At 58.3% G+C, this 67,987-nt stretch overlaps 3 protein-coding genes across 6 annotated transcripts in view; 1 reads left to right on the forward strand and 2 right to left on the reverse strand.

Moving 5' to 3' along the window:
• Positions 1 to 22,185: 22,185 nt before the first annotated feature.
• On the reverse strand, positions 22,186 to 44,045 carry ABCA7 (ATP binding cassette subfamily A member 7; the record flags this gene model as incomplete). The annotated part of the gene is given in 46 exon segments (XM_080713920.1): positions 22,186 to 22,329; positions 22,430 to 22,667; positions 23,601 to 23,693; positions 23,881 to 23,984; positions 24,063 to 24,197; positions 25,584 to 25,725; positions 25,819 to 25,925; positions 26,505 to 26,567; positions 26,654 to 26,774; positions 26,867 to 26,996; positions 27,993 to 28,116; positions 28,206 to 28,350; positions 30,390 to 30,505; positions 30,603 to 30,780; positions 31,950 to 32,119; positions 32,202 to 32,379; positions 32,471 to 32,503; positions 32,640 to 32,918; positions 33,009 to 33,107; positions 33,194 to 33,318; positions 33,831 to 33,994; positions 34,078 to 34,185; positions 34,288 to 34,336; positions 34,550 to 34,803; positions 34,806 to 34,908; positions 35,137 to 35,321; positions 35,530 to 35,667; positions 35,760 to 35,899; positions 36,007 to 36,138; positions 36,423 to 36,594; positions 37,038 to 37,154; positions 37,392 to 37,593; positions 37,666 to 37,887; positions 37,959 to 38,181; positions 38,693 to 38,869; positions 39,147 to 39,376; positions 40,125 to 40,292; positions 40,428 to 40,544; positions 42,105 to 42,244; positions 42,327 to 42,569; positions 42,730 to 42,853; positions 43,067 to 43,146; positions 43,246 to 43,358; positions 43,455 to 43,596; positions 43,802 to 43,895; positions 43,980 to 44,045. Coding segments are annotated over 46 exon segments (6,627 nt in total).
• Positions 44,046 to 47,177: 3,132 nt separating this feature from the next.
• CNN2 (calponin 2) lies at positions 47,178 to 54,453 on the reverse strand (the record flags this gene model as incomplete). Of its 4 annotated transcripts, none has more annotated exons than XM_080712470.1 (7): positions 47,178 to 47,447; positions 49,145 to 49,291; positions 49,384 to 49,500; positions 50,489 to 50,593; positions 50,673 to 50,739; positions 51,535 to 51,656; positions 54,391 to 54,453. In XM_080712470.1, the coding sequence occupies 7 exons, from the start codon at positions 54,451 to 54,453 to the stop codon at positions 47,178 to 47,180; spliced, it is 891 nt and encodes a 296-aa protein (XP_080568596.1). The 4 variants fall into 4 exon arrangements, with proteins under 4 accessions (XP_080568596.1, XP_080568595.1, XP_080568594.1 ...); XM_080712469.1 differs by having other exon boundaries at positions 50,456 to 50,593; XM_080712468.1 differs by having other exon boundaries at positions 49,384 to 49,617; positions 50,456 to 50,593.
• Positions 54,454 to 59,616: 5,163 nt separating this feature from the next.
• The window catches only part of TMEM259 (transmembrane protein 259), a gene marked incomplete at both ends in the record, with an annotated part of 8,980 nt that continues 609 nt past the window's right edge, over positions 59,617 to 67,987 (forward strand). Inside the window, 10 exons of the mRNA XM_080713922.1 lie at positions 59,617 to 59,841; positions 65,469 to 65,741; positions 66,369 to 66,468; positions 66,566 to 66,676; positions 66,751 to 66,873; positions 66,955 to 67,055; positions 67,123 to 67,180; positions 67,252 to 67,335; positions 67,404 to 67,536; positions 67,616 to 67,715. Coding sequence (XP_080570048.1) covers positions 59,617 to 59,841; positions 65,469 to 65,741; positions 66,369 to 66,468; positions 66,566 to 66,676; positions 66,751 to 66,873; positions 66,955 to 67,055; positions 67,123 to 67,180; positions 67,252 to 67,335; positions 67,404 to 67,536; positions 67,616 to 67,715 — 1,308 coding nt within the window. The remainder of the gene's footprint in view (positions 59,842 to 65,468; positions 65,742 to 66,368; positions 66,469 to 66,565; positions 66,677 to 66,750; positions 66,874 to 66,954; positions 67,056 to 67,122; positions 67,181 to 67,251; positions 67,336 to 67,403; positions 67,537 to 67,615; positions 67,716 to 67,987) is intronic.

The raw sequence follows: 67,987 nt of genomic DNA on the forward strand, positions 1-67,987 counted from the left end.
ATACTTGGGAGGCTACTGACAGGAAGGTCGCAGGTTCAAGGCCAACCTCTGCGGTCTGGTGAGACCCTCGGCACCTTGGAGAGACCCCGTTTCAGAATAAAAAGGGCTGGGGGGGGGGTATAACTCAAGAGAGAGAATGCTCCTGGGTTCCATCCCCAGCACACCCCTCCCCAGGAAAAAAAGAAGCTAGAGGCCCAGCCCAGGCCCCAGTCCTTCACAGGGCGTGATGGGCTATTCCTTTCAGCTGCCAACATGCACGTGGGCAGCTGGGCAGCTCTCGTCACAGGTGGGGCCTCTCCACCCTGCCCTCCGCCCTCGGCGCCCCTCACCTCGAGCTCACAGGGGGGCCCCCTCCCCCAGGGCGCCCCTCACCTCGAGCTTGCCGGGAGAGCGAGGAGAATACATCTTCGGCTTGTAGCTTCCAGGAACTTGGCGGAGTTTCTAGAGATCAGAACCGACATGGACCCTGGTACCCGCACCTCCAGGGCGGCCCGGGCCCCCAGCCCCTCCCTGGCTGGGGCACCCCTGGATCCATGCACCCGTCCCTCCGGGCCCAGGCAGGAGGAGCCCGCTCTCCCACCCTCCGGGCGGCGGGGGCGCAGCTGGCCGGGGGGCCAGGTATTTAGAAGCTCGCGGAGGCTGACCCTTACTTTTGGGGCAACTTCCTCGTGCACCGGGAAAGGTTTTTGGAAAAAGGGTTTTGAGGCATGAGTAAGAGCTAGCCAGGGCGGTGCGTTAGACGGAATTATGAGGCTGGAGAAGCGGCCCTGGGTCCGCGCCCAGCACCCCGCCAGCCGCAGGCTTCTCCCTCACCTCTCCCCGGCTCGGCCCCCCTGTCCCCCTCCCCAGCCGGGGGCCTGGAGTCCCCCCCCCCCCCGGAAACAGGCCTGCCAAGGCACCTCCTGAACAGAGGGGCAGAGCAGAAGCAGCAGAGGTCAGCCAAGTTCAGGCCTGGAGGAAGCGCCTCCTCCCCCGGCCCCCGTCATTTGACCCATCGGGCCCCGCCCCTGCACGCCCAGGCCCCGCCCTCCCCGCGCAGGCCACGCCCACCGCCACCTGGACCCCGAAGCCGCGCACCGATGGAGCCGCTGCCGCACGTGGGCTCGGGCTCTGCCAGCGGCCACCGAAGGCGCGAGCCAATCGCAGGCCGGCCTGCCCACGTGGGCCACGCCCGCCGCCGCTTATTGGTCGGCTGGTCAGAATGATTGGCCGGGCTGTCACTCAACGAGCCCAGCTCTAGGCTTAACCCTTGCGGTCCCGCGGGCGGGAAGGGCGGTGCGTGGAGCTGCAGGGCTTTGGGATCCTGGCTGGGGCGCGGGTACCGAGGAGGGCCAAGGGCTCGAGGGAGGGGCCGAGGGTGGTGTTTGGAGAGGGGCTGGGCGAACGGTACTGGCGCTGGTAACAGGGCTGATCACTGTTAGCTTTGGCCAGGATTGATTATGGCTGTGGCTGGCGGGGTAGGAGCGTTAGCATCTGAACCTCCATCCTGAGATTGGGGCCAATTAACGTTTTCCTCAATAGTAAAAACGAGCTACAGCCGGGCGTGGTGGTGTAGGCCTGCAATCCCAGTACTTTGGAGGCCTGGACCAGAGGAGGATGGCAGATTCAGGGCCAGCCTCAGCATTGAGGGGGACCCTGTTTCAGAATAAAATCATAAAAAGGGCTGGGGGTGTAGCTGAGCGGCAGGAGGCCTCTGAGTCCAGTCTTGACCCAGGTAGATGGAGTCTCAAAGCCGGGCCTAATCTCCAAGCTTGCTGGGGGCCAAGCGGGGGATGCTGGCGCGATCAGTGAACCCCAGCCCGCTGGACTAGGACCCTGAGATCCGGGATAAACAGTTCTGGGGTGTGTGTGGGAGGCTGAGTCTGTTTGGAAGGCAGCTGCCTGGGGCCAGAGCGCCCAGGGCATCAGAGAGATGGCCAGGAGGTTGGAGGCCGGAGCCTTGGTCACTAAGATGAGGAAACCTCTGTGTGGGCAAAGGGGCGGTCCGTCTCAGCCCCTACGCCAACTATGAAGTGGTCTGTCCAGAGTTCTGGGGCAAGAGTCCCAGTTCTGCTGGCCCCAGGAACTTGCACCAGCCGTTCCCTCTGCCCGGGATAGTTTTTTGTTTTTTGCGTTACTGGGGCTGGAACCCAGGGGCATTCTACCTCCGAGCGACACCCCCAGCCCTCATTTTATTCCTTATTTTGAAACAGGGTCTCACTGAGTTGCCGAGGGCCTCGCTAAGTAGCTGAGGCTGGCCGCGAACCGCGATCCTCCTGCCTCAGCCTCCCGAAGGCTGGGATGACGAGCGTGCGCCCCACGCCCGGCCTGGGGTAGTCGTGCTTGGCTAGCCCCTGGCTAACTCCTCCTCCTTCAGCCCTCAGGAGTCACTGCATGGCAGAGGCCTCCGGGCCCCCCCAATCCCTTTCTTAGTTTTCTCCATATATGGCTTAGATTAGAGCTATACCCCAACCCCTTTATTATTATTAAAACAGGGTCCCCCTGGGCATAGTAGCGCATACTTGCCGTCCCAGTACTTGGATCACAGGTTCCAGGACAGCCTCAGCAAGTAGTGAGACGCTTATCGACCTCGTGAGATCCGGTTTCAAAATAAAAAATACGGATGGGGAGCCGGGTGTGGTGGCACACGCTTGTAGTCCCAGTATTTGGGAGGCGGAGACAGGAGGATCACAATTCGAGGCCAGCCTTGAACCCGTGATCCTCTTGTCTCCGCCTCCCAAGTACTGAGATCACAAACCTCTGCCACCACGCCCAGCTTTATTTTTATTTGGAGACAGGCTCTCACCAAGCTGCCGAGGCTGGCCGCGAACCCGCGATCCTCCTGTCTCAGCCTCCCAGGTACTGGGATTACAAGTGTGCGCCCCCACGCCAGGCTATCCGATTTTAGTTTTTATTTGGATACAGGGTCTAGCTGAGCTGCCCAGGGTGGTCTCCCTCATGAGCCTCCGGCCTCGGCCTCCCCAGTGGCCGGGAGGGCGGGCGGGCGGGAGCAGCTGGGCAGTGCCCGGCTGGCCCTGGGCTCTTCCGCCTGCATCTGGAGCAGCCAGAATCGGCTCCGGGGGGCGAACGGGTCCTAGGACCCCGGCCCTCCTCAGTAACGATCAGGCTCCCGAGAGGGGCTGCTGATGTGGGAGTCAAACCGGGCAGAGACCGCGCCCTGGTTTACTACCCCGCCTTCTGTGCCTGCTGCTGGGGGCAGCTCTGATGTTGGAACCACGGCCCCAGAGGTTGGGGTGTGAGTACGTGATGGTGGGGATTGTGGCTGCTCCGTGGAGGAGGAGAGGGGGCGGCGGGTCAGCCACGGAGCGTCCCACCCAGGGGCCACCACCCGCCCCTACCTGAACTGGATTTTATTTATGAGCCAGCCTGTGCCGGCCTCCTCTCCCGCCCCCTCTCGCCCTCTCGCCCTCTCTCCCTTCCCGCCCGTGCGCTCTCAGCTGGGCACACCCATTTCCCTGAAGCTGCGTTCTTTCTTAAGGTATTCAGGAGGCAGGGCCCGGTTAAGTCAAGATGAGCCAGGCATAGCCTGGCACGCCTGTGAGCCCAGGACGCGGGAGGCTGAGGCGGGAGGAGCGCAGGTTCCAGGACGGCCTCAGCAACTGAGTGCGACCCTGTTTCAAAGTAAAAATAAAACGTAGGGCTGGCGCACGCTCGTCATCCCAGCATTCGGGAGGCTGAGACCGGAGGATCGCGGTTCAAGGACAGCCTCAGCTCCTTAGGCCCTTTGCAACTCAGTGAGACGGGGTTTCAACATAAAGAATAAAAAATAGGACTGGGAGTGTAGCTCGGGAATAGAAAGCCCCTGGGTTTAATCCCTAGAAACACACACGCGCGCGCACACACACACACACACACACACACACACAAGATGAGCCAGACTTGATGGCGCACACCCGCAATCCTACTGCCTAAGAGGCTGAGACAGGAGGTCAGAGGTTCAAGGCTAGCCTCGGCACCTGGGGAGGCCCTCAGTAATTCAGGGCCCTCCTGGCCTCTTCCAGCCTCCCGTGGAGGGCATAGTCCCTGGCGTCCACTGGCCGTAGACTGGTCTCTCCCACCTCTACCTCCATCTTCAGGCGCGTGTCTTTGTTAGAATTTCTCTCTCTTAGCGGGCGTGGGGGCGCACGCTCGTCATCCCAGCATTCAGGAGGCTGAGACAGGAGGCTGAGACCGGAGGCTGAGACCGGAGGATCGCGGTTCGCGGACAGCCTCAGCTACTTAGTGAGGCCCTCTGCAACTCAGTGAGACCCAGTTTCAAAAAATAAAATAAAAGAGTAAAAAATAAGTCTGAGGATGTCGATTAGAAGTAGAATGCCCCTGGGTTTCTTCCCCAGTACCCCCCAAAAAATAATTATGCTTCCTGTCTTCTTCCCCCCCCCCCTGCAGTCCTGGGGATGGCACCCAGGGGCATTCGACCTCCGAGCTACACCCCCGGCCCTATTTTTCATTCTTTTTTGAAACCGGGTCTCACTGAGTTGCAGAGGGCCTCACTAAGTAGCTGAGGCTGTCCGCGAACCGCGATCCTCCGGTCTCCGCCTCCCAAGCACGGGGATTACAAGCGTGCGCCACCACGCCAGGCAGCATGTTTTATTTAACTGAATTAATTAATCCACTAGTTTTTGTATTAGAGACTGAACCCAGGGGCCTTCTCCTGCCCAGCTACACCCCCAGCCTTATTTTTTTTTCTTTACAGGGTCTCTGAGTGGCTGGGGGCCTCACTAAGTAGCTGGGGCCGGCGGGGAACCTGAGAGCCTCCTGTCTCAGCCTCCCAAGTCCTGGGCTGACAGGCGTGTGCCACGCACTGGGCTCAGACCGGGTGATTTGTGGAGAGTCAACGTGGAACCTGGCACAGAGGTGCGCACCTGTTATTCCTTGAACAGATGAGGAGGCAGAATTATAGGAAAATGAAACCTGCCAAGAACTCAACCAGAATTAGCGGGCAAGCCCAGTGTGGCGGCCACACCTGCCACGCCAGCCACCGGGGAATCTGAGACAGGAGGACTGAGGGTCCGAGGCCGGCCTGGGCGGCGCGGCGAGACCCCGTTGTCAAACGCGAAGAGAAGGGCGGCGTGGAGCCCGGCGGCCGTGGACTCCCGGGTTCAACCCCCGAACTGCACAAAATAAGTAAATAAAGGGGGGATGGCTCTTGTGGTCGTAGGAATTGAATCCAGGGCCATCCTACCTACCACTGGGTTACATCCAAGCCCTTTTAAAATTAAATTTTTATTTTTTTATTTTTTTTGCGGAACTGGGAATTGAACCCAGGGGCATTGTACCTCAGAACTATATCCCAACCCTATTTTTTTTTTTATCATTTATTTAAAAATTTTTTTTTGTGGCACTGGGGGGCGGAACCCTGAACTATATCCCAGCCCTATTTTTTATTATTTAAATTTTTTTGTGGTACTTGGGGGTGGAACCCAGGGGCTTCTACCTCCAGGCTACACCCCCAGCTCTCTTTTCTATTTTATTTGGAAACAGGGTCTCACTAAGTTGCTGAGAGCCTCACTAAGTAGCTGAGGCTGCCTGCGAACCCTGATCCTCCTGTCTCAGCCTCCCTAGTGCTGGGATTACAGGCGTGCGCCACCACGCCCGGCTCACCATTTATCTGTAAGTAGGGTCTCACTAAGTTGTGCAGGACCCCACTAAATAGCTGAGGCTGGCCACGAACCTGCGATCCTCCTGTCTCAGCCTCCCTAGTGCTGGGATTACAGGCGTGCGCCACCAGGCCTGTCTGAAGGGAGCTGCCTTTATACCAGCGACACGCCCAAGCTCTAGAAAGGTCGCGAGTGCCCACCTGAGGTCTGGACCTCTCTATCCTGGGAAACAGAAAAAAGCACGTTTCTACCAGAAAAACTCCCTGGCCGGCTCTAGCTGAACTTGTGGTCTCTGGCGCCGCCTATGGTGAAGTTTTTATTACAGCTTCTTTAAATGTCATTTACATAAGATGAGGTCATCTTTGTTTTTTTTTGTTTTTTTTTCAGTACTGGGGATGGAACCCAGAAGAATTCTGCCTTCGAGCTACAGCCCCAGCCCTAGTTTTTATTCTTTGTGTGTGTGTGTGTGTGTGTGTGTGTGTGTGTGGTACTGGGGACGGAACCCTTCTACACTCCCAGAACTATTTTATATTTTATTTGGAAACAGGGTCTCTTAAGCCAGTCGAGGCTGGCCTCGAACCCGCGCGATCCTCCTGTCTCAGCCTCCCGAGCGCGAGGCCCTGGGTTCTAACGCGCGCGCACAACCTCATCTCGATCAGTGGCGAACATCTGTATGATGTTTGCAGGATGACATCGCGAAGTTTATTCTACTTTGAGTAGTTGCTGTCCATGCGGGTAATTGGAAAATGGCTGATAGGACAAAGGAAATAGGTGTCTAACTTAATTCATTAGAAAATTTAAAATGGCATATGATTAGAGACACTCGGCTCTCTGCTGTGCCTGGCAAGATGTTCAGGGCTGAAACCAGAACCGTGCTGGGTGGACAGAGGTGAATTTCTGGTCCCCGTAAAGGTCTAGAATCCTGGGTATTATGTTCAGAACAGTTTTTTGAGGGGTGGTACTGGGGATGGAACCAGGGGTGTTCTGCTTCCGAGCTACTATTTATTTATTTATTTTTTTACTGGGAATTGAACCCAGAAGAATTCTACCTTCGAGCTGCACCCCCAGACCGATTTTATTTCTAATTTGGAAACAGGGTCTCACTAGGTTGCTGAGAGCCTCATTAAATTGCTGAGGCAAGCCGGGCGTGGTGGCGCACGCTTGTAATCCCCGCACTTGGGAGGCTGAGACAGGAGGATCGCGCGGGTTCGAGGCCAGCCTCAGCTACTTAGTGAGGCTCTCGGCAACTTAGTGAGACCCTGTTTCCAAATAAAATACAAAATAGGTCTGGGAGGATAGTCTGGAGGTAGAAAAGCTCCTGGGTTCCACCCCCAGTACCACCAAATAAATAAATAAGTAAATAAATAAATTGCTGAGGCTGTCCTTGAACCTGTGATCCTCCGGTCTCAGCCTCCCAAGTACTGGAATTACAAGTGTGCACCTCCACACCAGGCTTAACTACGACGTGTGTGTGTGTGTGTGTGTGTGTGTGTGTGTGTGTGGTGCTGGGGATGGAACCCAGGGGCAGTCTACCACTGAGCTACATCTCCAGCCCCATTTTTTTTATTCTTTATTTTGAAACAAGGTCTGACTTAGTTGGGGGGAGGGCTCGCTAAGTACCTGAGGCTGACCGCAAACCCGGATCCTCCTGTCTCAGCCTCTCAAGTACTGGGGTTACAGGGGTCCGTCCCACACCTGGCATGCATTCTTTTCTTTACAGTGTATTCAAAGAGGGAATTTCAGCCGGGCGTGGTGGCGCACGTTTGTAATCCCCGCGCTTGGGAGGCAGAGACAGGAGGATCGCGCAGGTTCGAAGCCAGCCGTGCTGGCGTAAGAGACCCTGTATCAAAAATATAAAATAGGTCTGGGAGTGTAGCCCGGAGGAAGGAGGGCTTCCAGGAACCCCAGTACCACCAAAAAAAAAAAAAAAAAGAAAAAAAGAAAAAAAAAAGAGGGAGTTTCAAAAATTCTAATAGTGTGCTGGGCATGTTGGCAAAATAATAATAATAATAATAAGCAAACAAACAAAAAAACAGCTGGAGTATAGTTTGGAGGCAGAAAGCTCTTTTGAGCCTCAAGTTTAAAAATAAAAACCATTTTATCCGGGCGTGGTGGCGCACGCTTGTAATCCCGCGCTTGGGAGGCTGAGACAGGAGGATTGCACAGGTTCGAAGCCAGCCTCAGCTACTTAGTGAGGCTCTCAGCAACTTAGTGAGACCTTGTTTCCAAATAAAATATAAAATAGGGCTGGGAGTATAGCCCGGAGGTAGAAAAGGCCCTGGGTTCCGCCCTCAGTATCACAAAAAAAGTAAATAAAGTAAAAACCATTTTCAATATGATTAATATTTTGGTCAGAATGAGTGCAATGATTTAACTTGTTTACAGTTGTACCCCAGGAACAGTCTGGGACACAGATGCGCACTGTGGGTGTACTAGAGCAAATGTACACATGTTAGTGCACACAGCGCGTCTCTGGAAGGTTGTCCTCGGTTGCTACAAGCCAGTATTTTTTCCTCTGTGAACGGGGAGACTGGGTGTGCAGAATTTCACCAAAGGCGAAAATGTGAGTTAGGTCGCCATCTAGTGTCCACGACAGAAACGACACACTTTCATTAGTAAAAGCTTTGTAAGAAAATGCAGAAAATTCCCCCCATGGGCATAGGTCGGCTTTCACGGGCGTGTGCTCACGCATAAAAATTCCTCCCATGGTCATAGGTAGGCTTTCACGGGCGTGTGCTCACGCATAAAAATTCCTCCCATGGTCTTAGGTAGGCTTTCACGGGCGTGTGTTCACGTATAAAAATTCCTCCCATGGGCACAGGTACGCTTTCATGAGCGTGTGTTCACGCATAAAAATTCCCCCCATGGCATAGGTACGCTTTCACTGGTGTGTGTTTACGCATAAAAATTCCCCCTATGAGCATAGGTAAGCTTTCACTGGTGTGTGTTTACGCATAAAAATTCCCCCCATGTGCATATTTAGGCTTTTATGGGCATGTGTTTACGCATAATAATTCCCCCCATGTGCATATTTAGGCTTTTATGGGCATGAGTTCACGCATAAAAATTCCTCCCATGGGCATAGGTACGCTTTCACGGACGTGTGTTCACGCATAAAAATTCCCCCCATGGGCATAGGTAGGTTTGCATGGGGGTGTGTTCACGCATAAAAATTCCCCCCATGGGTATAGGTAGGCTTTCAATGGGGTGTGTTCACGCATAAAAATTCCCCCTATGGTCATATGTAGGCTTCTACGCGCGTGTATTCATGCATAAAAATTCCCCCCATGTGCCTAGGTAGGCTTTCACAAGCGTGTGTTCACGCATAAAAATTCCCCCCATGGCATAGGTACGCTTTTACGGGCATGTGTTCACGCATAAAAATAACCCCCATGGGCATAGGTAGGTTTGCATGGGGGTGTGTTCACGCATAAAAATTCCCCCCATGGGTATAGGTAGGCTTTCATGGGGGTGTGTTCACGCATAAATATTCCCCCTATGGGCATATGTAGGCTTCTACGGGCGTGTATTCATGCATAAAAATTCCCCCCATGTGCCTAGGTAGGCTTTCACGGGCGTGTTGTGTTCACGCATAAAAATTCCCCCCATGGTCATAGGTAGGCTTTCACGGGCGTGTGCTCACGCATAAAAATTCCCTTCATGGGCATAGGTAGGCTTTCACAGGCGTGTGTTCATGTATAAATATTCCCCCAATGGGCATAGGTACGCTTTTATTGGCGTGTGTTCACGCATAAAAATTCCACCCATGCCCTTAGGTAGTCTTTCATGAGCATGTGTTCACGCATAAAAATTCCCATGGGCATATGTAGGTTTTACAGGAGTTGTTCACGCATAAAAATTCCCCCCATGGGCATAGGTAGGCTTAAACAGGCATGTGTTCACACATAAAAATTCCCCCCATGAGCATAGGTAGGCTCTAACGGGTGTGTTCTCGCATAAAATTCCCACCAGGGGCATAGGTAGTCTTTCACGAGCGTGTATTCATGCATAAAAATTCCCCCATGGGCATAGGAAGGCTTTCTCGGGTGTGTGTTCACACATAAAAATTCCCCCTATGGGCATAGGTAGGCTTTCAAGGGCTTGTGTCCACACATAAAAATTTCCCCCATGGGCATAGGTAGGCTTTCACGGGCTTGTGTCCACACATAAAAATTTCCCCAGTGGGCATAGACAAACTTTCACGAGCGTGTGTTCACGCATAAAATTTCCCCATAATTGCATAGATAGGCTTTTATGGGTGTGCTCTCACGCATAAAAATTCCCCTCATGGGCATTGGTAGGTTTTAGGGGAGTATGTGCATGAATAAAAATTACCCCATGGGATAGGTAGGTTTTCACGGGCATGTGTTCACGCATAAAAATTCCCCCATGGGTATAGGTAGGCTTTCACCGGTGTGTGTTCACGCATAAAAATTCCCCCCATATGAATATGTAGGCTTTCACGGGCGTGTGTTCACGCATAAAAATTCCCCCATGGGTATAGGTAGGCTTTCACCAGTGTGTGTTCACACATAAAAATTCCCCCCATATGAGTATGTAGGCTTTCACGGGCGTGTGTTCATACATGAAAATTCCCCCTTTGGGCATAGGTAGGCTTTCATGGGCATGTGTTCACGCATAAAAATTCCCCACATGGGTATAGTTCGGCTTTTACGGGCATGTATTCACGCATAAAAATTCCCCCAATGGGCATAGGTACGCATTCACGGACGTGTGTTCACGTATAAAAATTCCCTCGTGGGCATAGGTACGCTTTCACGAGCATGTGTTCACGCATAAAAATTACCCCCATGGGCATAGGTACGTTTGCATGGGGGTGTGTTCACGCATAAAAATTACCCCCATGGGCATAGTAGGCTGTCATGGGGGTGTGTTCACACATAAAAATTCCCCCCATGGGTATAGGTTGGCTTTCAAGGGGGTGTGTTCACGCATAAAAATTCCCCCTATGGGCATAGGTAGGCTTTCACGGGCGTGTTGTGTTCACGCATAAAAATTCCCCCCATGGTCATAGGTAGGCTTCCACGGGCGTGTGTTCACGCATAAAAATTCCCCTCATGGGCATAGGTAGGATTTCACGGGCGTGTGTTCATGTATAAATATTCCCCCAATGGGCATAGGTAGGCTTTTATTGGCGTGTGTTCACGCATAAAAATTCCACCCATGCCCTTAGGTAGTCTTTCATGAGCTTGTGTTCACGCATAAAAATTCCCATGGGCATATGTAGGTTTTACAGGAGTTGTTCATGCATAAATATTCCCCCCATGGGCATAGGTAGGCTTTCACAGGCATGTGTTCACACATAAAAATTCCCACCAGGGGCATAGGTAGGCTTTCATGGGCGTGTATTCACGCATAAAAATTCCCCCAATGGGCATAGGGAGGCTTTCTCGGGTGTGTGTTCACACATAAAAATTCCCCCTATGGGCATAGGTAGGCTTTCAAGGGCATGTGTTCACGCATAAAAATTTCCCCCATGGGCATAGGTAGGCTTTCACGGGCGTGTGTCCACACATAAAAATATCCCCAGTGGGCATATACAAACTTTCACGAGCGTGTTTTCACGCATAAATTTCCCCCTATGGGCATAGATAAGCTTTCACAGGCATGTGTTCACACATAAAATTTCCCCTCATGGGCATTGGTAGGTTTTAGGGGAGTATGTACATGAATAAAAATTACTCCATGGGCATAGGTAGACTTTCACGGGCGTGTGTTCACGCATAAATTTCCCCCTATGGGCATAGAAAAGCTTTCACAGGCATGTGTTCACGCATAAAAATTCCCCCCATGGGCATAGGTAGGCTTTCACCGGTGTATGTTCACGCATAAAAATTCCCCCCATATGAATATGTAGGCTTTCACGGGCGTGTATTCACACATGAAAATTCCCCCCATGGGCATAGGTAGGCTTTTACGGGCATGTGTTCACGCATAAAAATTCCCCCAATGGATATAGGGAGGCTTTTACGGGGTTGTGTTCACGCATAAAAATTCCCCCCATGGTCATAGGTAGGCTTTCATGGGCGTGTGTTTACACATAAAAATTCCCCCCATGGGCACAGGTAGGCTTTCACGGGCGTGTGTTCACGCATAAATATTCCTTCAATGGGCATATGTAGGGTTTCAAGGGCGTGTGTTCACGCATAAAAATTCCGCCTATGGGCATAGATAATCTTTCACGAGCTTGTGTTCACGCATAAAAATTCCCCACATGGGTATAGTTCGGCTTTTACGGGCATTTGTTAATGCATAAAAATTCCCCCCATGGGCATAGGTAGGCTTTCACGGGCCTGTGTTCACGCATAAAAATTCACACCAGGGGCATAGGTAGGCTTTCACGGGCCTGTGTTCCCGCATAAAAATTCCCCCTATGGGCTTTTTGTATATTTTATTTGGAAACAGGGTCTCACTGAGTTGCCGAGAGCCTCACTATGTAGCTGAGGCTGGCTTCGAACCTGCGCGATCCTCCTGCCTCAGCCTCCCCAGCGCGGGGATGACAAGCGCGCGCCACCACGCCCGGCTTTGGCCACAACTTTTTAAAGTACTCTTCCTGCTACTATTGCTTCTGGGTTTTGTTTGAGTAATGGTACTGAACCCAGGGATACTTTACCACCAGCCATTTCCTAATTTTTTAAAAATTATTTTTGGTAGCGGGGATTGAACTCAGGGGCATCCCACCACCGAGCCACACCCCGGATATCTGTTATTTTTTCATTTTGAATCAGGGTCTAAGTTGCTCAGTCTGGCCTTGAACTCGTGGCCCTCCAGCGGGCCCAACACCCGTCCCTGGGCGCGCGCACACTCACCTTTCACCTCGGCGCCGCCTTCCCCTGGCGCAACCACGTATGCGCAAACCCGCTTCGACGCAGCCCCGGTGGCTTGTGGGAGCTGGAGGACTCGGCCCGCGCCTGCGCAGTGACTTGGAGCTGCTCCTCCCGGGCCTCCCGGCATGCAGCGCACTCCACAGACCACAGGCCGCGGGGCCTCCTGGGAGTGCAAGCCCTACGGCTACCGTCTTCGCCTGTCTGCAGCCCGGACTGTGGTCTGAGCTCGGGAACGGTCACCATCAGGGCTTCAGGATGACTTGGGGCCGCCCGGGATGGACCACTGGGGGCGCAGGGCCTGGTGGACTGCAGGCTACGCGCGGCGACTGTCCAGGGCGCTGGGCAGCCCTCACCAGGCCCCCAAACTCGTTCTTGTCGGGCGGCCCTCCCTGGCCCGAGTCAGTGCATATGAACACCTGTTTTGGAAGAAAGGTCTGAAATGGACACGGCGCCGTTTGCCGGGCCCGGCCCTAGAGAGTCGAGGCTCGTGTGCTGGTGAGGGGAAGCCGAGGCCGATGAGACGAAGCCACACGAGATCAATCTTTCTCCATTTTATTCAGGATTTGTTATCGTTTTTATACTTTTTGTTGGTAGAAAAGCAAAGGCATAGTCGTGCAAGCAGGAGCTTCAAGGATGGGGGGTGGGGGGAGTTATTATTTACATATTTCAGGGCAGGGTGTCAGACATTTAAGTAATCATAGTATGCTTTGTTTCACTGTACAAGGCTGACTCAAACTTAATCTTATACAGGGGCTCTAACTAAGGTCAGTTTGAACTTCATGTTTGGCCCAATATCTTTATCCTTGGGAAAAAATCTTTGCTGCCTGAGTCTCTCACAAGCCGCTGCCCATCAGTTTTAGTTATAATGTTTATACATAAAATTCCAGTTATACATATTAATCCAAGCCTGTACCGCCATGCCTGGTTAAAGCGTTTGTGTATTTATTTATTTACTTACTTATTTTGCGGTACTGGGGATGGAATTCAGGAGCATGCTACCTCTGAGCTGCACCCTCAGCTCTATTTTTTATTCTTTATTTCAAAACCGGGTCTCACTGAGTTGCAGAGGGCCTACATAGCCGAGGCTGGCCGCGAACCGCGGTCCTCCAGTCTCAGCCTCCCAAATGCTGGGATGACGAGCGTGCACCACCGCACCCGGCTGGCTAAAGCTTTTCAATCTTGCGTTCATTCCTGGGTATCTATCCGGTGTGCATTCTCACATGGTTTCAGAAGGACGAGGGCCATCCGGAGGTTTTCCCACACACTTTACATTCATGAGGCTTCTCCCCAGCGAGAGTTCTCACGTGACCTTGAAATGACCTGGATGACGCGGATGCCTTCCCACACTTCCCACATTTCTCAAGCTGGCCTTCAGCATGGGTTCTTACATGTTCTCGAAAGGTTGAGGGCCAGCTGAAGGCCCTCCCACCCTGCGGACATTCATAGTTTCTCTCCAGTATGAGTTCAGAAGCCGTGACCCTGGAAGGAATTGGGAGAGCTTAGCGCTTTCCCACAGGCCTTGCTGTTACAGTCTCTCTCCGGTGTGGATTCGTACGGTGCTTGGAAGGTTCCGGGCCAGCTGAAGACTCCCCACGGTGCTTACGTGCATAGGCCTTCTCCCCAGGGCGAGTGGCCCCGTGCCTTGAGAGACTGGGGCTAACGAAGCGTTTTCCCACACCGCTTCGGTCCAGTGTGGTTACCATGCGCCGCTGACCGCTGCAGGGGAGAGCGAAGGCTCCCCCACATTCCACGCGTCTGTACGGCTCCTTCTGTGTGAGTTCTCATGCGTCTAGTGAAACCGGCCGGTGCACCACAGGACCTGCATTTGTGGGTTTTCTCTGCCGTGTGACTCTTCTTGACCGAGGGGAAGAGGGTGACGAGACGTTTTCCCACACAGCTTACATCCAAAGGCCTTTTCCCCAGGTGTGGGCGCTCGCGTGTCTGTGAAAGCCCAAGGGATACATAGAGACTTTCTCATAATCCTTACATTTACCTGGCTCTCTCCAAAGTGAGCTCTAATGTGTCTAGCAAGACTGAGAGACGGATTAAAGACATCACTCCGTACTGGGGTTCCTGGGAGCCCTTCTGCCTCCGGGCTACACTCCCAGACCTATTTTCTATTTTTATTTGGAAACAGGGTCTCCTAAGCCAGCGCGCGCGGCTGGCTTCGAACCTGCGCGATCCTCCTGTCTCCGCCTCCCAAGCGCGGGGATGACCAGCGTGCGCCACCACGCCCGGCGAGGTGTAAATTTTTATAGGCTGAGGGAACAGGAGTGGCAGAAGCTTTTCCCACACAGCTTACGCTCAGAGGGCTTCTCCCCAACATGTGTCATCATGCGTCTGTTGAAGACGGAGGGGCAAACGAAGGCCTCCCCTCAAGCCTCACATGCACATGGCTTCTCTGCAGAGTGACCTCTTGGGTGTCGATGTCGAGTGAGCCTGGAGAACGTGGCGAGGACTTTCCCACATTGTTTACATTTGTTGTTTATCTCAGCGGTGCGACTCCTAATATGTTGCATGAGGGCGTAGAAATAAGGAAAGGCTCTCCCACATAATCACACCCATAAGGTTTCTCTCCAGCGTGGGTCCTTGCATGACTTCCTAGATGTGAGGAACAAGGGCAGGACCGCTTACACTCCTGCCACCAACGGGGTTTCTTTCCATGGTGAGACCCAATGTGCCTCTCGAGAAGAAAGATGCTTAAAGGTGATCCCACACTTGGTCCACTCATATGGCTTAGCTTTCTTTTTCCTTTTTTTTGCAGTACTGGGATGAAACCTCGAGCATTCTACCTCTGAGCTACACCCCCCAGCCCTATTTTTTATTTTTATTATTATTTTTTATTTTTATTATTTTTACAGTACCGGGGATGGAACTCAGAGGCATTGCAACTCTGAGCTACACCTCCAGTCCTAATTTTTAATCTTTTTATTTTTTATATTTTTATTTATTTTTATTTATTTATTTATTTTGGTGGTACTGGGGTTCCTGGAAGCCCTTCTACCTCCGGGCTACACTCCCAAACCTATTTTTACATTTTTATTTGGAAACAGGGTCTCCTAAGCCAGCGCACGCGGCTGGCTTCGAACCTGCGCGATCCTCCTGTCTCCGCCTCCCAAGCGCGGGGATGACCAGCGTGCGCCACCACGCCCGGCTCCTTTTTTATTTTTTATTTTGAAACAGGGTGCTGCTGTTACTGAAGGTCTCCCTAAGTTTTTCAGGCTGGCCTCAAACCTATGATTCTCCTGTCTCATTCTCCCAAGTAAGGAATGACACGCGCGTGCCACCATGACTGGCTTAAATGAAAATTTTCGATCCTGAGTTAGGTGAAACAGAAAAGAAGAGCCATAGACTGGAAAAGTGGTCACATACGATGATGGTGACGAGGAGGAGGAGGATGGTTTATTTTTGGGGATGGAACTCGGGGGCATTCTACTGCTGAGGGTCTAAGTTTCTAAGGCTGGCCTCCAACCTGCCGTGCCCCGGGCTCAGCCTCCCAAGTCCTGGGATCGCTGGCGTGGGCCTCCACACCTAGATTGGAATCTAATAATTTCTCTGAGAATGAAAATCTACATAGTTAAGTAGATTTTACTTCTGTCCTGGCATAAAAGACTTAAAGCTCCTTTGGTGTCAGTAGCGTATGTGCAGGTTTCATGGGTCATTTCAGATCTCAGAAATATTTCTTATTTGAAATCTTGTGGTAATTTAACCATATTTAGTGAACCCCATGAAGCCTTCAGAGTGTTGAGGTCCTCGGTGTCTTTTTTGGTGCATAGGTACCTTCTTCCTTGAAAGATCTGTTATTTTTTTGTTTGTTTGTTTGTTTTTGTTTGTTTCAGGTGATGAGACTAAATTTAAGACCAGGAGGTTAGTTTCTCAGCAGGATATGACTAGGGAAAAAACATCTAAGAAGCAGAAAACAACAATTTTCATGAGAAATTATCCCTGTACCTGCATTTTAGATAAAATGTGGGAAAACCATACCCTTAACGCTCAGCATGAAACCCAGGGGCACATCTGAAGTCAGCTACAGGGAAGCTTAGTATGCGACTCAAACATTTTAATGGAAAAATATGTTTAAGCACCTAAATTTGTGAAGCTCCCAAATTTATTTATTTTTTGGGGGGGGATTATTTTTTGCGGGTCTGGAGATGGAACCCAGGGGCATTCGACCTCCAAGCCACAACCCCTGCCCTATTTTTTATTCTTTATTTTTGACACCGGGTCTCACTGAGTTGCAGAGAGCCTCACTAAGTAGCTGAGGCTGTCCAGGAACCGCAATCCTCCGATCTCAGCCTCCCAAATGCTGGGATTACAAGCGTGCGCTACCACGCCCGGCTGGTTTTTTTTGTTTTTTTTGTGGTACTGGGGATGGAACCCAGGGGCATTCTACCTCCAAGCTGCACCCCCAACCCTATTTTTATTCTTTACTTGTAACTTAGTGAGACGCTGTTTCAAAATAAAGAATGAGAAATCTGGCTGAGAGCTGGGCATAGTTGTTCACCCTTGTTATCCTAGCATTTGGGAGGCTGAGACAGGAGGATCACAGTTTCCAGACAGCCTCAGCTACTTAGTGAGGTCCTCTGTAACTCAGTAAGCCCGTTTCCAAATTAAAAAAAAAAAAAAACAAAAACCTAGGGCTGGGGGGGGGGTAGCTTGGAAGTAGAATGTCATTGGGCTCAGTCCCCAGTACCACAAAAATGTAAATAAATTATTAGATTCTAGTTCCATGATGGCTATGGCCAGGCATGTCTTATTTGCTAAGGTATTTCTCTTCTACATTTCAAATTCTGGGTAAGTTCTGATGGTCAAGAAATAGTTGTTCACTCTATAAGTCCATGAAAGACTGGCGCCACGCTTACCTGCGGAGGCGAGGTTCCGGAAGGTCTCCAGCATCGCAGCTCTGTGGAGGCTCCTCTGAGCAGGACCCTGCGATGTCCACTGCACTGGGCCGAAATCCACAGCTATATCCTCAAAGACCTCGGAATCCTAAAACAGCCAACATGTGCATTCAGGAGCATTATTATTATTATTATTATTATTATTATTATTATTATTATTATTATTATTTTAATTTTATTGTTATTTTGCGGGTCTGGGGGTGGAACCCAGGGGCATTTGACCTCCGAGCTACACCCCCTGCCCTGTTTTTTAGTATTTATTTTGAGACAGGGTCTCACTAAGGTGCGGAGGGCCTCACTAAGTAGCTGGGGCACAGGGAGACCCGGACCCCCCCCCACGCCGCGGAGCCAGGTCCAGCCCGGGTCAGCATCCTCGCCACTGCTTTCCCGCTCCGAGCTCCAGGTGAGCGGAGGGACCTATGCCTGGGGCCCCTGGGCCGCAGCGCCCGCCCCTGGGCCCTGATTGGATCACGAAGCCAAAGGCAGAGCTCCGATTGGGCAGTGTTCGGGCTCCGCCTTCCAGGTTTTTGGATTGGGCGATGCTGCCCTGAGTAAGCAGTTCCGGGTCTCGGCGCTGGCGTGCTCATTGGGCAGTTCTCTCCGCGGCGCAGACCCGGTGCCCACGCCCCAGAGGAGGACGCGGAGGGGCCGCCGAGCCGCAGGCAGGAGCTTGTGTCCTCCCGGGGATAAGCAGCAGCTCCGACCGCTTGCGGACGCCTCTGATCCGGAGGGGGCCGGGCAAGCGTGTTCCGGGGCGCCTGTCACTCAGGCCGCAGGAGGCGGGACCTGAAAACGGCCCAATCAGGGGACAGAGGGGCGGTGCCCAAAGAACAGGTTGGAGGGACGAGAGTGCTAACCAATCACGGGCGCTAGGGGGCGGGACCAGAGGGACTATCCAACCAGAACCACCGACATCCAGGCGCGATCCAATCAGGGCTCGGGGGCTGGCTCTCCCTGCTCGGCGCGGGCAGGTGTGGATCGCCGCGCTCGGCCGCGGTACCCAGAGCTTGGCGGGGCGGAGGATGCTGAGTGGGGGGCTTGGCGCCCGAGCCGGGCCGGCGCTGGCAGAGCCCGGCCCCCGCGCCGAGGTGTCCGCACGATCCCCGGGCCCGGGAGCCGCTCTGGCGATCTGGGCTGCGGGATGCAGGGTCCCTGCTCTGCCTCCCCTGGCCGGCCGCAGGTGTCCGGCCTCTGGCCGCGCTCCTCCCGCAGCATCCGCGGCCCGTCCTCGCCGGCTCTCACCCACAGAGCTCGGCCGGGTCTCTTAGCGGGAGCGGGCGAAGGAGCTCCCGAGGCCCCGCGTGGTTTCCTCCTGTTCTCCAGGGTCTTTCAGGGGTGACATCCCAGCTCAACTCCCAGGGCGTGAAGATGGCTCCCGCTTGTCTGAGAGCTGCCAGGGCGACCCGGGCCCGCATTGCTCTGTGAAACCACCCCCGAGCCCTCCAAGGACAGGGTGTGGCTGGGAGGAAGGCCAGCCTGGGAACTTGGGGACATTCCTCCCTGGACCTGAACCCCTCTTGAGAACTCGCTGGTGGTCAGTCTCCTGCGACCTACAGCCGGCTGCTGGTGAAAGACAGGAGTGACCCTTGGCCCCTGAGACAATCCAATAGAAGGGGAAATAAATGCAGGAATCCGGATACTCCATACCCGGAAGGAGTGTAAGGCCCTGGAAGGCAAAATGTTTACCAGGGACTGGAGGCGCAGGCCAGGCCAATAGCGAGGTTGATGCATCGGTGTCCCAGGACTTGGGTAACAAACGGCCACAAACTGAGTGGCTTAAACACAACAGGCAAGCCGGGCATGGTGGCGCACGCTTGTGATCCCCGTGCTTGGGAGGCTGAGACAGGAGGATCAGTAGGTTCGAAGCCAGCCTCAGCTACTTAGTGAGGCTCTCAGCAACTTAGTGAGACCCTGTTTCCAAATAAAGTATAAAATGGGTCTGGGAGTATAGCCCGGAGGTAGAAAGCCTCTGGGTTCCACTCCTAGTACCACCAAAAAAAAAAAAAAAAAAAAAAAAAAAAGAAATCATAGATCTTCACCTTAATACTCTTGGGAAAAAGAATCCCAAAGAAACAGAAATTTTCCTTAATAATACAGCTACAAAACAGAACAAAAACTAGGGCAGAGAAAGAGTGATGGAGGTATATTGGTAAATGACCAAAGATTCATAAAAATATCATCCGGGCGTGGTGGCGCACGCTTGTAATCCCCACGCTTGGGAGGCGGAGACAGGAGGATCGCACAGTTTCAAAGCCAGAGGCACTGGCTTAAGAGACCCTGTTTCCAAAAATTTTTTAGAAAGTATAAAATAAGTCTTCTGGGAGTGTAAGTAGCCCGGAGGTAGAAGGGCTTCCAGGAGCCCCAGTACCACCAAAATTTTTTTTTTTTTTTTTTTTTTTTTTTTTTGCAGAGCAGAGAATTCGTGACTGTTAGCTGGTATGACTTCAGAAGTTAATGCCTGTGAATTAATCCTGAGACGAGCCTGGGACACAAGACACGTTCAGGAGTGGTTGTTAGACTGGTGTGTGGTGATTCAAAACTGTTAGCCCAGTTCTTGGGAAATTCTAACCTCAAGCTTCATCCCCAGGTCTTTATTTTGTAAATTTTTTATCTGGAAACAGGGCCTCACTAAGTAGCATCCGCTAACCACGATCCTCCCGTCTCAGCCTCCCGAATGCTGGGACGGCGAGCGCCACCGCGCCCGGCTCACTCCGTTACTCTTGTACGGCTGCTCTATGGTGTGGCTTCACCTGTGCCTGGTAAGGCTGGAGAGATGAATGAGGGGTTTCCCACATCGCTGCCATTCGTGAGGCTTAGGGTGGTGCTAAGTTCTTACGTGCCGACTGAGGGAAGGAACGTGGGGAAAGGTCTTCACAATATACACACCTGGGGTCACTCTTCCCTACGGGTCCTTGCACGCGTCCTCAGGTGAGAACTCAGCTCTCGGCTGGCCCACATCCCTGGCACTGGGAGGCGTGTGCCCAGTGCGGACGGCGATCTGACACTTCTGAGCTGGAGACTGTGAAAACTTCTCCTCACGGACCCTGTTTTTGCTATTTTGCTCCAATTCAGATTCCCTCCAAGTGCGGCGCCTGTAATCTCAGGACTTGGAGGCCGAAGCGGGAGGACCGCCTGTTCAAGGACGGCCTCAGCAAGTCGTGAGACTCAGCCACCTAGCGAGACCCTGTTTCTAAACAATAATAAAACAGGGCAGGGCGTGTATCTCAGAGGAAGAATGCCTTTGGGTGTGATCACCAGTCCCCCCACCCACTCACATAAATCACATGGATAAATAAACGTAAGATATTAGGTTTCCAAACTGATTTTTACCTATTAAAAACGTGGCAAAAAGTGGAAGAGTTTGGTTGTCCACACTTGCAATCCCAGTACCTGCAGTCTGAGACGGGGGGATGGCAGGCTTTCGGCCAGTCTCAGCTACTTAGGCCCTTTGCAACTCAGTGAGACCGTTTCCAAATAAAGAATAAAAAATTGGGCATCCCCAATACTGAAAAAAAAAAATCACCAGTCTCTGGAGGTTGCTCCGAGTCTTACTCTATTGCTGAGATAGTCCTTAAACTTCCTGCCTCGGCTTCCCAAGTACTAGGATCACAGGCCGCCCACAGGTGTGCCCCCACCCACAGGGCTTGGTTTTAATGTCATGGCTCCGGATTTGGATTCCAGAGGTTATATTTGTTCCATTAACAGCATCGTGTTCCCTTCTCCTCTTCTCAAGAATGCTTGTATTTCTTAACCTCTTGGTATTTCTGGGTTTCCTCCTGCCCTGGCCAGTCTCAGGGGGACCCCAGGAGCTCGGGACCCCGAGTTTGGCAGCCTGGGGTGCGGACTCCGGGTGAGGCAGCGGGCCCAGTACGGTGCTGCCGCTGGACCTGAGCATGGCGGAGGGGGCACGCCCCATGGCCCGCACCTCCACTCACCCAGTTCTCTTTGGAGAGGGAAGGGGTTCTCAGATGGCTGCGTTTCTTCCTGGGGAGTGGCGGGGCCCACTGGGTGGCTTGAGGGGCCTGCAGATCCAGCAGGCCGGGATCTCAGCGCAGCAGCCTCGACACCCTTCCCCAGCTGATCCTGGCCCTCAAGGGCGAGTCCTCCGCAGAATGGGCGCCATCTCGGGTCCCGCCCCCTCCAGTCGCTTCCCCTTTCAGAAGCTGCGCACCCTGCCCAGCCTGGGTGACTTCGATGGCCGCCTGCAGGCTCTAGGTTACAGGGCTGTGGCAGGCACGCTGGCCCTTATTCGGAGATGGAGTGCACCATCACCAGGCGGCGGGACTGACTTCCAGGAGAGCTCACTTGGTGCAAAGCTCAGACCCCGGCGGGTAGCCAGCGCAAACTCCGCCTCTGCGCCTCGGGTAGACCTGGACTCGCAGGGCCTCTGCGAGCCGGGCGCGGTGGCGCAGGCTCGCCATCCCAGCACTGGGGAGGCTGAGACCGGAGGATCGCGGTTCGCGGACAGCCTCAGCTACTTAGTGAGGCCCTCTGCAACTCAGTGAGCCCCTGTTTCCAAATAAAGAATAAAAAATTGGGGCAGGGGGTGTGGCTCGGAGGTAGAATGCCCCCTGGGTTCCATCCTCAAAAAACCAGCAGAAAAAAAAAAAAAAAAAAAAGCCCTGCGTTCCGGAGGTGTAGACGCTCACATGTGCCCCTCTGCGCAGCTTCCCAGACCCGTGTGCGGCGCGCGTGGCCGGCCGCATGGACGAGGGCTCGCCACGACATCTCCCCAGCCTCCTCTTTATTTCCTCCCGTGCAGTGGACGCTCTGGGGGCCGAGGCCCCTGAACCTTGCTTTTGGGCTCTCGAGACCTCCCGCCGACCCCAGGGCGGGGGCTCAGAGCACGGTCTCCGCCATGCTGGGGTCATCCGAGGCCTGGCGTGTAGGGTGCTCAGGGCCTGCTGCGGGGTCCGCCCGCGATCCCGCCTCCTTCTGCTGGTCCCCCTCGTTCCCCTGGTCCTTGGAGAAGTACAGGAAGACCTGGCGGGTGGGTAGCCGGAGGGGACACATAAGGGGGTCTTGTCAGCCTCGGGGGCCTGGCCGCAGCCCCCCCGCAGCCCCGGCGGGGCGCTGTGGTCACCTCCTCCAGCGTGGTCTGGCTCACGGAGAAATCCTCCACGCCGTGCTCGGGGCCGTGGGCTGCCAGCTCTCCAAACACGCGAGCCAGGGTGCAGCGGCCTCCCGGGGGCAGCTGGAGGCGCAGGCGGCCCCCGTGTGCCTCCCGCAGCTCGGCGCCCGGGAACGCGGCCCCCACGAAGGCCAAGGCTCGCTCCCGCCGGTCGGACACTCTCAGCGTGAGCGTGTGGCCAGCCCCGAATCTGCGATGGGCGGGGCCAAGGCTGCAGGACACGCCCACGGCCCCGCCCACCGCTCCCCTCCAGCAGTGACCCCCACCTCGCTCCTCGCCCCGCCCACACTCACCCTCGCTAGCCACGCCCACTCGTAGGCCCCGCCCAATCCGACTGCTATTAGCCACTTGACCCTGTCTACCTTGGCCCAAGGGCTGTTCAAGTCCCCTGGCCCACATCTAGGGAACCGGTGACCCCATCCCTATCCCAGCCGACACCCATATCCTCTCCTCTCTGGCTCGGCCATTACAGGTGACTCTGCTCCCTGCTCAGACGTCTTCCTTCCTTTCTTTTTCTCTTCTTTTCTCTCTCTCTCTCTTTTTTTTTTTTTTTTTTTTTTTGTGGTACTGAGGATGGAGCCCAAGGGGCATCCTACCTCCAAACTACACCCCCAGCCTTACTTTTTATTCTCTATTTTGAAATCGGGTCTCACCTTGAACCGTGATCCTCTGCTCCCAGCCTCCCAGATGCTGGGGTTACAAGCGTGCGCCACCACCGCGGATCCTCAGCCTTATTCTAGCGTCAGCCACCCTCCCGGCACTACTCAGGCCCTCGCTGCCCCCTACAAGGTTCAGCCCCGCCCACCCACCCACAGGCCACGCCCCGTCGCCCCACCCCTAACCCGCCCCCAGGCCCACCTTATCTCGACCTCACTTCCGTACACACACGATGCTGTTTCTAAACCAACCACAATTCGGTCATGTCTCTCTCTGGGGGTCCAGTGTCCCCGCCCAGCAAACCCCTCCCTCGCGCACCCCTCTCCCGCGGCCCTCAGTCCTCGCCGCTCTCAGCCAAAGCCCCACCCCTGGCTCAGCTCGGGGTGGGGGTCTCCCTGGCCCTGCCCACTCCCCCGCGCTCAGCCCGCCGGGTCCTGCCCACCCTGCCCCGCGCCTCCCGGCTCACCTGCCCTTGAGATGCTGCGCGCTGCCCAGGCAGCGGAACCGCCCGTTCACCAAGATGGCCAGGCGCGTGCAGAGCGCTTCGCACTCCTCCAGGCTGCGGGCAGCCGGCCGTGAGGCCTCCCCTCGGCCCGGACCGCCCTTCCCCGGCCCTGGCCGCTCTGTTCCCTGGGCGGCAGCAGGACGCGCGGGCTCAGGCCCTCCCCAGCCCCGGCCGAGCTCCGGCCCGCCCGCCCTGCGCCTCCCCTCGGCAGGGCCTGGCCACCTGCACCCCGGCCGCGCACCTGTGAGAGGTCAGCACCACCGAGCGGCCCTGCCGCACCACGGCCAGGAGGCTGTTCCAGAGGAAGCGCCGCGCGCCGGGGTCCATGCCGGTGGTGGGCTCGTCCTGGCGAGGCCAGAGACCCTCTGAGCCGGTCCGCCTCGGCGCCTGGACCCCGCCCAGCCCCCACCTCGCCCCACGCACCAGGAAGACCACGGCGGGGTCCCCCACCAGCGCCAGGGCGGTCGCCAGCTTCCGCTTGTTACCTCCGCTGTAGGTGCCCGCGGGCCTGTCTGCATAAAGGCGGAGCCCCAGGCGCCCCAGGCCTGAGGCGGCCACCTGTGGGGCGGAGCCACCGTGGGGGCGGGGCCATGGGCGGGGGCGGAGCCACAGGGGCCTGGGTGGAGCCACAGCGGGTATGGGCAGGGCTGGGTGTGGGCGGGGCCACAGGGGCCTGGGCGGAGCCACAGCGGGTATGGGCAGGGCTGAGTGTGGGCGGGGCCACAGGGGCCTGGGCGGAGCCACAGCGGGTATGGGCAGGGCTGAGTGTGGGCGGGGCCACAGGGGCCTGGGCGGAGCCACAGCGGGTATGGGCAGGGCTGAGTGTGGGCGGGGCCACAGGGGCCTGGGCGGAGCCACAGCGGGTATGGGCAGGGCTACGAGTGTGGGCGGGGCCACAGGGGCCTGGGCGGAGCCACAGCGGGTATGGGCAGGGCTATGATGACTGTGGGTGGGGCCACAGGGACCTGGGCGGAGCCACAGTGGGTCTGTGCAGGACCATGGTGGGTGTGGGTGGAGCCACAGTGGGTCTTGCAGGGCTATGGTGGGTGTGGGCGGAGCCACAGTGGGTCTGTGCAGGGCTAAGATGGATGTGGGCGGAGCCACAGTGGGTCTGTGCAGGGCTAAGATGGATGTGGGCGGAGCCACAGTGGGTCTGTGCAGGGCTAAGGTGGGTGTGGGCGGAGCCACAGGTCAGGGCAGGACCATGGTGGGTGTGGGTGGAGCCACAGTGGGTCTTGCAGGGCTATGATGGATGTTGGCGGAGCCACAGTGGGTCTGTGCAGGGCTATGGTGGGTGTGGGCGGAGCCACAGGTCAGGGCGGGGCCATGATGGGTGTGGGCGGAGCCACAGGGGCCTGGGTGGAGCCACAGCGGGTATGGGCCGGGCTATGATGGATGTGGGCGGAGCCACAGGGGCCTGGGCGGAGCCACAGTGGGTCTGCAAGGCTATGATGGATGTGGGCGGAGCCACAGTGGGTCTGTGCAGGGCTATGGTGGGTGTGGGCGGAGCCACAGTGGGTCTTGCAGGGCTATGATGGATGTGGGCGGAGCCACAGTGGGTCTGTGCAGGGCTATGGTGGGTGTGGGCGGAGCCACAGGTCAGGGCGGGGCCATGATGGGTGTGGGCGGAGCCAAAGGGGCCTGGGTGGAGCCACAGCGGGTATGGGCCGGGCTATGATGGATGTGGGCGGAGCCACAGTGGGTCTACGCAGGGCTATGATGGATGTGGGCAGAGCCACAGGGGCCTGGGCGGAGCCACAGTGGGTCTGCAAGGCTAAGATGGATGTGGGCGGAGCCACAGTGGGTCTGTGCAGGGCTGTGGTGGGTGTGAGTGGAGCCACAGGTCAGGGCGGGGCGATGGTGGATATGGGCGGGGTCACTGTAGGACAGGGCAGAACCTCATTAGATGTGGGCGGGACCATGGGGAGGTGGGCGGGGCATCACCTGGGCAACGCAGGTTTCCGGGACTCCTCGCAGGCGCGCGAACAGCTCCAGGTGCTCGCGGCCGGTCAGCAGGTCGAAGATGGCGTCCGATTGCGGGCAGTAGCCCATTTGGCGGTGGGCGGCGGCCGGCTCCTGGGCTACGCTGGGAGACGGGGGTCAAGAGGCTCAGAGAACTGGCCAATCGCTGGCCATGCAAGGGCTTCAGTCCACCGGCCCCCCCTGGACGCCGCCTTACCTGTGGCCGGCCAACATGGCCTCGCCTCCGCTGGGCAGCGTGTCCCCGGTCACCATGCGAAACGTGGACGTCTTCCCTGCCCCGTTGACGCCCAGCAGCCCAAAACACTGCAGGGACCACACAGGTGGCGTCAGGGAGGCCGCGGGCCTGGTCCACCCAGCACCCTCGCTCTCACTGGGTATGGGGCCCAGGGACAGATGTTAGGGGGAGATTTAGCTGTCGTGTGTGTGCGTGTGTGTGCCTGTGCGTGTGCGTGTGTGTGTGTGTGTAGGGGTACTGGGAATGGAACCCAGGGGCATTCTACCTCAAAGCTACACCTCCAGCCCTATTTTATTCTGAAATAGGGTCTAAGTTGCTATAGCCTAAGTTGCTGAGGCTGGCTGCGAACTTGTGATCCTCCGCCCTCCGCTGAGATGCGGCCAGCCTCAGCTACTTAGTGAGGCCCTTTGCAACTCAGTGAGACCCGGTTTCCATATAAAGAATAAAAAAACCGGGCTGGGGGTGGAGCTCGGAGGTAGAATGCCCCTGGGTTCCATCTCCAGTACCGCTCCAAAAAAGCTCCAATACCGGCACCTAGTAGGTGCTCAATAAAAGGTGGTAGAGTACGCAGCAGTGGCTCAGTAACCGGCAGCAGGCTCACAGAAGGTGCTCAGGAGGCGGTGGCGGGTCCTCCGCCGGGGACTCACCTCGCCAGGAGGAATCCCCAGGCACAGGCGATCCACAGCTGGCATCTTCTGCCCTCGGTACACCTGGGGGGAAAGGCGGGTCCCTGAGGAAGGCGGTGCGTGGGCCGGGGGTGGGGGGCGCACCCAGCACCCCCTCCAGCCACACCTACCTTGGTCAAGTCTCTGAGCACCAGCACGTCGCCCTCGGTGGCCCCTTGGGTCACCCGCTCCCGCTCCCGGGCCACGTCCTCGTCCTCCTCCCCCAGGGGCGGCAGCAGCCTCGGCCTGGGTCTGAGGACAGAGACGAGGGCGGGCCTCTGGCAGCGGGCAGGTCCCCGGACCCTGCCGCCCCTCACCCTCACCCCACCCCGGCCCTCGCTGACTGTGGAAGCAGGCGATTGCGGTACTGCAGCAGGAGTGTGACCAGGAGGAAGAGAGGCCCCTGCACCGCCATGGCCAAGAGGTTCTTGCCGACCACCTCCCAGCGCAGCGGAGACTGGAACTGCCTGTCGCCTGCGGGGATGGGAAGGAGGGGCTGTGTCTTTGGGGCACTTGGGGTCTGGGATTCTCTCCGTCCAGGTCAGCCTGGATTCGTGTGTGTGTGTGTGTGTGTGTGTGTGTGTGTGTGTGTGTGTGTTTCTGGGGTTAGAACCCGAGAGCATTCGACCTCCGAGCTAAACCCCCAGCCCTATTTTTTATTCTTTTTTTTTTTTTTCCGGGTGGTACTGGGATAGAACCAGGGGCATTCTACCTCCGAGCTACACCCCTAACCCTGTTTTTTATTCTTTATTTGGAAGCAGGGGCTCACCGAGCTGCAAAGGGCCTCACTAAGTGGCTGAGGCTGGCTGGGAGCCGTGATCCTCCTGTCTCAGCCTCCCGAATGCTGGGATTACACCACCATGCCCTGGCTTCACTCTGGGTGTGTGTGTGTGTGTGTGTGTGTGTGTGTGTGTGTGTGTGTGTGTGTGTTTACTGGAGATTGAACCCAAGTGCATTCTACCTCTGAGCTAAACCACCAGCCCTTTTTTTTTTTTTTTCAGTACTAGGAATGGAACCCAGGGGCATTCTACCTCTGAGTTACACCCCCAGCCCTAATTTTCAGCCTCTTTATTTTGTTTTTGTTTTTGTTTGTTTGTTGGGGGGTGGTACTGGGGGTGGAACCCAGGGGCTTTCTACCTCCGGGCTACACTCCCAGACCTATTTTATATTTTATTTGGAAACAGGGTCTCACTAAGTTGCTGAGAGCCTCACGAAGTAGCTGAGGCTGGCTTCGAACCCGTGCGATCCTCCTGTCTCAGCCTCCCAAGCGCGGGGACTAGAAGCGTGCGCCTCACGCCTCTCGTGATGTGACCCATATCGGATATGCTTATGCCCCGATTTCCTGCACGACTAACCGGGCCCAACCTTGGGGCCCCCTAAGACCCCTGGCTCTCCTCCCTGTCTGTATAACTGAAGTCTCGGGTGTTACTGCCAAGGGGTCCACAGCCCAACCCGCCACGTCGTCCTCACCCAAGCGCTCGAAGACGTCCGCCATGGCCTGGTTCCGCACCATGTCGATGAGCCCTCGGCCCAGGCAGAAGTGGGGGAAGATCAGGAAGACCCGCTTCAAGATCCGGCTCACCTCCTGCAGCTTCTGCGTGGGGGGCGGGGGAGGCAGGGGCTGAGGCCGGCCTTGCATCGCCGCACCCCTTCCCCCGTGCCCGGGGCGTCCCAGAGCCCCACCTGGTCGGAGAAGAGCTCTAGTACAAAGGTGGCCATGCTACCGTTGATGCCGACGAAGAGGTTGACGCAGGTGAGCACCACGTAGGCCGTGCTGGGCACGGAGAAGAAGAAGGAGGCCGGGTACATGAGCGGCGTGATGGACCAGCTGCGGGCCAGCAGGCGTCAGCGCGGGCCCAGGGCACGGGCCTCCCTCCCCGCCCTCTGCACCGCGGGCGCCATTCCTGGGAATCAGGACTAGCCGGGTGTGCGCGTGTCTTTTACAGGGAACTGAACCCAGGGGAGCCGTGGCACAGAGCTATATTCCCAGGTCTTTTTATTTGTCTGTCCTGGGGTTGAAGCCAGAGGCATCCCCAGCCCTATTTTTTTTTTTTTTTTCTGGTACTGAGGATGGAACCCAGGGGCATTCTACCTCCGAGCTACACTCCCTGCCCTATTTTTATTCTTTTTATTTTATTTATTATTATTATTTTTATTTTTTATTTTTGGTGGTACTGGGGTTTCTGGAAACCCTTCTACCTCCGGGCTATACTCCCAGACACCTATTATTTATTTATTTATTTATTTATTTATTTATTTATTTTTGTGGTACTGGGGGTGGACCCCAGGGGCTTTCTACCTCCGGGCTATACCCCCAGCCCTATTTTTTATACTTTATTTGGAAACAGGGTCTCACTAAGTTGCTGAGAGCCTCACTCAGTAGCTGAGGCTGGCCTCAAACCTGCGCAATCCTCCTGTCTCAGCCTCCCAAGCGCAGGGATTACAAGTAGGCGCCACCACGCCCGGCTATTCTTTTTATTTTGAAACCGGGTCTCACTGAGTTGCAGAGGGCCTCACTAAGTAGCTGAGGCTGTCCACAAATCGTGATCCTCCTGTCTCAGCCTCCCAAACGCTGGGATTACAAGCATGCACTATCACGCACCTGTGTGTGTGTGTGTGTGTGTGTGTGTGTGTGAGCGTGGTACTGGGGATGGAACCCAGGGGCATTCTACCTCCAAGCTATACCTCCAGCCCTATTTTTTATTCTTTATTTTGAAACGGGGTCTCACTAAATTGAAGAGGCCCTTACTAAGAAGCTGAGGCTGGCTGCGAACCCCGATCTTCCTGGTTCAGCCTCGCAAGGGCTGGGATTATAAGCGTGCACTACCATGCCCGGCTCCTTTTTATTTCAATTTTCTTTTTTTTTTTTTTTTGTGGTACTAGGAATACAAACAAGAGACATTGTACCTCCAAGCTATACTCCAACCCTATTCATTATTTTGAAACAGTGTCTCACTGAGTTGCAAAGGGCCTAAGTAGCTGGGGCTGTCCATGAATTGCAATCCTCCTGTCTCAGCCTCCCAAATGCTGGGATTACAAGTGTGCGCCACCACGTCTAGCTTTTTGTGTGTGTGTGTGTGTGTGTGCGTGCGTGTGGTACTGGTGGTGGAACCCAGGGGCTTTTCTACCTCCAGACTATACTCCCAGACCTGTTGGATACTTTATTTGGAGACAGGGTCTCTCTAAGTTGCTGAGAGCTTCACTAAGTAGCTGAGGCTGGCTTCGAACCTGCATAATCCTCCTGTCTCAGCCTCCCAAGTACTGGGATTATAAGCGTGCGCCACCACGTCCGGCTGCCTGGCTCCTTTTTATTTATTTATTTATTTATTTATTTATTTATTTTTTTTTTTTTTTTTTGAGACAGGGTCTCTCTAACTGGCCCAGACTGGCCTTCAACTTGCGATCTCCCTGCCTCCGCCTCCCGAGTTGCCAGGATTCCCCAAAGCCGGCCATGAGATGAACTCTTAAGGCCACTTCTGAGCCAGGTCTGGAGCTGCCTGTCTATAATCCCAGTGTCGGGGACGTGCAGAGAGGAAGATTGCAGGTTCCAGGCTTTGCTCAGCAATTTAGCAAGACCTGTTTCAAAAACAGGCGCGGTGGCGCACGGCTCGTCATCCCAGCATTGAGGAGGCTGAGACAGGAGGATCACGGTTCGCGGCCAGCCTCACCTACTGAGTGAGGCCCTCTGCAACTCAGTGAGACCCTGCTTCAAAAGAAAGAATAAAAATTAGGGCCGGGGGCGTCGCTCGGAGGTAGAATGCCCCTGGGTTCCATCCCCAGTACTGAATAAAAGAGAGAGCGCGCGCGAGCCTGTCTCCCTCCAGCGCAGGGAGGGCTGGGGTGGGGGGCACAGCCCGAGGGACTCACCCGTACAGGAGCAGCAGCAGGAGGAGCGCGGGCAGGTTCGCAGGGGCCACGTAGGCCTTCTGCTGGAAGGCCAGGAAGATGAGGACCACGATGCAGACGGCCACCAGGTAGTTACACTGCGTCGGAGACGGCGCCGCCTCAGGCCTGGGCCCCAGGTCGCCCTCCGGCCGGGGTGGGGGGCCGAGCCCCTGTGCTCCCGCCCTCGCAGCTTACCATGTCCCAGAGAAAGTTGCCAAGCCAGTAGAGCGCGGGGGGCAGGCCCCCGACCAGCTGCAGGTGCTTGGCACGAGTGACCCGCTCCTCAATCAGGACGAGGATGAAGCTGGCCGGGATGAAGGACATGGCGAACACGACGCAGATGGACACCAGCACGTCCACCGAGGACGCCATCCTGCGGGTCGGGCGGGAGGGCCAATCAGAGCAGAGACGAGTAGGCATCCAGGACGGGGGGCCAATCAGAGAGGAGTCCAGTAGGCAGCCGGGACAAAGGGCCAATCAGAGCAGAGCCAAGTAGGCATCTGGGATGGAGGGCCAATCAGAGCGGAGCCGAGTAGGCATCCAGGACAGGGGGCCAATCAGAGCAGAGCCAGGTAGGCACCCAGGACAGAGGGCCAATCAGAGCAGAGCCAAGTAGGCACTCAGGCCGGAGGGCCAATCAGAGCAGAGCCAAGTAGGCATCTGGGACGGAGGGCCAATCAGAGCAGAGCTAAGTAGGCACTCAGGCCGGAGGGCCAATCAGAGCGGAGCCGGGTAGGCATCCTGGACAGAGGGGCTCAGTGGGTTCTGGGTGGGGAAGGGATCATGGGACACTGGGGAAGGAGGGCAGAGCGAATGTGCCCAGGTCTCTGCTAGGATAGAAGACAGGCGTAGCTTGTAATCCCAGCATTTGGGAGGCTGAGACAGGAGGATCTGAGTTCGCAGCCAGCCTCAGCTACTTAGTGAGGCCTTTGCAACTTAATGAAACCCTGTTTCTTTTTTCTTTTTCTTTCTTTTTGGTGGGTCTGGGGATGGAACCCAGGGGCATTCAACCTCTGAGCTACATCCCCCTGCATGCTTTTTATTCTTTATTTTGAAACAGGGTCTCACTAAGTTGCGGAGGGCCTCACTAAGTAGCTGAGGCTGTCCGCGAACCGTGATCCTCCGGTCTCAGCCTCCTGAACGCTGGGATTAGAAGCGTGCGGCACCACATCGTTTCAAAATAAAAAATAAGAAATCGTACTGGGCGTGGTGGCGCACGCTTGTAATCCCAGTGCTTGGGAGGCTGAGACAGGAAAATAGCACAGGTTCGAAGCCAGCCTCAGCTACTTAGTGAGGCTCTCAGCAACTTATTGAGACCCTGTTTCCAAATAAAGTATAAAAAATAGGGCTGGGGGTATAGCCCCGAGGTAGAAAGCCCCTGGGTTCCACCCCCCAGTACCACACACATACACACAAAAGAGTATGCAGGGGTGGGGGTAGTTCATATCCACTTCCCTAACACACACACACGCACGCACGCACGCACGCACACACACACAAAACCCCGGGGGGCAGAGGAGGGAGGCTGGGGCAGAGACGCACAGTGTGGCCTCCGACAGCTGCTCCTTGGTCAGGTTCAGTGGGTGGTTGAAGGTGGTGATGCTGTGGGCACGGCTGGTGGGGTTCAGTGGAAGGCGGGCGCGTAGGAGTGCGTTGTTGGCTCGGTTGACAAAGGCCACCATGGCGTGCCAGCCCTTGTTGTTGAACCAGATCTGGTGGCGTCAAGGCCACAGCGTCAGGGTGATGGGGGGGGGTCTCCTGCCGAACGCCCCCCCCCCCAAGCCCGTTGCCTACCTTGAGGCTGTTCTGAGCATCCAGGCTGTGAGCCCACACGGTGAGGTTGTTCAGCAGGCGGTCAAGGGCCTCGCCAGGCTGGGGGCTCATCAGGGCCCGCAGTTCCTCCACAGAGCGGCTCACCTCCTGCCCCGAGGGCAAGCCTGGGTCTCGGCCCCCCAGCGAGAAGCCCCCATACCTGGGGGGCAGGAAGGAGACAGCCGAGTGCTGGGGGGGCGAGGTGGTCCAGCAGGGCAGAGGATGGGGGTCCGAGGCAGGTTCCTTCTCACCTGACCTCGTTCACCCATTTCTTCGTCTTCAGGCTGTGGGGGACAAGGACGGAAAAGAGAAAGATGGCATCGGAACCCCGGCTGCACGTCCGTCCACTCTGAATAGACCCCGCCCTGCCCGAGGACCCTCCCCGCGGGGGGTAAACCGAGTCTCGGGGCGGCGGCTCACCCCTTGTGCACCAGGCTCGGGTAGGTCTTGACCAGGAAGTCGGACAGGTTTCTGCCCGTCAGGTTCTGAATCACCTCCCCGGAGCTGGTCACTGCCTGGGGTGGCGGGGGACCCGCGGCCGCCGGCGGACAATCGGGCAGCAGGCGGCGGGTGCCATGCCGGCTACACGGACAGACGGGGGTCGGCGAGTCTGGGGTCCAGTTGCCGCTGGCCGAGGCCCCTGCGATGTCCTTGGTGGCCTCAACCAGGGAGAAGTAACAGGCGGGACACGGCGGCGTGCTGTGGGATGGGGGCAGAGCTGGGCTCCCGGGCTCCCCACTCCCAGGCCGGCCTGCGGGATGCTCCCCGGGCCCGGGGAGGGCTCCTCACCTGTGGGAGCCATTCTGCAGGATGGGCTCCTCCAGCCCCGCCACCCCCAGCAGCGCCTCAAGCAGCCGGGCATTGCCGGGGTGCTCCGGAGCGTCCTCGCTGTGTGGGGCGGACACGGGGTCAGGGCTGTGCCCCGGCTGGGGCCCTAGCCCCCCGCCCACCAGCCCCCTCTGCTCGGCACCCACCTGAAGAAGGACATGTGCTCGCCGTACAAAGCAGGGCTGAGCTTCAGAGCTGGGTATGGCCCAAAAGGGGGTACCACGAGGCTGAACACCAGGCCCAGGCCCACAAACAGGGCGGGCAGCACTACCTGGAGAAGCCGCCCGGCCGTCAGCCGCCGCTGCGCCCCTCCCCACCTGCGCTCTTAGACCCTGCACCGCGTGGCTCCCCGTGCCCCCCAAATATGCACAGAATGAGCCGGGCGTGGTGGCGCACGCTTGTCATCCCCGCGCTTGGGAGGCAGAGACAGGAGGATCGCGCAGGTTCAAAGCCAGCCTCAGCTACTTAGTGAGGCCCTCCAAAACTTAGTGAGACCCTGTCTCAAAATAAAGAATAAAAATAAGGTGGGGGGTGTAGCTTGGAGGTCAGATGCCCCTGGGTTCCATCCCCAGAACCCCCCTCAAACAAATAAATCTGGGAGGTAGAAAAGCCCCTGGGTTCCACCCCCAGTACCAAAAAAAAAAAAAGAAAAAAATATATATATACACACACACACACATATATACATACATACATATACACACAGGGTGTTGAGCCCCGGGGGGTGCAGGAAGATTTCCCCCCACCCCCGGGGGAACCCCACTGCTTGCTGGCCACCCTCACCTGGGCGAACAGACCGCGGCGGCTGCGGCGGGCGAGCAGAAACCGCTTGAGAAGCAGGGCCCGGAGGTGCTGCCAGCTCAGCGCCCAGCCCTTGACCCGGCCGGCGATGGTGGAGGCGTCTGGCCCGGAGCCCTGCAGGGCCTGGGTCTCCAGGGCTGGCTCCGCTGTGCGGGATGGGCAGGTCAGCGCTGGCCAGGTGGCGGGGCCCACGAGCTGGGGGTGGTGACCGGGAGGGGGCGGGACTCACCCAGCTCCCCATTCTCCTGGGCTGACTCTTCTGGCAGTATCCTGGCCCACGTGGTCGCCGCTTCAGGGCCAGGGAAGCGTTTACCAGGGTGATGCCTGTGGCCGCCATCTGCAGGGCCGGTGGGAAGCAGGGACCAGGGTTAGTGTTCAGTCTGGGGCCAAGGTCAGGTCAGGGGTTCGGGGGTCAAGGGTCAGGAAGTTGTGGCCGCACCCTCCACGCATGTGTCCCCGGCATATTCCTCTACCACCTTCAGGAAGATCTGGGGAGATAAGGCAAGACGGCTCAGAGGCGAGGCCTCCCTGAAGGGAACCCCTCAAACACTCTGGGTCCCCCAGGCCTCCTCGTGGGACTTCTGAGCCTCCAGCTCTCCTTCCGCTGATGCCCCCTGCCTGTCAATAAGCAAACTCCTATTCATCCTTCAAAACCCTACCTCCTCTGGGAATCCCTCCCGGGCCCCACGGGCCGCCCGCACCTCCTCGAGGCTGGTGTCTGAGATCCCGTAGCCGCTGATCTGCAGGGTCCCCAGCTGCCTGTCCAGCTCCTCGAAGAGCTTGGCAAAGCTGCCGTCCAGGGCACCCGCGTAGGGCAGCGCCAGCGCCAGCTCGTGGGGCAGTTCCTCCACCAGCCGTGCCCCAGGGACCCAGGACTGCACCAGGGCCAGGAGCTGGGCTGTGCTTGGGCAGATGGGAACTATGTCAGAGGCCCTGAAAGAGGTGGGAGCCCTGGCTCCCCCACCCCACCCGCCCGCCCCCAAGTCTCCTGGGGAAGGGCCGGCCCCAGGATGAAGAGCTCAAAGGCCGGGCTGGGACCCTGTTCAGATACAGCCCGGGTCTGGGGGCCCGGGGTCCAGGCCAGGTCCTGATTAAACCACTGGGGTCACCTTGGGGCCTCCCGGGCCGGTCTTCACCTGTCCTGTTGCCCGAGCTGCCCGGTTCCGTCTCCAGCCTGGTGTCCGCACCGTCCTTTGACTCTGCGCTGCCCTGTGGGGCAGAGGGGCGATGGCGGGCCCTGCCTTCCCGCTGGACAAGGGGTCAGAGGTCACAGAGGTCAGGGCCTCACCTTCTCATCCGTGGCCAAGGGCGGGGAACTCTTGGCCAGCCTCAGGTAGTATCCAGACCCCAGGTGGCGACGCAGGAAGAGAGGTGACCCACAGCAGCACAAGCGGCCGGCGGCCACCATGGCCACCCGGTCTCCCAGCAGCTCCGCCTCGTCCAGGTGGTGCGTGGAGAGGATCAGCGTGCGACCTGCGCGCGGGGACCCAAGCCGCGCGAGCCATCAGGCCACCGCCAGGCCTCGGCCCGAGCTGTGCGCTCTGCCAGGAATTTTCCACCTTACGCGGCCAACTCCTACCCAGCCCTCCAAACCCCATCTCAGCACCTCCCTTGTCAAAAAACCACTTCTGACCCCGCTAGCGGCATCTGGGGGAGACTTGGGCCACCCCGCCGCTCTCACCTTCTCGGTACTTGAGAAGGAGCCCCCAAATGCCACGGCGGGAGGCGGGGTCCACGCCGGCCGTGGGCTCGTCCAGGATGACCACACGGGAGCCGCCCACAAAGGCAATGGCCACCGACAGTTTCCGCTGCATCCCACCTGAGCGGGGAATTTCGGCATCACTCGCGCGCCACACACGCGGACCTCGGGGCCTGACTCCCCCAGACCTGTCCCCCGGCGTCCAGGCTCACCGGAGAGGTGTCGTGTCTGTGCACGCCGCTTGGGAATGAGGCCCACGTCCTGGAGCAGACGCTCCTGCTCGGGGCCCACGGCGGCCGCGCTGAGCCCCTTAAGCCGCCCGTAGAACCACACGTGTTCATCCACGGTCAGCCTGTGGCCAGAGGTGACGGAGGATGACCACCTTGGTGCGCAGGGACCCAGAGGGTGCTCAGCCCCCCCAACCCCCGGCCTTGACACCCCAGGCCCGCCGCGACCTACATGTCAAACAACACGTTGTACTGCGAGCAGATGCCCAGGTGGGGCCGGATGGCTTCCATGCTGGACCGGACATCGTGGCCCAAGATGAAGGCTGAGCCTCCGCTGGGCGGGAAGAGGCCGCTCAGGATGGACCTGGGGGGTGCAGGGGTGTCAGAGAAGCACCAAGCAAGGGGCTGCAAGCACTTATGGGGCACCTGCTGTATACCTAGCCCAAAGGCGAGTGTTATGTCTCCATTTTATTAGGGAGAAAAAGTAACAGAGGCAGGGAAAATATTGACCCCCTCTTAGCTGTGGGCTCAGAGTGCGGGGCAGGGGCCTGCCTCCCCGTACAGGCGGAACCTCTGACCCCAAGCCTTCCCCACGCAGCACAGGGAGAAGCTTCGGCCAGGGAAAGGCGTGAGCGGCCCGCCACTCACAGCGTGGTGGTCTTGCCCGCCCCGTTGTGGCCCAGGAAGGCGGTGATCTGGCCCTGGTAGAAGTCCAAGCTGAGCCCGCGGAGGGCTGGCTGCGGGCAGCCCGGGAAGTGCTTCTCCAGGCCCCGGACTGAGACTCCGGGACTCAGGCCCGGCGGGGGGTCCTCCATGAGTACTGTGCAGAGAGGCAGGATGTGGGAGGGGGCTCCTTAGAGATGCCCTGTCAAATCAGGACCTGTCGGGCGTTGTCTCTAAGCCTTAAGGGGGACCCTCGGGGGGCTGCAGGGTGTGCGGGCACGGGGAAGCTGGGGCATCCTTTATAGGGATTTTTTTTTTTTTTTTGCGGTACTGGGGATGGAACCCAGAGGCTTTCTACCTCCAGCCTACACCTCCAGACCTCTATTTTATACTTTATTTGGAAACAGGGTCTCACTAAGTGGCCGAGAGCCTCACTAAGCAGCTGAGGCTGGCTTCGAACCTGCGCGATCCTCCTGTCTCAGCCTCCCAAGCGCGGGGATCACAAATTGCGCCACCTTGGCCGGCTGAGGAGGGGGCTTTGCACAACCAGGACTTCTGGAGGGAAGAAAACTGGGAAGGGAACGGGTGACGGAGTCTCACCCTTTGAATCCTGCCAGGCCGGGGCCGCGGCGGGGGTGGGGTCCTTGGGGGGTCCATGCCCACACCAGTAGCTCCTCCGAAAGGGAAAATCCCATGGTTCGGGGATCCCGTACTGGCCTGGGGGAGCGAAGCCCACACAGCGGGAAATCAGGACATCCAGGTAGGAGGTGGCCAGGAGACCCCGCCCACTCGCCTGCCGCAAGCCCCGCCCCTTAAAGGGGCCACCACCAGGGTGCAAGTGCCGGGAAGCCCACCCTCTCACCCTCCCAGGTAGGGGCGCCCCCAGGGGGGGAGCCCCAGAGCCCCTCCCCTTCCAGGGGCCGGACCTGGTGAGGCCGCGCCCCCACGGCCCACCTGGGCACACGGCCTCCAGGTACCAGATAGCCAGGCTGTAGACCACCGCGTCCAGGAGCAGGAGGCTGGAGACCTGCGCCAGGCTGAAGACGTCGGCCGCGGGCCCGCTGCCCCAGTTGTGCCACTGCGCGCCCTCGCCCTGCTCCTCCAGCAGCGCCAGGCTCTCGCAGCCGAAGCCGAAGGCCACGGGCGACAGCAGGCTCTGCGGGGGGACGGCGGTCAGCGCGCGGCCGGCCCCCGGGGCGCCCCCTCCGGCCCCGGCCCCGATGCTCACCGCGGCCACGCGGCCCCCGGCGGGCAGCCGGTCCCGCCAGGCCACGCACAGCACGTAGGGCAGGTAGAAGGAGAAGTAGGCGAGGCCCCCGCAGGCGGCCGCCAGGTTGGCGCGCGAAAAGAAGATGCTCACCAGAAAACACTGGACCACGGTGGCCACGGCGAAGGCCGCCAGGAACAGGAAGACCACGAGCGGGTGGCTGTAAGGGAGGATGTCCCCCAGCTGGGGAGGGCGGCGGAGCTCAGGACCCTGGCGCCCCTGGCGCCCCCACCCCGGGGCCCGGGCGCGCCCACCTTCAGCACCAGCACCAGCAGCGCGGCGCTGAGGAGGAAGGGCCCGAGGCAGCCGAGGAGCCAGCCCAGCCAGAGCACGGCGCGGCCCAGCCCCATGGCGCGCATGGTGTCCCGCAGCCGCGTCTCCTTCTCGCGCACCACGGCCTTCACGGTCAGCGCCACCGAGTAGATCCAGGCCAGCGTCAGGAAGAGCGGCAGCGAGCGGCTCAGCACGCGCAGGAACCTGGGGCGCGGACAGCAGGGTGGGGCCGGCACCCCGCGCAGCCCCCTGCACCCGTTTGGCACAAATTTTGGCCCATTTTTTTTTTTTTGTGGTGGTGGTACTGGGGGTGGAACACAGGGTCTTTCTACCTCCGGACTATCCTCCCAGACCTATTTTCTATTTTATTTGGAAACAGGGTTTCACTGAGCTGCCGAGAGCCTCACTAAGTAGCTGAGGCTGGCTTCGAACCCGTGCGATCCTCCCGTCTCAGCCTCCCCAGCGCGGGGCTTACAAGCCTGCGCCACCACGCTCGGCTTTTGCCCCATCTTTAAAGCTCAGCCAGCCGTGTGCCCTGATCCAGCCCGGGCGTCCAAGCTCTCCGCACAGGCCGTAGCCTCCCTGCGCCCCGAGGCCCTGGAGGACCCCGTCCTGGTGTCGCATGGGGTTGTTCCTGGGTTCTGGACCCAGCCCAGGCCCCACCCTAAGCCCCCCGGACTTAGTGGCCCCGGGATGCGAGGTGTGCGAAGCTCACACGTCGTCCACGTAGCACGGGTAGGGCATCTGCTGCAGGTAGAGACCCGCGCGGGGGTCGGCGCCGCTGAGCACGCGGACAGCGGCCCGCTCCAGCAGGTCCTGCAGGTACACGAAGCCGCCCCACACGTAGCGCAGATCCGTCCAGGGGTCAGCCTCGGGGCCGGGGTCCCAAAACCTGTGAGAGGGGCGCCATGCTGTGGGCAAGGGCTGGGAACTCCCAGAACCCTGCCCATCCAGCCTCAGCTCCGCCCCTAAGGCTCAATTAGGCACCAGGCTGCAGCCCTGCTCCCTTTTTATACCTGGCACGTGGCCACGCCCATTCACGCAAGCCCCGCCCGCCAAGGATCCCTGGGTTCCGCCTATCATGACTCTTGCTGATACCGCCCAGGTTCCATCACCGAGTTTCTCGGTAGACTGAAAGCCCCACCCACCAAGCCCTTGGCCCCGCCCACCTGTCCATGATCTTATTGGTCCTCGTGACGTCGTCAATGTCCATGCGGATCTTGATTCTCACGTGGCCAGGCCCCAGACCTGGGGCTGGGGCCTTTGCGGGGTCCAGTGGGTCCTCAGGCCCCAGGAAGACAATGCCGGCCCAGAGGCGGCGCTCTGCCAGCAGCTGCAGCGCCCGGGACACCAGGGCCTCCTCCGAGGGCGCGGCCTCCAGCTTGTCCAGGGTCATGCACTAGGTAGGGGGCATGAATCCAGGGTGCTGGGTGCCGGACGCCCCTCACACCTGCCGGCTCCTCTAGAAGGTAGACCCCTAAGACCGACCGCTACAGAGCCCCAGGGGTCCGCTGAGGGATCACCAAGCTGGACTCTGCTTTTCTATCTTTGGGGATGGAACCCAGGGGCATTCTACCTCTGAGCTAAACCCCAGCCCTATTTTTTATTTTATTTATGTATTTATGTATTTATTTTGCGATACTGGGGATAGAACCCAGGGGCATTCTACCTCCAAGCTACACCCACAGCCCTATTTTTTATTCTTTCTTTCTTTCTTTTTTTCTTTCTCTTTTTTTTTTTTTTTTTTTTTTTTTTTTTTTGGTGGTTCCTGGAAGCCCTTATACCTCTGGGCTACACTCCCAAACCTATTTTATATGTTTGAAACAGTGTCTCTGCTGGCTTCGAACCTGTGCGATCCTCCTGTCTCTACAAGCCTGCGCCACCACCACGCCCGGCTCTTTCTTTTTGTGTGTGTGTGGTACTGGGGGGTGGAACCCAGGGGCTTTCAACCTCCGATCTACACCCCCAGCCCTACTTTTTATATTTTATTTGGAAACAGGGTCTCACTAAGTTGCTGAGAGCCTCACTCGGTAGCTGAGGCTGGCTTCGAACCTGTGCGATCCTCCTGTCTCAGCCTCCCAAGCGTGGGGATTACCACGACACCAGGCCCCCTCTGTTACAGAAAACCCCTAAGACAGCACCCTCACCTCCATGACGCGGCCCAGCGTGCCCACCAGGCGCCCCACATCTGCGTGGGCGTCCCGCCAGCTGTAGCCACTAATGCTGGGATCCAGAAAGGATTGGAAGGCGTCCGCAGAGTCCTGGCCTCCGGGTCTAGGCTGCCTCCGCCCTTTGTCTGGCTCTTGCAGAAGCCTCTGGGGGTGGGGGGGGGGTGGCCTTGTAAGGAGGGGTCTTCATCAAGCACCCTTACCCTGCCCACAGGGGCCCACTGACCCTTCTCCCCATGGACTCCGCTTCCTGCCTCTGTGTCTGGTCCACCCCACACTCACTTGGAGCAGAGCCGTATTTGCGGTGTCATTCATGAAACTGAAGAGCTGGGGTCCCAGCACCTCCCAGACCTCCTGGACGTCCCTTAGCAGAGCCAGGTCCTCAAAAGTCCTGTTCACCTGCAGGAAGGCAGGACCCATCCCTGCCCACTCGCAACCCTCCTGCCCTCCGAGGGCCCCTGCCCGCCTCGCCTGGCTTCTCCGGCTCCCTCCCATCTGGGCCTCTGAGCTGAGGCATGCCGCTGTCTCTGACATCGGGCAAACTCCTATTCTTTTTTTCTTTTTTTTCGTGGTACTGGGGGTGGAACCCAGAGGCTCTACCGGGCTATACTCCCAGACCCATTTTATATTTTATTTGGAAACAGGGTCTCACTAAGTTGCCGAGAGCCTCACTAAGTAGCTGAGGCTGGCTTCGAACCTGCGCGATCCTCCTGTCTCAGCCTCCCAAGCGCGGGGATTACGAGCGTGCGCCACCACGCCCGGCTTCTTTTTTCTTTTCTTTATTTCTTTTTTGTGGTACTGGGGATGGAACCCAGGGGCATTCTACCTCCGAGCTACACCCCCAGCCCTATTTTTTAGTCTCTATTTTTAAACTGTCTCGCTGAGTTGCAAAGGGCCTAAGTGGCTGAAGCTGTCCACGAACCAAGATCCTCCGGTCTCAGCCTCCAAAGCCGGGATCACAGGCGTGCACCGCCGCGCCCGGCTCTACTCTTTACTGACTGATTGATATTTTTCCTGTTTTGTTTTGATGGTACTGGGGGTGGGATCCAGGGGCATTCTATCTCCGAGTTTCACCCCCAGCCCTACTTTCTTTTTAAGTTTGAAATGGTCTCCCTAAGTTGCTGAAGGTTTCACTCAAGGAAAAGTAAAAAGAAAGAAGGGTCTGGGTGAGCCGGGCGTGGTGGCGCATGCTTGTAATCCCAGTATCTGGGAGGATTAGACAGAAGGATCGCACAGGTTCGAAGCCAGCCTTAGCTACTGAGTGAGGCTCTCAGCAACTTAGTGAGACCCTATTTAAAAAAAAAAAAATAGCCGGGCGTGGTGGCGCACGCTTGTAATCCCCGCGCTTGGGAGGCAGAGACAGGAGGATCGCGCAGGTTCGAAGCCAGCCGCGCGCGCTGGCTTAGGAGACCCTGTTTCCAAATAAAAATGTAAAAATAGGTCTGGGAGTGTAGCCCGGAGGTAGAAGGGCTTCCAGGAACCCCAGTACCACCAAAAAAAAAAAAAAAAATAGGTCTGGGAGTATAGATCGGAGGTAGAAAGTCTCTGGGTTCCACCCCAGTACCACCAATTAAAAAAAAGAAGAAGAAGAAGAAGAAGAAGAAGGGTGGACGGGGTGTGTGGCACACACTTGTAATCCCAGTCCTTGGGAGGCTGAGGCAGGAAGGATCGCAGGTTCGTGGCCATCCTCAGCTCCTTAGTGAGGCCCTCTGCAACTCAGTGAGACCCTGTTTCCAAATAAAGAATAAAAAATAGGGCTGGGGGGTGTAGCTCGGAGGTAGAATGCCCCTGGGTTCCATCCCCAGTACCGGAAAAAATAAACAAAGAAAGAAAAGAAAGGAAAAAAGGAAGAAAACCCAGTTCCCCTGCTCCTGCAGCCTGGCCCTGACCCACCTGGACTGAAGGCGCTGGGTGGGCTCAGACCATCCCCCTCCCGCCCCATCATCAGACCACCCTCACCTGGGCCATGAGCCGCCGAGTAAAATTTGTGTCAGGGGCAAAAAGCAGTTTGCCGAGGACCAGTGGCTTCAGGCGCCTCCAGAGCAGCCGGGAGAGCGGGTGGTCGCCCAGGGACCCCATCAGCTCGGCGCAGGCAGGGCCTGGGACGGGGGCACCGTGAGGCCGTGCCCCACACCCACCGCCCCACTTCCCCATGCAGAAGGCCGGAGGTCGGGCACTCACTCACGCCGCTGTCTGGAAGGACGGGCGCTGCCTCCTGCCCCACCAGCTCCTTCAGGTCACCAGCCTCGTACCAGTTGAGGGACAGCCCCCCGGGGCTGCTAGGCCCCTTGGCGCTGCAAAAGGCTTCGGACAACAGCTCCAGGGGGCCCCCTGTCCCTCCGGATCTCTGCAGCAGAGCCCGGAGCTCCACCAGGCTGGGCAGCGCCAGGAGCTGAGGCGAGGTCACCAGAGGGCGCTCGTGATCTCCCGCGGGACCGTCCCACCTCCAAGCCCCGGCCAGGAGCACCTGCGCGCCCTCCTCTCGCCCTCCTCTCTCTGCCTCTCTCCGTTCTCCCCCTCCTCTCTCTCTCCGTCCAAATCCCCCGAAAACCGATCCAGTCACCTCCCCACGCGGGCAGCCTACTCATTGCCCCTGGCTGGGGACCAGGCTGGGTGGGGCCGCTCACCTCTCGGGCCAGATCCTTAGCTGCCACCGCTAAGCTGCGCACGGATCCCTGGGCTCGGTCCAGGGCGGTCCCCAGGGGTTCCTGGGCGGCGATCAGAACCCCAGTGACCTCCGCTGAGCCCGCACGCACGGGACGCCAGGCCTCCTACCCATTTCCAGGTGTTTCTCCTACCACGACCCCCATTTTACCAGCAGGGAGGCTGAAAGGTCACACCCTGGAATCTAGTAGCATCACTCAGAGACCCCCTAGGGCAAAGTCCCAGAGAGTCAGCTGGCCCCAGCGGGGTCCGCTTACCCCCCGCAGCAGTATGCCCAGAAGCTCGGTAGCCAGCGAAGCGCTGCCTGCCTGCGGCTGGTCACTCTGCTGAGCCCAGGCTGTCAGAAGGAGGCAGAGAAGCAGCTCAGAATCGGGCAAACCCTGCCCTGTACCCGTTTTGCAGCTCAGCCCCGCAGAGGATGCCCGGGGCTTCTCACCCGCGCCGCGTGCAGCCTTCAACACCGGGATCAGCTTCCTCAGGCCAGCCAGCACCCGGTGGGTACTGGGGCCCCCCAGCACGGTGCGGGCGTCAGCCAGGAGCCTGGAGACCCTGGGGATGGAGAGCGGGCAGGAGGCGGGGCTTCGGCGGGCGCTCCCGGGAGCCCCGCCCCCTGCCGGGCTCGCCCCGCCCCCCGCCTCGGCTCACAGCGAGTTGTTAAAGTTACTGAGGAACCCGGGCTTCTCCCCGGGCGTGGCGTGCTCGAAGCAGGAGTTGTTCACGTTGCAGACGAGACCCTGGAGCCAGGGCACGGTGCCCGCCGACGGCAGCGGCTTGTTGGGGAAATGGCCTGCAAGGGAAAGCGCCGCCCCGGTCCCTGCTCCGCGTCACCCCTCCATCACCACCACCACCGACTGCGCGCCCCCAGCCCCAGGGGGCCCACCGTCAGCAGCCCGCACTGGCTGACCCTCATGGAGGGGGTGGTCCCCGTGGACTCGGTGGCTCGGCTCCCCCCCACCCCACCCCACTGCAGTGCCCGGTCCTGGGGGGCTCACATTCGTGGTGCTCGAGTGGGGGGTGGGAGTGGCGCACGGCCACCAAGATGAAGAAGAGGAAGAGGGGCCAGAGCAACTCGACCAGGAGCTGGATCTGCGAGGAGAACGAGCAAGAAATCCTGGGGAGCTCTGGGGGGCACTCGCCCATCCCACCCTGCCCGGACTCCCCGGGCATTACCGGCTGTCTCCTGCGATACGTAAAATTCTTCCAAAGCAGCAACGTCAAATGTGTGCGGAAGGCCATGGTGAGGCTGGACAGGGGAGAGGACGGAGGGGTCAGGGCTGGACTCAGCCCGAGGACGTGCCCGACCCTCTCTGAACCTCATCCCCCTATCCCACGGCGCAGGGCTCCTCCGGGAAGCTCTCTCTATTAAGCGAGGCAAACAGTAGCCACCAGATAGAAGGCTTCTCCAGGAGCAGGATAGGTTCAACCAATGGGAGCCCTGCCCGAAGCCGTCCTCGCGGGTGATTGGTCGGCAGCGCTGTCGCTCACTGCGGGGCTGAAGGCTGGGGTCTAAAAGACCGCCCGAATCCTTAGGGGGCGGAGCCTCGCCTTAACTCTTACCTCGCCGGGCTTCACCCCAAGGCGCTCTTGGGGGGGCCATTTCCGGGTCCTGGACCCGCCTCGACCCCCCACCTGGGGATGGATCCCTTATCCCCGCGGTCCCACAGGGAAAATGGCAAAGGATATTTACCGGGTTGAACCGGTCACACGCCTACCACTCAATTTTACAGAAAGCGGAAAAATAAGCCTCAGGAAACAGGCAGTCACCCAACGGGGAGGCGGGACCCCATCTCTGCACACCCGCTCAGGTATTACCGGGTCGCCCAGAACCCAAAACCCAGAAAATGGGCCAAAGGAAAGGACAGACCCAGAGCCCTAGACTCGAGAATTCCCGGTCCTATTTCTTTCTTGGGACTGTACAGGTGTGGACTACTATATTGTACAGATGGGGTAACTAAGGCTTCCAGAGCGGCAGGAAGTGGCCAAAGGCCAGCCAGCCACGTGGGAGCGATGTCTTAGGACCCCGACCTCCATGCCAGGATTCTCTGCTTTAGAGGTGAGGTTTAGGATGCGGGACGATGGCCTCATTTATAAAGTGGGTTTTGGGGGACTCTAAGGGGGAGAGGCGCTGCGGGTGTGCCCTCTCCAGGGACCTTGAGGTCCACCTGCACCCACTGAAAATTAGTGGTCAACGCCCAACACTCGCGCGAAGAGAAAGTGGGGGTAGGAGTGGGGCTGCGGCCAGCATCCTGAATTTCCAGGAAACTTACCTTTCCTACCCCACTCCCTGCCCGCACATTCTGGAAGGTCACCGCGCCGTGATTCCTGCGCCTAGGCTCTCTGGCTCCTTCCCTCCGCCCTCCAGTGGCCTGGGAGCGCGGCCCCTTTAAGAGGAGCCCCCGGCGGGCGCGGTGCCGCTAAGCGGACGGACCTTCGCTACTAGGCGCCGCCGGCCGCGCCCTGTCCCGCCCCGCCCCCGGACGCTGCTATTGGTTGCCGTGCCCGCCACTCAAGGACCGGCTCCTAGGAGGTGGAGTCCAGCCCCGCGAGCTGAGCCGGCTTCTTTAAAGGGGCCGCGCGCTTCTTGCTGCATCACCTCGGGGTGGCAAAATGCCCAGGCGCCGCAGGGTCAGGACTCAGTGGCCCGGCTGTCCTTGGGGAGCCTGGCTGTCTCCCCACGTTGCATGGCCACCAGCAATGCCGCAGCCCCCCAACCCCCGTGCATAAGATCCAGCCGTCCCCTCTCCCCTGGGGACCCCGGCCCTAGCCAGACTTGCGCTAAAATTCTGGGACTTAGTTTATCCATCCTTAAAATGAAGGCCCTCATTCGTTCGTTCGTTCATTCATTCATTCATTCATTCATTTCACAAACATTCCCGGGGCCCTACCCTAGAGTGGGCTAGGCGCTGGCAGAGTGGGGAGGGGCCCCTCAACATTCTAAACTTGGATCATAATGGTTACCCAGAGTTTGCAGAAAACCTCCAGACGTTTTCCACTCTGGAAACGGGTACATTTGACAAGGTGACGGGGCTGACAGGAGCCGCATCCCTGGAGGCGTGGGGGAGGGGAGAGCTGGGGAGAGAATGTTCCCTGGAGAGGGAGGGCGCTTTGGCTTTGGGGCTTTGAGGATGGATAGGAGTCTGCCAGGGAGGGAACACCAGGCCAAGAAAATGACGCAGACATACGCAGAGTCTTGAAGCCCGGACTGGTAGGGTAGTGGGAAGGGGCTTGAGGCCTCGGCTTCTCTCTCTTCTTGTGGTACTGGGGATGAAACCCAGAGGCCTTCTACCTCCAAGCGACACCCCCAGCCCGATTTCTTATTCTTTATTCTTTGAAACAGGGTCTCACCCGGTTTCAAAGTAGCTGAGGCTGTCCGCGAACCGCGATCCTCCGGTCTCAGCCTCCCAAGCACCGCGATGGCGGGTGCGCCCCGCGGCGGCACCCCTCCCGAGCTTCCTTTCCGACCCAGGAGGCCACGCCCCCTTCCCCGCCCCTCCCGCCGCCTGACCAATCCGGATCGCATCCTGGGCGCAGGGTCTCCTCCCCTACCTTCTCCCCCAGGTCTCCAGAGAGGGTCAAAGCAAGACGCGGAACCTGCCCCCATCCCCAGGGTTGACGGAGTCCTGGGAAAACTAATTTTGTTAAAAACAGAGGTTTTTTTTATTGCGTTTGGTCCACATTGACATTTCACATTATCCTGCGGTTCAGAGGCCCCCGGCTGGGGGGGGGGGGTTCTGTGCAGTATTGGAGGGTATTTCAGGGCCAAAAAGCAGAGCTGGGAAGTCTTTTAAACCCGCAGAGGGCCGAGGGGAGGGGGCAGCTGCGGAGAAATGGAAATCCCTAGTCCCTCAAGAAGTTCTCAGCAACTCAGTGACACCCTGTTTCCAAATAAAATATAAAATAGGTGTGGGAGTATAGCCCAGAGGTAGAAAGCCCCTGGGTTCCACCCCCAGTACCACCAAAAGAAAGAGAGAAAAGAAAGAAGGAAGGAAAGAAAGGAAGGAAGGAAGGAAGGAAGGGAACGAAAGAAAAAGAAAAACATTTTCTTTCGTTAAAACTTCTGCGGGTACAGAAACCACAGGCTGATGCAAAAGATATGTAGAAACCGGAAACCCTTGGGGCAGCTGCTCTGAGCGCCCCTGGTCTCTGCCACACAAAACCCAGGCCCATTGCCTGCTGGGAAATCTGCAGCTTTCTAATGTAGCCCTGGACAGGGACCCCCACTCATTCCACACCTAGTCGCAGCCCGCAGACCCTGGCCAGAAGCACTAAACACATTTAAAAAAACAAGAAGAAAATGAGAAAGAAAAAAAAAAAACAGAAAAAAAAACCAAAAACCCAGATGGGGCAATGATGCCGGGAATTAACCCTTCAGTAACCAGCTTCCTCCTGGTAATAGGGGGGATACTCTGGGGCCTCCCCAGGGCCTTCGCCAGAGCCCAGGGGAGCCCCATCGACTGCAGGGCCCTGCGGGCAGTACTTGGGGTCATATATCTGCCGGCCCAGGCCAAAGACCTGGCCGCTCTGGTTGGCTCCCTGCGTGTAGCCCATCTGCAGGGACATGGAGGAATTGTCACACTTGTCTGTCCCCAGCTTGGTGTCGTAGATGTGCCTCCGGGTCCCCGGAGCCGTCATGCCCACCTAGAGAGAAAGTTGAAGGGGTCAGGTGGGGAGGAAGAAGAAAAAGAGGTCCCAGGAGGACCGTCGCTACCCCCCACACATCTCCCTTCCTGCTTTGCAGCCACGGGGCAAGGTCCCTGGGGGCCTCTTTTTCTTTACTAAAATACTTAGTGGGTGTCTATTTCCAGGGACCTCTCCCCGTCTCAGCCCGGCCCACTTGAGACCAACAATGTCCAACTCTCTCCTCGCCAGCCAGGAAGCTCCTTTGGCTGGGCCGAAGTCTCTCCCCCGATCTCAGGGCTCTAAAACCATCACGTGGACACATAATGTTCAGCTTGGCAGAGGACATGTGAGATGCCTGGGACGTAAATAAATCTCAGAACGGGAGCCAGGTGTGGTCGTGTTGAGCCAGGAGTGTGATCCCAGTATGCTGGGAGGCTGAGACAGCAAGACCCTGGTTCAGAATTTAAAAAATAAGCCGGGCGTGGCGGCGCACGCTCGTAATCCCCGCGCTTGGGAGGCTGAGACGGGAGGATCGCGCAGGTTCGAAGCCAGCCTCAGTTGGCTTAAGAGACCGTTGCAGAATAAAAAAAATATTAAAAAATAGGCCTGGGAGTGGAGTCTGGAGGTAGAAGGCCCCTGGGTTCCATCCCCAGTACCACCAAAATAAATAAATAAACAAATAAATAAAATAAAATGGAGCCGGGTACGGTGGTACACACTTGTAATCCCAGCATTTGAGAGGCTGAGACAGGAGGATCACGGTTCGCAGACAGCCTCAGCTACTACTTAGTGAGGCCTTTTGCAATTCAGTGAGACCCTATTTTAAAATAAAGAATAAAAACTAGGACTGGGGGTGTAGTTCGGAGGTAGAATGTTCCATCCCCAATACCGCAAAGAAAATAAAATTCAGTTCGATTCAATTTTTAAAAATCTCAGAACTGGAGCCAGGTGTGGTCGTGCTGAACCCAGCACTGTGATCCCAGTACTGAGTGAGGCCAAGACAGCAAGACCCTGTTAAAAAATAAAAAAAATGGAGCCGGGTGTGATGGCGCACGCTTATGATCCCAGCAGAAGGATAGAGGTTCGCGGCCGGCCTCAGCTACTTAGTGAGGCCCTCTGCAACTCAGTGAGAGCCTGTTTCAAAATAAAGAAGAAGCCGGGAGTAGTGGCGCAGGCTTGTAATCCCAGCGCCTGGGAGGCGGAGACAGGAGGATCGCGCAGGTTTGAAGCCAGCCTTTCCGGCTTAAGAAACCCTGTTTCCAAATTAAAAAAAAAAAAGGTCTGGGAGTGTAGCCCGGAGGTAGAAGGGTTGCTAGGAACACCAGTACCACCAAATAAACAAATAAATAAAATAAGAAAAAATAGGGCTGAAGGGGGTGTGGCTCAGAGGTACAATGCCCCTGGGTTTCAACCCCACTATTGCCAAAAAAAAAAATAATAATAATTAAAAAGAGCTGGGGGTATAGTTTGGAGATAGAATGCCCCTGGTTCAATCCCCAATACCATACACACACAAAATCAGAATAAAAAAATAAAATGGGCTGGGGGTGTAGATTGGAGGTAAATGCCCGAGTACAGTCTGCAGCATCTCACACACACACACACACACACACACACACTCACAACCAGGCAGACACACAGCCCGGCAGGGTCGGGGAGGAGGGACCGCGCAGGGCTCTGGGCCAGGCCGGGCGGCGGGTGCGTGCGGGGCCCACCTGGCTGGCACACTTATTGGTGCCCATCTGGAGGCTGATGGTGGAGTGGTCCATGGGCGGCAGGATGTGGTTCTTGGGGTCGTAAAGATGCCTCCTGGTGCCGTACGCGGTCATGCCCGACTGGCTGGCGCACTTGTTCGTGCCCATCTGCGGGGAGGGGGCAGGAGAGGTCCCCCACCAGGCTTCTAGAGCTTGCCCCGAGCATGAGGGCCCCGGGGCTGCGCGCGGCCGGGACCCACCTGCAGCCCGATGACGCACTGCCCGGCCTTCATGGTGGCGTCGTCAAAGTTCCGCTGCTGCTTCTCCGAGTATTTGACCCCGATGTCCACGTTGCTGTGGAGGCCCTTGGTCTTGGCCTGGGACACAAGAGGGGCCGGGAGTCTCCGTCCAGATCCAGACCGTGCGACCCAGCAGGCGCAGGCACGGGGAAGCCAAAGGACCATTGCATAGGACGGAGCTCCGCCGTCCGCCTCCTCCATCACTGGGCAAGGATGCTTCAGCACCACTTCTGGTCCAGCCGCCATCCCGCATCCATCCCTCACCGAGGCACCTGCCCGGGCTCCTGCCGGCCTCTGGTCCTCACCTGGTGTTCACGGGTGCTGCTTCTTTTTTATTTATTTATTTATTTATTTTTCGTACTGGGGATGGAATCCAGGGGCATTCTACCTGCGAGCTACACCCCCAGCCCTATTTTTTGGGGGGAGGGGTCCTGGAAGCCCTTCTACCTCCGGGCTACACCCTAGCCCTATTTTGGAGGGGGTCCTGGAAGCCCTTCTACCTCCGGGCTACACCCCCAGCCCTATTTTGGGGTGGGGGGTCCTGGAAGCCCTTCTACCTCCGGGCTACACCCCCAGCCCTATTTTTTTTTTTTTTTTTTTTTTTTTGGTGGTACTGGGGTTCCTGGAAGCCCTTCTACCTCCAGGCTACACTCCCAGACCTATTTTGTATTTTTATTTGGAAACAGGGTCTCCTAAGCCAGAGAGGCTGGCTTGGAACCTGCATGATCCTCCTGTCTCCGCCTCCCAAGCGCGGGGATGACAAGCGTGCGCCACCACGCCCGGCTTCATTTTTGAAACCAGTTTGAGGTCAGCCTCAGCTACTTAGTGAGGCCCTTTGTAAGTCAGTGAGACCCTGTTTCAAAAATAAAAATAGCAGTGTACCGTGTCTCTCTCATTCGTCTACAGCTTTGGGGGCCTTGTGGGTACTCAGAATTATTTGAATCTGCCAGGCGGGACACAACGAGCCTCCACACAGCGCTATCCGCCTTGCTGTGTGACTCCGGGCCGGCCACTGACCCTCTCTGGGCCTCACCTTCCCTGCCAGCGCCAGAAGAGACACCTGCACCTGCGTCAGGTTCCCGCTCTCAAACAGGTCGTTGGCCTCGAACAGGTCCACGGGGTTCATGCCGTAGCTGACCATGGCCTTGATGAAGTTGGAGAGGTTTTCTAGCTGGGAGGAGCCAGGGGAAGGAGGCAGTGAACAGGTGCACGCGCCTGCGCAGGCCCGGCCCGCCGCCGCCGGCCCTCACCTGGTGCCAGTTCTGCATGGAGCGATTGATCTTGGGGACCGAGCCCGGCTGCAGCTTGTTCATGAGTCTGCGGGTGTGCAGGGCGGGGCGGGGAGCGGAGGCCTCAGTGTGGAGGCTCCCAGGGACCAGCGCCCCGCCGCCCCCAAACACAGCGCCCTCCAGTAGCTTTTTTTTTGGGGGGGTGGTACTGGGGGTGGAACCCAGGGGCTTTTCTACCTCCGGGCTATACTCCCAGACCTATTTTATATTTTATTTGGAAACAGGGTCTCACTAAGTTGCTGAGAGCCTCATTAAGTAGCTGAGGCTGGCTTCGAACCTGCGCGATCCTCCTGTCTCAGCCTCCGCCTCCCAAGCACGGGGATTACAAGGGTGCGCCACCACGCCCGGCTTTTTTAGCTTTTTGTGGTCCTGGGACAATGAACTAGGGCATTCTACATCTACGTACCCAGCACATATATAAGAATTAATATATTAATGTATTAATTTATAAAGCATAAATATATATGCAAATGATTACAATGTTATATAATTCATTATATCACAACATTATAGCAATATTATTTATATTTAAAGAATAATTTATCTGCCAGGCGTGGTGGCGCACGCTTGTCATCCCCACGCTTGGGAGGCTGAGCCGGGAGGATCGCATGCGTTCGAAGCCAGCCTCGGCTACTGAGTGAGGCTCTCGGCAACTTAGTGAGACCCTGTTTCCAAATAAAGTATAAAATAGGTCTGGGAGTATAGCCCGGAGGTAGAAAAGCCCCTGGGTTCCACCCCCAGTACCACACACAAAATAAAATTTAAAAAGAATAAAATCTCGGGGTGGGGGCGTGGCTTGGCTCACACGTGTGGGTGAACTCACGTGCATAAAATCACCCCGTCCTTGAGACCCTTCTGGAAGTCGGGGCCGATGGAGAGGCCCGTGAGTCCCTCAATCCAGCTGCGGAGCTCGGCCTCCTTCTGCGGGTCATATTTGGACAGGAGCTGGAGAAGCAGAAGGCACAGCGCTGAGCGAGGGTGAGGGAAGAAGAGACCCAGGGGCCTGGAGGTCCTAAGCCCATCCCGAGCAGACATGGCTAGTAACTCCCACTGGGAGTGCATTCCCCATGGCGCACAGCCATCACCGCTACGTATTCCAGAACATTCTATCACATTCCAGAACATTCTATCACATTCCAGAACATTCGATCAAACTCCAGAACGTTCTATCACACCCCCACCAAAGAAGCCCCATTCCCATGAGCCGTGGTCACCCTGCCTCAGCCTCCCTGAATGCTGGGATGACAAGTGTGCGCCACCACGCCCGGCTTTGGCCACCTGTTTTAATTCTCTTGGGTGTACACCTAGCAGAGGCACCGCCTAATTCTATGTTTAATTTGTGGAGGAAGAACCAGCGTCCTCTATTTCTGAAACAGGTCCTGCCAGTTCCTGCCACAGGGCCTTTGTAGGGACCATTCCTGCTGACCAAACTGTTGTTGGCATGGCTGGGTCCCTCTCTTCGATCGGGCCCAGTCTGCCCTTCTTTTCAGTGGTCCCCCTGACTGTGAGCACCCCGTGTCCCCCAACCTTGACCTCTACTCCCTGTGTTCAACACATCTTTTTTGCCCATGGTCCAACCCCATATCTGCTTTTTTGTTCAGCTCAGGACTGAACGTCTAGATTAAAACTCCCAAGTCTCCCCCACAACAGAAGCTCGAACCCGCCTCTTCCCCTTCCCAGCATCTGAAACCAAGAGAAATTGGCCCAGGCCTTGGGAGGCTGAGACAAGAGGCTGGCAGGTTCGAGGCCATCCTCAGCCACTTGGCAAGACCTTCAGCCACTTAGTGAGACCTTGTTTCAAAAAGAAAAATAAAAAGGGCTGGGTGTGTAGCCCAGAGGTAGGATGCCCCTGGGCTCCATCTCTAGTACCAAAGAGAGAGAGCCGGCCGGACGTGGTGCCGCACACTTCTAATCCCAGCCCTTGGGAGGCGGAGGCCAGCCTCAGCTACTTAGCGAGGCCCTCTGCAACTCAGTGAGACCCTGTTTCAAAATAAGGAATTAAAAATAGGGCTGGGGGTGTAGCTCGGAGGTAGAATGCCCCCTGGGCTGCAGCCCCAGTATGAGAGAGAGAGAGAGAGAGAGAGAGAGAGAGAGACAGACAGACAGACAGACAGACAGGCTGGGAGTCAGGGAGGCCGGGAGGTGCTTCAGCACCACGGAGCCCAGCAGCTGCCTTCTGGCTCCATGGCTGCCGTAGTTCCTCCCAAGCCCCCCCGGGACCCAGAAGGGCCCCTTTGCAGCCCAGATTCCCCTCCCAGCTGAACACCCAGCTCCCCAAAACACTGAGCATGCGCCCTCCCCTCCCAGTCTCAGTTTCCTCATCTGTTTGGAATCATCTGCCCCAGGACCTCGGGCCTTGGGGCCCTGCTTCCTGGTTCAGGCCCAGAAACCCCAAGATAAAGGCGGAGGCGGGCCCAAGGACCCGAGAACCCAGAACCCGATCCCAGGGCCCAGCCCTCCTGTGTCCAGGTCCCCACACCCCGGGAGACAGCCAAGGAATGTAATGAAGGGTGTGTGTGTGTGTGTGTGTGTGTGTGTGTGCGGGCGCGTGCTCATGCCCCGGACTCCTCCTCCAGTGCTCCCTGCGTGCCTCACCCAGCTGGGCTCTGTCCCTGACGGCTCCTCCCTCCTCCCGGGGACCAGTGTCCAGGGTCCCAGGCTGAGGCGCCCCGCCCCCAGCGGCCACCGTCTGTCCCCAGCGCATTCCTCCTGGCCGCAAACTGCCAGGAATGTGGCCGCGGCCGCCCTGGCTAAATCGGGACCAGCTGTCCCCCGCGGCCCAAGCCCCCCGCCGGCCGGATGGCACGCCATGCTGCTCAGAGACCCCGCTGGCCGTCCACGACGGAGGGAAACTGAGGCACGGGCAGAGGGCGAGGCCCCTGGGGGCTCTCCGGCCTTAAGATCTAGGACCTGCTCCGAGAACCGGGGTCCAGGCTGGGCTCCGGGACTGGGCAGCTGCGTGGTGCTGGGCTGCCGGGCGCCCTCTCTGGGCCTCGCCCAAGCCCCGAACTGGCTCTGGCCCAGGGTGTGGAGTTGTGCAGCCCTGGGTGTGGAAGTCCTCCTTCCGGGTGGGCAGGGCAGAGACGCTGTCTGTCTGTCTGTCAGTCCTCGGCCTGTCCAGGCAGGTTCCCCCCACCCATTTCTCCCTTCCCTAGGATGCTGGGCTGGGTGACCACAACGTCTACCCCTCTCTGAGCCAGAACCAGTGCGTTCTTAAAACCCGTCTCCCTCCCCATCAAACCCAGACGCCGGTCCTGGGCTTCCCGGTGACAGACCCCACATATTACAGGATCAGGGGCGAGGACCCCTCTGCCGTCCCCACCAATCTGCTAGAAGGGCGCCCGGGTCCGGGCGGGGGCATGCTCTGGGATGAGGATAATGCATTGCCTTTCCTAAGATTCATATTTATTCCTAACAGGGGGCTTCTCCTTAGCGCCCCTCCCAGGTGTAAGAGCCTGGTGGGGGGGCGTCCACCATCCGGGCCCCCTGTCCCTCCGGAATTTAAGTGCCCCCCAAAAGCGAAAGTGGGCCAAGTGATGGGGAGGAGGCTGCAGGGTCCCCCTGCCGGGGCCGGGGGTGGGGAGGGAGACCGGGTTAGACGTGGGGGCCTCCGAGGAGTCAGGGAGGCTGCCGGCCTCCATCTCCAGGGAGGCCGCCCGGGTCCAAGGGGGACACTCACCCGGTTCTTGACCTCGGCCGAGAGGCCGTACGAGGGACCCTTGTTGAACTGTGTGGAGCTCATGGCTGCGACGGGACCGCCACCCATGCACCGCCACCCATGCACCGGCGGGCGGGACGGGGAGGGCGGCGCCGCCCCCGCCGCTGATTGGGCCCGAGCGCAAATGCCCTTATAAGGCCGGGCAGCGCCGAATTCCTGCGGCCCGGACTTCCTGAGCCCCTCGGCCTCCCGCCCGGACCCCCGCCCCGCCCACCAGCCCTCCGCCCTCTTTGCAACCACGGGAAACTGAGGCAGGGAGGGCCCGAGGCGCTGGAGGGCGGAGGCCCGGGGCTCCCGCCCGGACCCCTGGCCCCAGAGCAGGAAAAGGGGTTTCATTGTTGGCTAGGAGGGACCCCGAGTCCCGCTTTGGGCCCAAATGAGAACTTCTCTCTTGACGTTTGAAAGCAGCTTCTAAAGCACGCCTGTCACCCCAGCATTCGGGAGGCCGAGACAGGAGGATCGGGTTCGAGGCCAGCCTCCGCCCCAGGTTCGAGGCCCTTTGCAACTCAGCGAGACCCTGTTTCCAAATTTTTAAAAGTATATATATATATATAAAATAGGTCTGGGAGTGTAACCCAGACGTAGAAGGGTTTCCAGGAACCCCAGTACCACCAAAATAAATAAATAAATAAATAATAAAAAATAGGGTCGGGTTGGGTGTAGCTCGGAGGTAGAATTCCCCTGGGTTCCGTCTCCAGTACTGAAAAATAAATAAATAAATAAATAAATAAATAATCGGGCTGGTGTGGCGTAGCTTGGAGATAGAATGCCCCTGAGTTCCATCCCCAGCACGGCAAATAATAATAAAATATATATATATATATATAAAAGTATTTTCCAGTCTCCATGCTCAAAGGAACTAGAGCAGGCACCACAAAGAAAAGGGGCCATTGGAAGTAGGGCTTTGGTGGACCAGTAGGATTTTGCCAGTCCAAAAGGAAATGGTGCCCCCACCAGAGCAAAGGACACAAAGGCTGGAAGTCGGTGGCAAGTTTGTACAGGTCACATCAGCTGGGGAAGGGGCCGCGGAGCAGGGCTGTGGACGGAGGGCTGAGGGCTCTGGACGTGCTCTGCCGGGCTGCAGCCGCCGGGCACACAGTGGGTGCTTAATAGTGGCTTCCGCTTAACCCGCTGTGCAGGTAAATCACTGAATGCGTGGCATCGGGAGCCACTCCGTCCTTTATTCACTCAGCTACGGAAGTGTCAGCGTCTCCACGGTGTCCTGGGGGTGACCCTGCCTCCTGGGACACCTGACCTCCGCCCACCCCGGAGGGGCAGAGCCAGGCTCCGCTTGGGGATCAAAAGCTTGGGGATCGGAAGAGCCGGGCGTGGTGGCCATGCTTGTGTTCCCCGCGCTAGGGAGGCGGACACAGGAGGATCAGCAGGCTCGAAGCCAGCCGCGATGGCTTAGGGGACCCTGTTTCCACATAAAAATATAAAATAGGTCTGGGAGTGTGGCCCGGAGGTAGAAGGGCTTCCAGGAACCCCAGTACCATCAAAAATAAATAAATAAATAAATAAATAAATAAATAAGAATTAAATAAAATAGGGCTGGGGTGTAGCTCAGAGTTAGAATGGCTCTAGGTTCAATCTCCAGTGCCACAAACACACACACACACACACACACACAAATTAAAAAATAAAAAATAAAGTAAAGGGGCTGGCAGGGGCATGGTGGCTCACCCTTGTAATCCCAGCACTCGGGAGGCTGAGGCGGGAGGATCACAGGTTCGTGGACAGCCTCAGCTACTTAGTGAGGCCCTCCGCAACTTCGTGGGACCCTGTTTCCAAATAAAAAATAAAGCCGGGCGTGGTGGCGCACGCTTGTAATCCCCGCGCTTGGGAGGCAGAGACAGGAGGATTGCGCAGGTTCGAAGCCAGCCACGTGCGCTGGCTTAGGAGACCCTGTTTCCAAATAAAAATGTAAAAATAGGTCTGGGAGTGTAGCCCGGAGGTAGAGGGGCTTCCAGGAACCCCAGTACCACCAAAAAACAAACAAACAAACAAACAAAATAAAGAATAAAAAATCAGGCTGGAGGTGTAGCTCGGAGGTAGAATGCTCCTGGATTCAATCCCCAGCACCACAAAAAAATAAATAAATAAGAATAAGAATACAAATAAATAGGGCTGGCGGTGTGAGTCTGAGAGGGAACGCTCCTGGCTCCAACCCAAAACTACATGCAAGACAAAGAAGTTCTGCTGCTGGGCCCCTGGTCTCCATGAAGCAGGGTACTATCTGTGAAGCGCTCTGAGGTGCCTGTCACAGATATAAGAAGAACGTGAGTCTAGACGAGTCAGAATCTTAGGAATTTTGGCCCCAGAAACCCAGTCTGCAAGCTACTTAATGAGGCCCTTTGCAACTCAGTGAGAGCCTGTTTCAAAATAAAGATTAAAAAAAAATAGCGCTGGGAGTGTAGCTCGGAGGTCAAATGGCCCTGGATTCTAACCCCTGCACAAATAAAATAAAATAAAATAAAATAAAATAAAATAGGGCTGGGAGTGTAGCTCGGAGGTAAAATGCCCCTGGGTTCAATCCCTAGCAACACACACACACACACACACACACACACACACGTTAAGATTGAGTAATGGCCACGGTGTTGCTGGCCTGTAATCCCCGTATTTAGGAGGATGAGATAGGAGGATCACAGGTTCGAGGCCAGCATGGGCAATGTGGGGAGCCCCTGTTTCAAAATAAACAAGCAAGAGGGGCAAGGGTGGAGCTTGGTGGTAGATGCCCCTGTGCTCAATCACAAATACTTAAAAAAAAAAAATGGATTTCTGGGCGTGGTGGCCCATGCTTGTAATCCCAGTACTTGGGAGGCTGAGTCAGGAGGATCACGGGTTCTCAGCCAGCCTCAGCTGCTTAGTGAGGCCCTCTGCAACTTAGTGAGATCCTGTTTCCAAATAAAGGTTAAAAAATAAGGGTGGAGGTGGTTAAGTTTGGAGGTAGATAACCCCTGAGTTCAATGCCCAGATCTACAAAAAAATGAAAAGGCATTCTACCTCCGAGCTCCACCCCCGGTCCAGCCCTATTTTTTTTTTTTTTAGTCTCTTTTTATTTTGGAAACCGGATCTCACTGAGTTGCAAAGGGCCTCCGAGAACCGCCTCGCAGATGCTGGGATTATAATTATGCGCCACCACGCCCGGCCCTTATTCTTTATTTTGAAACAGGGTCTAAGTTGCCCAGGGCCTCACTTGTAGCTGAGGCTGGCTGCGAACCTGTGATCCTCCTGTCTCAGCCTCCCAAGTACTGAAATTACAAGTGTGCGTCACCACGCCCGGCCCCACCAGGTGGTTCTATTGGGAAATACAATGTTTTTGTCCCTTTGCCACCAGCAAGTGATGGGGGAGGAGGAGGCATCATAATATCAAGCCTGCGTTTATTGAGCGCCAACTGTATGCAGGGCCTTGTATCTACCGCGAAGAGAATGGCTAGGGGTGGGTAAGAGGTGTGAGAAGTTTTATCAGCTTGGGTGTCATAACTAAGGTGTCATCTCCCTCCCTAAACAGCCAATCCAATTTAGGAGAGACGCCCCCTTTGACCCCGGGAGCCTGTCTGTGCCCCCACGTGAACCTCTTCTGGAGGAGTGAGGCCCAGGCTGGCTGTGTCCCTGCGGCCCGGGCTCTATGGGCACTGTTCTGGTCTGCAGTGGCCTGGGGTTCCTGCAGGCTCCAAGCCTTTAAGTGTGTCTGCTTGCCCCAGGCCTGGCGTCCGGTTGTCCCTTCGGGGACGGCCATTTAAAGAGCGTCTCCCTTCCCCCAGTCTAGACTTCCTGCAGTGGTCAGTCCCTGCCTGGATTTCCAGGAGACTCAAGCAACAGGCATACAGTAGGGACTCAATGAATGCCCAGTCCAAGGTGGTTCAAAGATGCCCGAGACGGAGAAAGGGGTCGTGTTTCTGTCCCAAAGACTCCCCCGGGCCGGGGCACCAGCGGGGCCCTGGCCTGCAGAATCTTGTCCACTCCTTCGTCCCCAAGGGGGCAGCACAGGACAGGTGCGGCGCAGGGCAGGATTTGGCGCGTGCAGAAACGGGGGTCTCAGGGAGAGGGGAGAACCGACCCATCTCTGCGGAGGGACACAGAGGGAAACTCCTAGGGGACGCAGGTGGGACCTTGGCCTGCAAATGGACGTAGAAGGAACCGAGAAAAACGAAGATCCCCTCGGGGAACCTGACTTCCCTTTCCTGCAGACAGCAGGTGCTCAAATGGGTTTCTCTGCCGGGGTTTGCATCCCGACGCAAGGGGTGGGGCCGACAGGAGCTCCACCAATGGGCGGCCTCCCAGGGGGCAGGGAGGTGGGGCCGAGCAAGGCCTATGACGAGAGCTCTATGACGGTATGGTCCTATGACGTCACGGCGGTAGCCTCCGGAAGTGCTTCTGTTGGACAAGATCTACCTATAGGATAGTATCTATATGCCTTATAGTAATGATAAGTTGGATTAACTTCAAGCGGGTCTTTGAGGATGGTTCTAATACACCGTGGGAGGAAAATATATTGAAAAATCCCTAGTTATAATACATCGTGGGAGAAAAAGGTATTGAAAGGTCCCTAGTGTTTGTAGATGCAAAGATGATACACCTCGGTGGTCCAAAATATGGAACGCTTCACGAATTTGCGTGTCATCCTTGCGCAGGGGCCATGCTAATCTTCTCTGTATCGTTCCAATTTTAGTATATGTGCTGCCGAAGCGAGCACGAACTGCGGATCAGTGGCTGAGCTATTTAAAGGCCATGGAATTAAATTACTTTACAGTTAGGAGAGTTTTCTTTTGCATTACATTTGCCACTATTTCCTAGCGCATGCCATCAGAAAACATCCGCTCCTGTCGTTTTTAACTTTGACTATTTTTATTATGGCTAAAACTTCTCCGATGTTAATGAATAGGACCTCCCTGCCGGCCGCGGTGTATTGTGGGAGGGATATGCAAAAGAGCCTCCTCCCTTGGCGTCCGGGAACTGGGAACTGGGCCGTCGGGAGCCGGGGCGGGACCTCCGCGGGCGGCCCCGGACATCCCAGGGTGCCCCGCGGGCGCGGCGGCGCTCTGGCCGGTGGGCTCGCTGGTGTCGTAGGCCTCGGTGGAGTCGCGGGCGGAGGCGAAGGCGGCGGCCGTAGGCGGCGGCGGCGGCGGCGGCGGCGGGGACTCGCTTGGGGCGCCCTCGGGCCGCTGGGGCGGCGCGGGCGGCATGTCGGAGCACGCGGCGCCCGCGGCCCCCGGGGCCGGGCCCAACGGTGGGGGCGGCGGCCCGGCCCCCGCGCGCGGCCCGCGCACCCCCAACCTGAACCCCAACCCCCTCATCAACGTGCGCGACCGGCTCTTCCACGCGCTCTTCTTCAAGATGGCTGTCACCTACTCGCGGCTCTTCCCGCCTGCCTTCCGCCGCCTCTTTGAGTTCTTCGTGCTGCTCAAGGTGACTGGCCCCGACCCCCGACCCTTGACCCCGCCCAGGCCCCCACCCTGCACCCCGAGGCCTCACCCGACCCCTGGGGACCCTGCTGCCTGCGACCTCTGACCCCGCGCCCCCTGACAGCGCCGCCCCGGGAGCCAGTGTCCCCCATAGGTGGTCGCTGGCCCCGGCCTCCGCCGCCCCGCCCCTGGCCCCTGAGTCTGCAGCCTGGGCGCATCCTCCGCAGGACCCCCTCCCCTGGGACAGCCCGCCGCCCTGGGGGTGCCCTGGCACTGGACGCCTCCTCCTGGCCAGGGTCTCCCGGGTCCTGGAATCTTGCCTCTGCCCACCGCGCTTCCCCGGGAGTGCGCTGAGGTCACCGAGCTGGGGTAGCAGCAACCTCAGGGCTCCTCAGGGCGCCCTCAGTCGTGAGCCCTGGGGTGGCCTCATCTGACAGCCTCCCCTGGCCGCTGCCTGGGCCCCTTCCTGGGCCGCGCAGGTCCCCAGGGCTCCCCGGGGCGCGGTGGAGACCTCCGTGGAGTCCTGCTTTGGTGACAGGACTGGCCGGCAGCCTGGGTTCTGGGTTTCTGAGCCGTCCGCAGGAGCGACAGGCCTACTGGCTGTCAGGCTCGTTCTCCTGGGCTGCCGGAGCGGGCTGCTTTCTGGGGTTTGGTGGAAAAGAGCCCCAGCTGCCAGCCCCTGGTCTGCAGACAGGCCGGTGGGGCCGGGCGAGGAGTCCTCCCTGTCTTCTCCCGCCCCGCAGCCCCCACACGGGCTCGGCCACCTGAGGAGTTGCCAGAACAGGAATGTGGAGGGCTCCCGGCTCAGGGATCCCCCCGCAGGCTCCCTGGGGTCCTTGGCTATGGCAGGAAACGGGGCCAAGGCTTATCTGGGGTGTGTTTTCTCCTGGGGATGACGGCCTCCGCTTTCTCAGGCCTGGAGCCCCACCCCGGCCTGCCTGGCCCTCCTCCTGCCCCTTGACCCCTGACTCCTGGGAAGAGAGTGGCCAGCCCCAGGAAGGCCACTGTGCTCTGAGGCAAAGTGCTGTCGCTGCAGGCGTGTGGCCCGCGCTCAGCCTCCTGGGAGCGTGGGCCTGTGGCCCCAGCTCTGGTCCTCCACTCCCTTGTTTGACAGGCTGGATGTTTGGCCATCCCTGCCCTTAGGCCTGGCACCATTGCCAGGCAGGTGCCATGTACTGGCGGGCCGCTGCTGAAAGCTACCCCCCTCTTACCGAATGGGGGCCCCAGGGAGGCGCTCGAGCCCCACCATAGGGGGCTGGGCTGTGTGACTTTGGCGGAGCCAGGAGTTGGGCTCATCGTGAACCCCAAGGCCTGGTGGAGTGGACTCAGACTCTGCACCTTTTACTTATTTGTAAAGTGTGAACCAAGGCCAGCTGGTTTGGCCAGCTGGTTTGCAAGGCAGTAGGTTCAGGAAGCTCCGCGCTCTGCCCCCTGCGCGCCCTGCCTGCCCAGCTTCCGCACGCACTCGCGGCAGAGGTGGAGGGCCCGCCCCACCGCTGCTGCCTGTGGGGCTGCGCGGCCGGCCTCAGTGCGTAGACCTGGCGTGTCAGGACCAGGTGCTGGGCCTGCTCGCTGGCTTCCTGCCTGGGCATCCTGGCCCTGGCGGCCAGCGAGCGCCCGCAGGATCAAGGCCTTGGCATTTGGTGCCTGTCATGGGGCAGGCGCCTGTCCCTCTTGAGGCACTCCCCCAGGGCACCAAGAGGATGGGGACCGTGGAGCTCCGGGTCTTCACGCTGAAAGCGGACCTGTGATGCTGTCACTGGAAGGCAGTGGCCAGGTCAGGGAGCAGCCGAGTCTGGGTGGAAGGGAGCCCCGAGGTCCTCTGGAATGCTCTCCTAGCTGGGCCAGCCCTTGGCAAGGAAGGGCCTGGCTGTCGGTTGGTCAGCACGCAGAGATGGACCTGCAGCTTCTGATGTCCCAGTCTGCAGGGAGACAGGCCGCCTGGTCGTCGGGTGGCCTGAGCCCTGTCTGGGGCATCAAGAAGGCTTCCTGGAGGAGGCCCTGGGTGGGGAGCGAGTAGGGCAGGCCGTCCAGGCAGGGCCTGGCTGTGCAGGCTGGGAGCCTGGGACAGGGCACCGGGGCTGAGGGCCTGGGCACGCAGCACCTGTGCAGGGCTAAGGGCGGCCAGGACCAGGAGAGGTGGCCGGGATGGGGCTGGGGCCGCCGCTAGGTCCTGAGAAGGGGGGATCCAGGGACGTGTGATGAGTCTGGCTGGGCATTACCTGCTTGTTGCTGTGTGGCGGGGAAACCGAGGCCTGGGTGGGAGGCGGGGCCCGCTGTACAGGGCAGATTCCTGGGCCCGCTCAGTCAGCAGAGGCAGCCGTGGCGGGCCACTGTGGGGGTTGCTGGCGCGGTACCAGGATGATGGTGGTCCCAGCGTAGAGGCTGGCCCCGCTCGGGCTGTGTCCCTTTTCCCCGAGGAGCTGGTCACGAGAGCCTGTGTTGAGTGTTGGCAGGACGAGTGTCCAGCGGCCCCAGCCCCACCCTCGTGGCCAGTGGCTCCCTCTCGCCTGTGGCCTCGGCAGGTCTGGCCTTCATGCCTCCGTTTCTTCATCTGAAGTTTGCGGGTGGCGAGGAGTGTCCCATGGGGAGTCTCTGGCCCGGAGCACGCCGCGTCGGCATGCTACCTTAGTGACGTGTTGGCTGTCATCTGGTGCCGTCCTTTGACCAAGAGGGCATCCGCCTCACGCCTCTGCCAGACGTCCACGCCTGGAAAACAGAGCACGGCCCCCAGGATTTGTAGAGGGCTTGGCAGACCCTGCCGTCCAGGAGGCTACGCAGAGCGCCCTGGGGGCAGGACCCCGGCCCGCGCCTGCTGCCCCTTCCTAGCACCCAGATGCCACGTGGGGGGCTGCTGCCCCTCGGTGGCCCGCCCCCCGCCTCTGCTTTGGTCTTGGGCACACGCCAGCCTCCACCACTGGGACGCCTTTGGCCCCAGAGGGGGCGATGCTGCTCACAGCTGAGGGGTCTGTTGGGGCTCACTCCAGCTTCAGGCTTGGCTTCATCCAGCACACTCTCCGACCCGCAGCCTCCCGTCCACCTGCACCGCGGCCCTCTCAGGCACTGTGGCCGCTGGGGTGGGGGGTACCTTGCCCCGGTCCTGTGTGCAGTCTGCCCGGGGCTCAGGACATTGTGCTCATGGCCCTGTCCATCGCCAGGGGCAGCCCGCCAGCCTGAGGTGCGGGGTCCCCGTCCGGCATCTCGTGATCCAGGCCGTTGGAGGAGGCCGTCTGGGTGCAGTCGGCTCTTCCCTGGGTCTAGAGGACTCTGTGGGAGCAGTTAGCCGCGCAGGGCCGTTGAGGCCTACGGGAGCCGCACAGGCTTTGACGTGACATGGCGGGTGCTTGGCTGGGTGCACAGGCCCTTCCCCGAGGGCAGCCCGAGGAGGGTCGGGTGGGTGTGGCCTGCCAGGCTCTGCAGGTGGTACGGGCGTGGGTGCTGGAGGCGCCAGGCTATCGGCACCCTGGAAGAGGGGTACTCTGGATGACCCCAGGGAGAAGACTGCCTCTTCTGTGGTGCCAGGGATCGCATCTGGGGTGCTATATCTCTGAACTACACCCCCAGCCCTTTTTAGTTTTCTTTGAAATAGGTTCTCACTAAGTTGTTTGGGGCTGGCCTTGAACCTGGGGTCCTCTGGCTCAGCCTCCACGGGTGGGGGTGGCCCTTGGCCTGGCGCCTCCCTTCACGCCGTGGTCCTCGGCAGCCGCTCCGTACCACAGACGTGAAGGTGTCCTTCGCCTCCACCCACTCTGTGCCGGTCTGACAACCAGAAGTGGCGCAGACGCCACCCAGTCCCCGCGGGGCGCTATCCAGGTCCTAGGACGGGGCCCACACCACAGCACCACAGCTGGGGAGGCGGGCCGGTGTCCGTCCTAGAAGTTGGGCCCACCTCCCACTGGGGGTGTGTTTTGTTTTGGTGTCTCTTGTCAGCAGGGAAGTGGACTTGGTTTTTCCCAAATCACTAAAGTAATTCAACACACTAATGCAGTTTCTTTTTTTTTTCTTTCTTTTTTTTGGGGGGGAGGTACTGGGGATGGAACCCAGGAGCATTCTACCTCCTGGTGACATCCCCATCCCTATTTTTATTCTTTTTATGTGTGTGTGGTACTGAACTCCCAGGCCTATTTTATACTCTATTTGGAAACAGGGTCTCACTGAGTTGCTGAGAGCCTCACTCAGCAGCTGAGGCTGGCTTCGAACCCGTGCCATCCTCCTGTCAGCCTTTTTTTTTTTTTTTTTTTTTTTTTTGGAGTACTGGGGATGGAACCCAGGGGCATTCTTCCTCCAAGCTACACCCCCTGCAGTATTTTTTATTCTTTATTTTGAAACCGGGTCTCACTGAGTTGCAAGGATCTCACTAAGTAGCTGAGGCTGGCCTTGAATCCTGATCCTCCAGTCTCAGCCTCCCAAATGCTGGGATTACAAGTGTGTGCCACCACGCCCGGCTCTTTTGAAACTTAAATTGCAAAAGGGCCTAAGTATCTGACGCTGGACATGAGCCGCAGTCCTCCTATCTCAGCCTCCTGAATGCTAGGATTACAAGCATGCGCCACCACGCCTGCTTTCTTTTTTTATATTTATTATTTATTTATTTATTTATTTTTGTACTAGGGATGAAATCTAGGGGTGTTCTGAGTTTCACCCCAGCCCTATTTTTTATTCTTCATTTTGAAACAAGGTCTAAGTTGTTGGGCTTGCCGTGAACCAGTCCTCCTTTCTCAGCCTCCCAAGTCCTGGGATCACAAGCGTGCGCCACCACGCCTGGCTCTGATGCGGTTTCTTTCTTTTCTTTTCTTTTCTTTTCTTTTCTTTTCTTTTTTTTTTTTTTTTTTTTTTTGCCAGTCTGGAGATTGAACCCAGGGGCATTCAACCTCCAAGCTACACCCCCTGCCCTATTTTTTATTCTTTATCTGGAAACAGGGCCTCACTAAGTAGCTGAGGCTGTCCGCAAACCGCCATCCTCTAGCCTCAGCCTCCCGAATGCTGGGATGACGAGCGTGTGCCACCACACCCGTCCGATGCGGTTTCTAATGCTGGTGCTTTGGGCACTCAGGACTGGATTGTTCTCCGGGCTGGGCCCTGCAGGATGCTGAGCAGCATTCCTGGACCCCACCTGCTCCGGGTGGGGAGCTCCTCCGGGGTCCAGCCACCAGCGTCCCCAGGTGTTGCCCAGTGGGCAGTCACGCTGACCTGGGCGCAGACTCACCCACACTGTGAGTGGCCGCCACCCACTTTGGTAGATGAGGAAGCCACGCTTCCCAGACAGCAGCCTGGCCCTGCCTGTGACGGTCAGCCATGTCCTCGGCAGCTGCCTGGCCCTGGGAGGGCGCAGAGGGCGCCTCGCCAGACAGGGGAGGCTATGTTTAACTGGTGAGGTCAGGGGCTCTGAGGACACAGCAGAGTGGCCCGAGCGCAGCTGCATGGCCCCGGGCCCCCGCCGCCTGCGGCGGGTGGCAGCAGCCAGGCTGCTCTTGCGGGCTGAGCAGGTGACCTGGGGCCTCTCCTGGGCGGGGCTGGGCGGGCAGTTCAGGACCTGGGACAGTGGCATCCCCCAGCCCTGGCGCTCAGCAGTGGGAGGGCACAGGACTTCCCGGCGCCCCTGCCCTGGTGCCCACTGACCGCTGCCCCCAGGCCCTGTTCGTGCTCTTCGTGCTGGCCTACATCCACATCGTCTTCTCCCGCTCGCCCATCAACTGCCTGGAGCACGTGCGTGACCGCTGGCCGCGGGAGGGCGTCCTGCGCGTGGAGGTACGCCACAACTCCAGCCGCGCGCCCGTCTTCCTGCACTTCTGCGACGGCAGCCGCGGCAGCTTCCCTGGCCTGGCTGTGGAGCCCGGCGGCCTGGAGCCCGAGGAGGACGAGGAGGAGCTCACCGTGGACATGTTCACGAACAGCTCGGTGAAGGTGTGGCGCTTGTCGGTCCTGGGGGCTCGCTGGCGCAGGCAGCCACTGCCCGCCCTCCCCAGGGCCTGGGGTTCCTGCTGCCCCGTGGGGAGGCCAGCCGGTTCTGGGGTTTCCGAGAGCAGAGATAGCTGAGAGGAGGCACGCGTGGAGCCCAGCACTTGGGGGGCTGAGACAGGAGGGTGGAGAAGTTCATGCGCAGCCCCGGCCACCAGTGAGACAGCCAGCTAGCCAGACCTTGTTTCAAAGTAAAAGATAAAATAGGGCCGGGCCGGAGCTCAGGTAGAACTTCCCTGAGTTCAGTCTCCAGCACACACAAAAAAGAAAGAGTTGAGAAGGTGCCAGAGCGTGGGCTGAGCTGAGCTGAGCTGAGCAGGAGGCGTCTGTCCACACTGCAGGTGGCTTGGGGCACTGGTGGGGCAGGGGGCAGGTTGGCCCCACGGTGGGGAGACGCCCACCCACTTGAGCGGTGAGGCCTCGCCCAGTCCCCAGGTGGGGCTCAGAGTCACCAGGAGGCAGGCACCCGCGGGCGGGACCCTGGCGGAGGCAGGAGTTCCAGGTTAGCCCTGGTCCTGACATTGGGGGGTGGGCGCCCTGGCCCTCCTGACCCCTGGTCCTGGTCCCCTGCAGTTTGAGCTGGACATTGAGCCCAAGGTCTTCAAGCCGCCCAGTGGCTCCGAGTCCTTGAACGACAGCCAGGAGCTCCCCTTCGCGGAGACGCCCGCCAAAGGTGCTGCCCTGCGGGGTGCGGCTGGCGGGGCGGGGTGCGGGCCGCCCGCCTGGGATGCGGGTGCGGGCTGGCGGGCCTGACTCGGCCCTGTCCGCAGTGTGGTCGCAGGACGAGTACATCGTGGAGTACTCGCTGGAGTACGGCTTCCTGCGGCTGTCTCAGGCCACGCGGCAGCGCCTCAGCATCCCGGTCATGGTGGTCACGCTGGGTGAGCCCCTGCGGCTGCGAGTCTGGGCGGGGGGACCCCGGGCCTGGCAGGCGCGCTGACCCGCCCACCCGCAGACCCCACACGGGACCAGTGCTTCGGGGACCGCTTCAGCCGCCTGCTGTTGGACGAGTTCCTGGGCTATGACGACATCCTCATGTCCAGCGTGAAAGGCCTGGCGGAGAACGAGGAGAACAAGGGTGAGGCTACAGGGGTGAGGCTCTGCGGGCGGGCCGGCGGGCGGGCGGGCGGGCGGGGCCGAGCTCACTGCCGCCCCCCAGGCTTCCTGCGGAACGTGGTGTCGGGCGAGCACTACCGCTTCGTGAGCATGTGGATGGCGCGCACGTCCTACCTGGCGGCCTTCGTCATCATGGTCATCTTCGTGAGTGCCCGGGCGGGCGGGGGTGGGGCCTGCGGGCGCGGCCGCCCTGACCTGCGCCTCCCCGCAGACCCTCAGCGTGTCCATGCTGCTCCGCTACTCCCACCACCAGATCTTCGTGTTCATCGGTGAGTCCCGCCGGCCGCGGGGGGCAGGGCGGGCGCCCCCAGGTCCTCACGGTGCCCGCCTGTGCCCGCAGTGGACCTGCTGCAGATGCTGGAGATGAACGTGGCCATCGCCTTCCCCGCCGCGCCGCTGCTGACCGTCATCCTGGCCCTCGTGGGTGAGCGCCAGCCCGCCCGCCCCGCCCCGCCCCGCCCGCCCCGCCCGCCAACGCGCCTGTCCCCGCAGGGATGGAGGCCATCATGTCGGAGTTCTTCAACGACACCACCACGGCCTTCTACATCATCCTCATCGTGTGGCTGGCCGACCAGTACGACGCCATCTGCTGCCACACCAACACCAGCAAGCGGCACTGGCTAAGGTGGGCGGGGCCTGGGGCGGGCGGGGCCTGGGGCGGGGCCTGGGCGCTTGTCCGGCTCACCGCCCCGCCCGCCCCGCAGGTTCTTCTACCTGTACCACTTCGCCTTCTACGCCTACCACTACCGCTTCAACGGGCAGTACAGCAGCCTGGCCCTGGTCACGTCCTGGCTCTTCATCCAGGTGAGGCGGGCGCTGCCTCCTTCCCGCGGCTCTGGGTGGGCGGCGGCCGCCGGGGCCTCCCGGCTGGGGGGGGGCCTCCTGGCTGGGGGGGGCCTCCCGGCTGGGGGGCATGCTCCTAGGGGGGGCCTCCTGGCTGGGGGGGCCTCCTGGAGGGCCTCCTGGCTGGGGGCCTCCCGGCTGGGGGCATGCTGGCTGGGGGGCCTCTTGGCTGGGGGCATTCTGGCTGGGGGGCATGCTGGCTGGGGGGGCCTCCCGGCTGGGGGCATGCTGGC

The sequence above is a fragment of the Muscardinus avellanarius genome (assembly GCF_963383645.1).
Source record: "Muscardinus avellanarius genome assembly, chromosome: 16".
NCBI lineage: Eukaryota > Metazoa > Chordata > Mammalia > Rodentia > Gliridae > Muscardinus > Muscardinus avellanarius.